This window comes from Frieseomelitta varia, unplaced genomic scaffold, assembly GCF_011392965.1.
Source record: "Frieseomelitta varia isolate USP_RPSP 00005682 unplaced genomic scaffold, Fvar_1.2 scaffold_883, whole genome shotgun sequence".
NCBI classification, from domain to species: Eukaryota; Metazoa; Arthropoda; class Insecta; order Hymenoptera; family Apidae; genus Frieseomelitta; species Frieseomelitta varia.
The window spans coordinates 20540-92628 of record NW_025110682.1 but is presented as its reverse complement, the minus strand read 5'-3'; the positions used below and the strand labels follow the sequence as shown (position 1 = coordinate 92628).

General features: G+C 46.8%; 2 protein-coding genes across 3 annotated transcripts; both read left to right on the top strand.

Moving 5' to 3' along the window:
- The first annotated feature begins 17816 nt into the window (after positions 1 to 17816).
- Positions 17817 to 18364, top strand: LOC122536990. Its single transcript, XM_043669853.1, has one exon. The coding sequence runs from the start codon at positions 17888 to 17890 to the stop codon at positions 18215 to 18217; it is 330 nt and encodes a 109-aa protein (XP_043525788.1). The 5' UTR covers positions 17817 to 17887; the 3' UTR covers positions 18218 to 18364.
- A 238-nt stretch (positions 18365 to 18602) lies between these two features.
- Positions 18603 to 62843, top strand: LOC122536994 (homeobox protein prospero). Of its 2 annotated transcripts, none has more exons than XM_043669859.1 (5): positions 18603 to 21522; positions 22723 to 23193; positions 27489 to 27643; positions 60032 to 60176; positions 61504 to 62843. In XM_043669859.1, the coding sequence occupies exons 1-5, from the start codon at positions 18895 to 18897 to the stop codon at positions 61681 to 61683; spliced, it is 3579 nt and encodes a 1192-aa protein (XP_043525794.1). In that variant the 5' UTR covers positions 18603 to 18894; the 3' UTR covers positions 61684 to 62843. The 2 variants fall into 2 exon arrangements, with proteins under 2 accessions (XP_043525794.1, XP_043525793.1); XM_043669858.1 differs by having other exon boundaries at positions 22708 to 23193.
- The last annotated feature ends 9246 nt before the right edge of the window (positions 62844 to 72089 follow it).

The window sequence follows — 72089 nt, the reverse complement described above, 5'->3', positions numbered from 1 at the left end:
ACGACGCTGTAAATCACGAAACGGTGACATAACGCCTCCTACGCCAGCTCGGAACCTCGTAGTTGTCAGATAATTAACTCGGCCAACCTTCGTAAGAACCTGCACTCCACTCCAAATTACGCAATCCATCCTCTGGAAAAATCCTCCGGGAAAACAACAAGTGCTAATCATCTCTCTAGAGATCGACTTTAAAAAAAAAAAAAAAATCGCGTAATCGCAACGAAGTTACATCGAAATGTACGGTGTTGCAGAATGAACCAAACTATCAGAATAACTATCAAACGACCGCGAGTCTCAGTTAAATCGCTAAATCAGAGTTCGAAGAAGCGGTCCAGCCTCCCGCTCTCGCCTCCTCGGCGTCCATTTAATCGTCTACTTCGTAATTTTAATTTGTGAGAACGACGGTGTCATTAACAACCCGGCCGACCACCATTTGCCGCGTCTTACTTATGTTCGACTTAAAGCTTAATGAGAGCCACGCGGTAAGTTGCTGCCTCGCGCGCTTAATGACGTCGAAGGTATCAGTTTGAAGGGAGGACACGGCGAGGTAACGGGAGTGGAGATGGGGAGATCGGGAGCTTTAAGGTTGTAGGACGATCGATGGCTGGCCGAGCGCGCCGGCTAAAGGAGTCATTTGTCTTCGTAGCCACTTTGCTTGTCAAATCGTGCCGGCCCTATTATTACGGCCTGGGCGCTGTTAGACGCCTTAGATTTAAACACGCCCGTTTTAAGCTAATATCCTGCCGCCTGCGACGCGGCTCTCCGCTTTTCAAACGCGGTTAACCCTTTTGAATAGCGGCGCGCGGGCGCCGCCACACACTCCGCCACCATCGAGCCCCGTTTGTTCGAAATTTCGCGACGCTTGCTCGTCACGATTTGTAATTGCCCTCCCGCCGTTCGATCGGCGTGTTCGACGTTGATGGCGGGATCGTGCGCGGAATCTCGCTGCCGGCTGACACTGAGAATTTTAATACGAATTGGTAGGGGGGGTAGTAGGGTGGTTTAAATTGATCGAGTTTTTAGTGAAAACGCGAAACGCAAATATGACGTACGAAATGGGGGGAAAGGAAGGTTTAAAAATGTAATTCTACGAAGTGAAAACGTTTTTGATAAATGTAGATTTGTGTGATTAGAAAAGTATCAGACGGTTAGAAATTTACTCGGGATAGAGAATGTATCTGCACACCTAAACTTCATAAAAGTAATCTGCAGTGAAATATAGGACGTGAACAAATACTTTTTATAATCTGTGCTGGGCAGATACGTATTTTTTAGTTTGATAAACGTCCAGAGTCTACTGATAAAATATATCTCAAATACTCGAGATAATAGGAGAGTTATCTAGTATATAATATTTGACTAAAAGTACCAATTTGAAATATTTTCCTATCTGGCACCGTAATGTTATCATATTCTACAAAATTCGTCAAACGTTCGATCTCTACGACTCGGTGGAACATCGGATCAAAAATAGAAAAGAATTGTTTTCACCCCCGGACAAGCGACTGACAGATCGAAAGATGTCTAAGTTGAAAATTTAAAAACCGCCGGCATAAATTTTCGAGCGACCCATCGGTAAGTATCGGCGATTCTTAATAATAGCACGGCTGCATTAAATTCACGGGATTCGCAAAACCAAGTTTCGCGACAAAGTCCGTCTGTAACATCGTGTCGCATTTTCCCAGAATTTCAACGTTAACGAGACAAGATTAGCCGAGCTATTTAGAGACGCGGTATCCGATAAATAAATTACCAAGCACTTACTCTGTGCTCCTATACATCGTAAGCCAACATCGTTTTCTCGGTACAGCCAAGGTAGAAAGAAGACAGCCGAGAATGGGTATGGATATTTTCTGAAAATCACCGACGAAGGAGCGCGTTCACCGGCCGTCTCCGTGAATGAACAGAAACGTCGGAAAACAGTTTTCCTTTTTCTTTTTTCCTTTTTTTTTTTTTTTTAACCGCCGCGGTGGCTTATGCACCGCTCGCTAATTAGCATTCTCATTGAAAAAGGCTTTTCCTCGAGCGAGGCTGAGTCCTTAGGCTCGACGAAACACGACGTACGCGCGCCTACGTGACGTGGAGAATCACGCGGGGCCTCGAGAACGGAGGAAAGGCCCAGGGATGGCCTTTCACAAAGGGGGTAACGATGCTCGGGCTCGACTTGCGGAAAGAGGCGGTCACGCCGCGTTTCCGAGTCGCTGGCGACGCGTCTGCCTTATTCACTAATTCGGAAGCAAATGTAAATAATCGCGCGCAATCACGGCACGAATAGCCGTGCCCCGTTCTCTTTTGGAGGAGACGAGCTTCACTGACCACGTGGCGCGACGTGAAAGTATAGTCGAGAGTACAGAGGCCGGCCGACGCAGGTGTGACGGGTCAATAAATGACCGATTCTCGCGATCGTCCAGGTGTATCGCCTTCCGTAGCATTGTCAACAAGTTCCGGATCTGAGATACCCCGCCTACGGTATCTATCTCGGAAAAGGGCGATACGCACACGGTTCTCTTTTTCTCTCGCTCCGCTTTTTTTTTTTTCCTTTTTTTTTTACCTCTTTCCTTTTCTCCTTCCTTTTCCTTTGTCTTTATCCTTCTTTTTTCCCCTTCTTTCTCTCTCTCTTTTCTTTCTTTCCTTTTTGTCTCGCTGCGACGAGCCAGAGCAACGCCAGAGCGCGAGTCCGTGATCAATTCATTTTCCAACGACGCGGCGAGCGCGTGCATTCAATTTCTTAATAAGGTTTATTACACTCCACTCTTTCTCGCTCCGCCTCCCCTCCGGCTCACCCTTCGCCTCACCCTTACGTCACCCTTTGTCCCTGGCTCTTTTAACATTCGCGTTTGATAATATTTTTATTTCCCTGTTATTCTCACGCCCCAGGTGTTTCCATTGTAACCTCATTAACATTGCCGCAAACTCGATACACTTTCGCTTACCCCCTTTCCCTCACTCTCCTTCTCTCTCACTCGCTCACTTACATACATCACGTACTCCCACGAATTTTTTCCTCGGCCTACGTAGCCCACGTAGCGTGTTTCGGTGCATCAGGCGAGTCCCGTCTAGACTGTTCTCGACGGATTTTCCATCGCGAGTCGCGCTCCGGAGTCGTTATTTTTACACGGCCGTTCCCCGTGGGATCTCGCGAGCACAGAACAGATACGACTACATCCCTGGTCGCTCGCTTCTGTCGCGTTATCATGTAACGGCGACCGTGTAACCGCCGCATCCACGCAACGTTGGCGGAAACTTTTTCCTGTTCTTTCTCTGCGCGACCACCGCCCCTTCGCGACCGACTCTCTCTCTCTCTCTCTCTCTCTCTCTCCTTCTCTCTCCAACTCCCTTTTCTTTCATGTCCTGCCGCAAGGTCTCGTTTTATAACCACGTAAACTCTGTTTAATTAACGCGTGGACTGAAAGAGGAGGAATTTTCGATGTAAGCGGCGCATTGCACCGCCGCCGCGGTGCATAAGGCACCGGCGGCGCGCATTGCGATGATCCTATGTCGGTGATGGAGTTGGTCGAGACGGTGGGCGCCGTATGCAGAAGCAGAGAGATGGTTAGAGGTCGGTCTCTGTAGGGGTTGCAACAGGGAGGACGGTAATACCGGTGCCGGGTGGTGGTCGTAACCGTTGATGATGGTGGTGGTGGTGGTGGTGGTGGTGATGGCGAAACGGTGGTAGTGTGGTCGGGTACTTGAGAGAGCTCGCCGTTTCCCTTATTCCTTCAATCAACGTCAGCTGGGGAGGCGAGTCTAGTGTGTACCCTGAGCAAATACTCGCGTGCTCCGCACTAGAGCAGCATAGAGCTCAATGACTACATCATCCACGAAGGTGGTGGTTAGCTAGACGCGCCTTTGCCCCATCCGGGCAGACAGTCATCGAAATCGATTCTTTCCGCGATATAAACGGCTGGCTTGCAAATAACCGGACTGTATTATAGTAAATACGTAGGCTGCGCTGACAACGAGAACGCACTGGCTCGAAATGTAGTAAGATGGTACGGTGCATCGCGACGAGATGCGAAATGGTACTGTGTCTTGTTATAAACTTTCGTCCGTACGGTATGTATAAAAAATGAGATGCATAACACTCAAACGGTTAAATTTTGTTCGACAGAGAACAAAAAATCGAAGTTCATTGTCTGGTGTTACCTCACTTTCGTAAAAGAAATCATTTTTAAAATTCAATCGAAAGTAATTTAACCACGATATTTACGTAGCTGTGCATTTGACGGATATCGACTTCGATCGTGCCGAAGACGTTAATAGTCATCGTTGGCAATTATTACGTGACAAACGATGAAAGATTAACAGATGACAGCGCAATGACGCTCGAGCAAGAATATCCAATCCAAAGGAAATATGCCAATCTTCGTTTTCTCGCGATAAATCTGTATCAAATGAAATCCTCGATCGCTTGTACATTCCGTCATCGAATCCCCGTTGTCAAACATCCCCGAAAATAAACGAGGTAATCGAATCGAAAGGATGAAAATGGACGAACGTCTGCAGCGTCTGGAAACGTTTCGTCCGTCCTGCGGAGTGTGTTCCCTCCTTTAACTGCATGGTGCACGGGTGTCGATGTCCCGCGGCTGGAAAGGTCTCGTTAAAATAGGAAGGAAGAGGGCCGGATACACGGCGGTTACGCATGCATCATGGGTCGTCTAAACAAGCTGTTTAGACGACTTCAAGTTAACCCAAATTGACTCAATTGGATTAACCGCGCCGTGGCTCACCCGACACTTGGGAACCGGCCTGTACCGGCGTCACCGTATCCGCGAGAGAGCCAGTCCTTTGCTTCTCATGCAAATACGCATCGCGCGCGTTATTCCACCGCTTCTCACTGCCTCCGTTTCTCTCCCTGCGTTTCTCTCCGCCCGAGTCCTTTTTTTTTTCTCACCCGTTTCGCCTGTCCCCCCCAGTGCCCTCCTACGCCTCGTTCGCGAATTTAGCTGGTTAGCTGAATTGACGGCGTTTGGGAAAATTGCCTCGTCTACGCATCGTACCCGGGGCTATCAGAGAGGCCCTGCTCTCACAAGGAGATACCCTCCGCGTCTTCTCCGCGTTTCGTCGGCCGTTTCCCTCTCTGTCGTGCCAACGCCAGCTGACAGTGAACGATCTCTCTCTTTCTCTCTCTCTCTCTCTCTCTCTCTCTTCTTCGATCAGCGTCCACACAGCACTGGACGGCTGCATCACGAGCGGACGGACGGTGCGAGGCTGCATCACAGAGGCTCTAGGCCGAGGCTCTTTTAGGCGAGTTGGCCGTTCGGTGTGCATGGAGACCGGACTCCCTACGTGTGTCAACGCGGGCCTACGAAGAGTCTTCCGCTCCTCGAGCCAGTTTCGCGTGCACACGTGACGTGCTGACGCACGTCGTTCTCCTCTGTCCTGTCTCTCATGTCAATTTGCGGCCGAGGGCCGCGGAAGGAAGAGACCGAGAGAGGCGAAGAGGAGCGAAACAGCAGAGAACGAACTCGACAGAGAGGCGGCGGAGGCGAGAGCTCAGAGAGTGGCTTATGTTAAATCGTAGGATCGGGGGAGTGTTGCATGGATTGAAGTGTCCGTTCCTTGGCTAACCGTGTGGTTCCCTATGTCGCGTACACACACACACATACACACGAACGCAAACGCTCCTCCACCTCCGTCGGCCTCGACGCTCTCTGCGTTCTCTGTTTCTCCGTGATCCCCCGACTCTCGTCCTGTCTTTTATCAACGTTGCGCCCGACCGGGCTGTCTTTCTCGCACGTTCGTAGCCGCTCTCCGCGATATATGGATCGTCGGAAGTCACCTTCCTCATTATCATACCAACAGGCTGTGCTCTCGCTCACTCGGGCACAGCCTTCATCCTGTGCCCTAGTCACTTACGGCTCACGGGTGACCAACCCAAGTGGCTGGTTACACTACGCTCCGGCGATCGGTAGGATGAACGATGGATCGTTTCAGTAAGCTGCGAGAACCACTGGCCTGGGGGACAAGACGCAAGTCCATTATACTCAATCACCGCGTGATTGGCTCAAACGATCGGACCACCGCTCGCCGCGCGTCGTTCCACGGAGGTTCGCGCGGACGTGCCGCGTTGAGTTTCGTAACGTCAAGAAGGAAAGATCCTGCTTCGTCCCGGACCACTTCCCGTCGTCGCCCTCCAAGCTTCCTCTTCCCGTTCGTTTTTTCCGTCATTCGCTTCCATAATATCGGTCCATCTGAGCGCATCTGACGTTCCAATTCCAGACATTCTCTCGTTGAACTGGCATTAACAGGGTATTTCGAAAAGCTATGATCCTCCAGTTTGAAGACCTTTGCGTGAAAATTCCAATTCTGTGTCGAAGATTATATCTGGAGCAGGTACAACACCTATTTTATTTATCTACAGTAAAAGTTCAATTTCTTCTCAAATTTGATTGATATTCCATCCTAATCGGAAGAAACTCGTCGTCCACGTTCAAAGACAAGTTCGCCAGTCGCCTAATACATCGGTAATTGGCTCGCGGTGACCAGGTGTTTCCGTAGCTCGAGAGCGATCAAAGGTGTGTCCCATGTACTCTGATTCTCGAACCACGAATGTAGACCAAGGTCCAGCTGCCAACAAAAGGTCCACGGCACGCTCTAAACGACGCAGACCCCATTTCGAATCTATCTATTCCCACATCTGTTCCGCCAGATTCGAAAGATGACTTTCCATCTCCCGTCTGATTTATCCTCTCTATCTCTCCTCCACTCTCATTTTACTGCTACCCCCCCCCCCCTCTCACCCTTTTCCAGGCAGATCTCACCAGCGAACCGCGACTGCAAAAGACAAGCGAGAATTTTCTCTCGTATCGTGATCTCGGATCGTGGCGAGTCGATACACCGGTTTTACCTTAATAACGTGAAACACAGCCGTTTCTTTCCCTCCTCTTTTTTTCTTTTTTTTTTTTTTCCATCTTTTTTTTACTTTTTTCCATCCGTGGATGGACAATAGCAGACCGATATTCGCAGCGGCTCGTATCGAGGTGGCTTTCGTCAGCCACCGCGCAATGCGTCTTCCCTTTATTTCCGTTATTTCCGCCGCCAGAACGACGCGAATTCGTAAATAACGGCTGAAAGAACTGCGGAATCGTAGCGATCCGCTCGCTGGCATACTTTTCGAAATTGCCGCGAGAGGCTTGGAGAGACGACACGAGGGGGGCAAACGTAGCTCGTAGGTAGTACGCGACGATCGTTCGCCCCCGGAGCCAAACCGCCCGCGTGCACGGCAACTTTGGCAATTGAATATAATTAAGTAATCTCGGCGCGATAGCGGCGAGATAGCCCGCCCGGTACGACGGGAAAAAGCCGGCGCGCGGGCAAAAACTGGAGAGCCGGTTGGCCGGCTGCCATAAGGAGACCTCGCCACGAAATGCCAAACGACAATAACGCCGATAATCCTGGAGGTTCCTGCTTGCCAATATGCTGCGGACGTATCTACATAACTGCCTCGGAAAAGTAGCCTGTGGCCAATAAAAAGCAAACAGAGAAAGACCCGGGGAATCTGTCGTTGAGCCTTCTCGATCTGCTTCGCTCGTTGATTACTCGACTCGCGAATCTGGGACTCTTGGCTTGGCATCGGCGAACGAAGGAGGTGGAGCTCTTACCGAGGAAAACTCGTTGCTTCCGCAGGCCGCTGGGCCACAGGGCCTGGCCAGTCGTTTTTCCATAGTATCGTTGCTGAACGATTGGCTGAGAACCGGTTCAGATTATTTACAGTCTCCTCGAATCTTTAAAATTAGTTTTCCGGTATAATTTCCTTCTCCTCGCTTTTCGTTTTGTATCTTTTTCTTTTTTCTTCTTCGTATTATTGATCAGTCAGTTCTTCAACTGTAGATAACGTAGTTGACGTAGATTTTTACAAAATTTTTAAACTGCACGTATTTTATAATACAATTGTCAATAGATTAACGTCACATAAGTATCGCATATTGAAAATTCTTTTCGAAATGCCCGACAATATATTTTTCTGATTTGATTGTGGATTTCAATCTGTAATACTTTAACGTAATATTGTAAATTATTTGTCGTATAAAGTATTATTTAATTTTTGAAGCAGATGTCCTGGGACCTCTGAGCGAGGCTGTTAGATACAGAAAATTCTCAGACGTTGTTGATGCGATGCACTTTTTTTTACACATCTAGCTGTTTTTTATCTTTATCGTCTGATTCTCTTCTTCGTGAATAGTAATTGAGGAAACGAAGTAAATTGAAAGATTGACGTTTTTGTAATACAATTACAAAGATATTCGAAAGTGCTTCGATCAAGTAGTAAGGATATAATTTTCATTGCAATTCATAGAGAGCGAAGCTTTTACACGAATCATGGATCTTCTATTGCTGTTGTTGTCATGAAACTAAAGTTTAAAAATTTTACGCCTGTAAAGAAATATTCCTAACGTTGCTTTCGGAATAAAACCTTCTTTCGTTTCAGTCTTTCGAATGCATCTGACTGAAATGCATACTGTTTTATTTGTCAGTTGTCGTTACAATTGTCAGTTCCATTTGCAACTATAGAAATAATTAATAGCTTTGCAATGCTGTCTTCTTCTTCTACTTACTTCACGTTCAGACATCAAGCAATTTACTTGTCAATTTTCCGGCAACTCGATTCTCGTCGAAATTTTCCCAGTAATCAACAATCAACGATCTAAAGTGACGTGACACTTTTTATATTCCACTTGTTTTCTATTCTACTTGAGATTTTAGTAGATCTTGTATACTTCCATCATATTTTTAGAAGAAATAAAGGTAAGAAACAAAAAAAAAAAAAAAAAAATCCACGTAATTGTAACCATGCATCGAAAATGCCTACCAACAATTCATTTTTCCAACGGATAATCAAATAAAATTGAATTATGGATTTTAACCTATGAAAATTTAATTATCGATTTCCCTTGCTCAGAGGTAACAATTGGGTAAATAGTTCCGAAAATTTATCGAACGTCTGCCAAAGTAAAAGTCACTTCGAAAAAATTTTAAGCTTGCAATTATGACCCACCCACTTGCGATTCTGCGACAACTTTGTCAATTTGAATTCAAGCATTTTCCACGTTAAATATTTTAGCTAAAGCCGCACGAAGCGAGAATTTCGCGTCACAAATTGCACGTAAATTAAAAGACCAAGCAAAGATCAAACAATGTTCTTTACGATGTCTTTTCTACTCCTGCACACTATCGTTTCTCCGATACAAATTTCGTGCTTTGGTGGTCAGTAGTTTCAGCGTTCAAACACTCGAAACGTTTCTCCCCTGCGAAGTAACGTTCCAACGTTCGTCGCCGCTTCGTGCAATTATTAGCAACCCCGAGACGCAACACTGTCCCGAGTACCCTTATCTCGAGCGGATCGGGCCTAACAGAACAGCGGGTTGGTCGAAAGGAAACAGCCAGACCGTTACTCCACCCAGGCACGAGTCAACCGGCCGCGTCGCGTGATTCTTAAGACGTTGGTGAAGCAGGGGTTCGTTTGTGTTCCAAGACGTTAGGCGAGCCCCGTCAGGGGTTGGAACAATGGCAACAAGAAGCCGAAACGTCGGTTACTCCTCGGCCAAACGGCAGCTGGCACGCGCACCTTCCAACTCCTAAGGAGAGACCTTCACCTTCTGCCTTCTTCGCCCGTCTCCGCCTCGAGTCTTGAGCGCGCGCGCGCGCATGTGTGTGTGGAAGCAAATTGAAGGGGGGAAGCCAGTCTCGAGAAGTTACCTTACCTGAATCTAGGCTGTAGGGATACCTGGACATTTAAATCGGGGGACGCCACCCGGTAGAACCACCTGAATGCTAGCAAGGGGGCCTTCTTGATCTTATGCAGTGGCGTAGAACTTGGGGGGAGGGATGATACTTTGGGATTGACGTATTTCAATGCTGCACTCACTGAAAAATGGAAAGAATTGTCTTTGAGAGAGAATGTTTTAGTAGAGTAGATGGTGCTCGAGATAGTTTTGAAAAATATCGAGAAAATATAATTAAGATATAGTTGTAATTTTCTAATTTGTCAGTGTCCTGCAGCTACAAATAGGCGTGTACAATTATAAATGAACAAATAAAATTATCAACCAGTGTCTGAAACATTTATTGAATAATCAAAACGAGACTAAATGGCGAAAGAAAGTTTTATACGTATGTGGCAATAATATAGAGTAGGATAAAGTAGATGAAAGTAATCTTCGAAAATTTGTACGTTAGTGTAAAAATTAAACGAACAATATGAAACTCTTTGGGAAAGCAAAGATATAATCTAGAGTAACAAATAATCACGACGAAAATCGGAATGATACGAAACACCACGATTCGCAAGTCCAATCCAGGTGGCAAGTTTAAATGTCCCTCGGGATTTCAACGAGCGTCTCGGCAGCGTCTACGCCGTTGAGGGCAAGGACCGTTGCTCCTACTTCCTTTCCAGAGGGAGTACGAAGGGCGCCGCAGGACTTTTTTGTAGCTTTCAATATTAGACGTTAGCGTTTCCCACAGAAAGAAGTCATGGGAACACATTGGACGAGAGGCCGCAGAACGTCTCGTGAAAATTCTCCGGAGGAGATTTGCGACTGCACCTTGGGGAAGTTTCCCGTATAAAGAAGGATGAGCGTTGAGATTTTCTTCCCTACTCGATACTCGTACGTTGAACTCATAGGTTCCATTCTTGTACTATTTCCTGCTTGAAAGTCTATCGTTCATGGCCGTTCTATCGAAAATTTGATCTATTTTATCGCTCAGTTTTTCCCACGGAAAATAACGAAATTTCTTTATATATATATATCGTGGCCCTAAATACAATAACATTATTTACGAATGAAAATTCTTCGTTTGATTCTCAAGACACTCTTTGACCAGTTATAAAAATCTTCATTCGCTTGTTTTTAAAAGAAAATTGCTCTTTGTAATAAACTTCGGCTCTTCGTGATTGACGAGACGATTTTTTAAACGTGTATCATGATAAATTTTGTCTCGGTCAACAAGTATGTCCTTCGAAACTGTACTACACTCGTTACAAATGAACGACGTGAAAATGTGCCGTAATTGAGCTAGATTAATCAACGTATAAATACACTGTAATAAAAAAGAAGAATAGCTTACGTTTGGTAACCACGTTTAGTACGTTCGAAAGAAATATACTTCATTTGGGCGACGAGTTTCAAACACTCGACACTCGCCCCTTTAATTCACCGAGATGTTCCCGGCGATCTTTCTCTGCCTCTTGGTAATTTGCAAAATCCGCCGCGCGGATATTAACGGTCGGAGAGAGAGAGAGAGAGAGAGAGAGAGAAAGAGAGAGGGCAATGTCACGGACAGATCACCCAGATATTCCCCATTCATCCCGCAAAACCGAAAAAATTCCAGCATCATCGAGTCCGCGGCTCGGTAAAAGTGGCGGCGGTACCGTGCCAGTGCGCGCTCATTATCGCGCGCCTATTATCTGTAACGCGCGGGCAATGAATGGCGAAACCGAAATCGAAATGAAAACGCAGGAAAGGTCATGCTCGCGTGCCAGGAATAACACACCGTTGGCCGTGGCGTTGACCCACATTGTTTTTGAAACGCGATTAAACTCATTGAAAACGACCGAAGGTAGATTAATGGCCCTGGGTCGCGTAACCGTTCGCGGAAAGCGAGGTAAAAAGCGAAACAAATTTAACGAGCTGTGAATTATGAAAATCGGTGACAGGCCGCGCCGCTTTTAAATGCTGCCTCTCGCTCGCGCGCTCGCTCGCCTTCACTCTCTCTTTCTCTCTCTCTCTCCCTCTCTCTCTCTCTCTCTCGCGAAGTTTGGTTTGGGCGCGTGCCAGTGAATCGAAACGATTCGAATGCAAAATAATAATAAAACACAGTGGAGGGTTGGTGCGGCGCCGCGGGGGTGACGTCGGGCCGACGGCGGGCAGGGGGGAGAGGGTGGCGGCAGGAGGGGGGAGGGGGAGGCGGGGTCGGCAGCGCATTAACGCAATTAACCTCCAATTAATAACACATCAATTGACACCCGGTCAACTTGTTGCATCGGAGCAACCCGATAATATGCAGAGCGCGTGTGAGCCGTGTGTATACACACACGAGTCACCGTGCCTCTGCTTTTGTATGCGTGTATCATTCTGTATATAGAATAGAATCTCTCTCTCTCTCTCTCTCTCTCTCTATCTGTCTGTCTGTCTATTCGTCTCATTCACTCTCGCACACTCCGTCTCGTGATCTCTGCGACTATCTGCCTAGCTGTCTGTCCGTCTGCTAGTCATGTACATGCGTGTAAATACACATTGACGATTAGGCGTCATGAAACGGTGATGCGTTTACGTATTTGCGAATGCGTGTTACCGAGAAGGGGTTCGCTGCCTTCGTGACGCTCTGCCTGGGTAATAACGAAACGAATGTTACAATAATTTATACTATATATCGAGGGGCGAAAGCGATGCGTGGCGATGCGTGCATACGCACGCTGTATACATACATACATACATACATACAAATATACATACACGTAGGACACCGCGATGGACATGGACTGATGACCATAGCCGGGTTCCCATGCACAACCCCCTGCAAACATTCTCCGGCCACATGACACCAACAGGGGGTGGAATTCCGATGCACATGCCATCGCTGCGTTAAGCTCGACAACGCCATGTGGGGTACGCGCGCCATGTGATATCCACCAAGTAGGAACTTTGCTACGCCTACTTGCGGAAGGAAGTCGTTGCCGATCGCAAAGGTGCAAGTAGTTGTCGTGCCGTTTTCGTCCGTGGGTTTCGTGCGAAACCCGGCTCTTTACGTTGCGAGTCAACAGAATTCACGTCGCTCCCAGCGCGGAAATTCCTTGACAAAACAGCGCGTGAAATTAGAGGATTCGAACGCGGTTTTTTTCCATAAAATGTATCAATAGATGCTCGTGTCGTTGATGTTATTCCTATATCTCTCCGCTGCAAGCTTCTGTATTTAGTGGCAGTTCCATATTTAGTGGCAGTTCTAATACGCTAGTGTCGGTGAATTGCTTTGTTCGTGGCTCGTCGATGGGAGACTTTCGAAATCGAATATACAGGCTCAAGAGCAACCACGATGAAAAAAGATCGATTCTATACTTCGTTCTTTCTCCATTCTCTCTTCTCTTCGTCCTTTTATCAAGATATTATCCTCGTCGCAGATATTTTCTCAGAATCAGTAAGAAATTTTCTCGACTGCGGACTTGTTCGTCACACCGATATTGTGCGAATTTCTTCGCTTACTATCCACGCTGCTGGCAGTGTGTTTGGCTGTGTCGTTCTGTGAAACAGTCGAGCCAACGATAAGAAAGGAGAATGAAAACGCGGCAATAGACACGAGCCCCTGGCCCTCTTTCCTTTCATCGATGGATTCATTAAAAAAAATTTCGATTCGCGGTATTCCCCTTTGAAATTTCATACAAGGTCGATAGAAACCGCGTAATGGACGGTAAGAGATTAACGAACGCTTTCCTTCGCCTGGGGGCTCTTTTGTGTTCCGGTCTCTTCCTTAATTACCTGAGCTGTAGGTAGAAGTTATTCGCGTCGATAGTTCGAAACAATGGCTACCTTAAGTCCTAAAGTTCCCTTCTCGATGGAAAATCTTCGAGAAACGTTTCACGGGATTGTCAGAAGCTAGCCCTTCCGTTAACTTTCGATAGTTAATTTTTAACGTGATACAGATATACTCTGATATTTTTTTTTTTTTTTTTTTTGGTACTTTCCATTCTTTTAATTTACTTCCTTGTTTCTCATCTATCCGATCTTCACCTTAATTATCTGAACGAAAGAATGGAAGTTATTCTCATCAACGACTCGATATTCATTTTACAATTATAACTTTATATAGTTGTGTAATTAATTTTCAAACTGGATACTCTGCCAACTTCCTTTTTCCTTTTTCAATTCACCTCGTTACTGCTTCATCTCGAGTCGCATACTCTCAAATGGTTCTTCTTCGAAGATTACGGGATTTGCGAGAGAACATTGCACGGCGAGTAACGAGCCAGACAAGTCGGTATCAACCAGCGATTTTCTAATCTCATGTATCGCAACCCCACCGGTGTGACCTGCAATCACCCCTTCGAATCGAGTCACCTGCTTAAACGGTAAATATTGCATGACGCACAGAAAAATGGCTGTTGGTGGTTCATCAGACTGTTTTCGTTTCGCTGAAAGATGATCGATGCGAGTGTCATTGTCCATGGAAATACATGGTTTAGTAATGACGAAGTCACGTTCGGTTACTCTCTGCTCTGACATGTTTTGTAAAACTCGTACGGTGCTTGATCATTTCGTCACATTTCGGCGGGGATTGTAAAAGTGTACGCGCGAACAAAACGATTTCAATTCGTTCGCGTTTTGTCAGCAACGTGACATTTTAAATTTAACAGATATCTCTGCTTTTCGATATCTACAAACAGCAAATAAATGTATCAAATGAATTTCCTAATATTTTTCTAAACGTCGAAAATCGTCGAGGGGACCGACGACGTATAATTTCTTTGTAGAACAACGACTCACTATCTGATAGTTTTTTTTTTTTTTTTTTACTGATAATAATAGAATTCAGCAGTTGTTGCAATTTCATGTAAATATCTTTACGAATGTTTAGAACGAAAGCTAAGGAAAAATATGGACAGAAATTTCTCATAAATCAAACATTCGCGGTCTAACGATAATACGTAATTGGGAAATTATTTCTCGGTGCTCATCGTCGAAATGGCAAAAACTAATTTGCTTGTGAATCGAACGAAGCGCATCTGCCCGGAATTATATTTTGGACAATGGGGTCACGAAAGTTTCTCGAACACATCGCCACGTATACACACGTTTCTCGCGTGTAATTAGCCCGGCGTGTCTACTTCCGAGTCGAATCGGTGGGAGAGTTCCTAAAACCATTTCCGGCCGGAGCACCTTTTTATTCTGGCCGTCCCACGCATGACGGCGCAGGAGGGAAGTGGCGATCAAACGTAGAAAGGACAGACTTTACTGACCCCCCTCGAAGCGTTCTTCGAGGCAGGTACGATCGCAGACGTTATCGAGCTTGAGACCATATGTCACCCTTTCGAACCCCCTCTCCACCACCTAAGATAATTGCCCGGGAACAGTATCTCGGAAGTGAAGTTTTTTCTTTTATGAAAAAAATACGGTTAGCTGGTAGTACGTTACGTACGTTAATCGTTTCGAAGCAGAAGATTCTCCGGTATCTACACAGGAAATTTTTTGAGTTCCAAGAAATAATAGAAAATTACTTTTGAGATGACACGATAGGAGAACCAATTGAATTTATTAAATCATAGGAAAATAATCGAGCTTTCCAAATATAAGACAGACGTATATTGATGAAATATCGAAAGCAATCAAAGTTCGCAAAAAGTAGGTAGAACACGCTCCCTGCAATTCATCGCGAAACATTGTAATTACCTACAAGTTTCATTTCTATAGCTTCGACACTAATTTACATTTAATGTTACATACATCGTAAATAAATCGGCTAGATTTTTCTGAACAGACAATTAAAAGATACGCAAAAAAGAAAAAAAAAAAAAAACAAAAAAAGAAAGAAGACGAGAAATCGTAGAATACGTTCGCGCTAGAACCAACCCCCTGCTGGCAGCACAAGTGGCAAGTTCTAATTCAATTTTCATTCGGGTTCTCGGCTGCGAGTCCTTTGTATCGATTCGACGGGATAAACAGAAACGGCGGGATAATCGTTATTCAATTAGATGCATCGGCGAGGCGAGCGAATAATCGATGAATTCTAAGCTGTTGACTTCCCACCCTCTTCCTTGCGCGATCGCGCGAACACAGCGAGGCAAACGAGCGCGTACGCGATTCGAGTTTCTCCTCGTTCCTCGCCGGTCGCCGGGGGAGAGAAAAAAAGGTACAACGATCCCGTGCTTCCACCAATTCGCCGCTTTTGCCACGTGTTGCTATATACAAGCTGTTCCTCTCTTTCAGCTCCTTCTTGTTGCTTCGCGAGCCTCGCGCGTATATATACGTCCGCGTCTCTCTCTTCGTCGATAACACAGAGGGGTGGAGGGAGGGAGGGAGGGAAGGGGGGGGGGAGGAAGAGGGAGCAGCGAGTGCTCGTGTCCTCGAACGCAGGCGGCTCGTGCGTAGGCAAACTATGGAATATGTCAGCCTATTGAGCGCAGGTGCTTTAAGCTGCTCAGCTGTTGCTTCGAATCTCATGCACATTCACGCGAGCCAGTATCACGTTGATATTGGTGCACGCTAAGCAGTGTGCACCGTATATCGGCCGTCCGCGTGCGTGCAAACGCTGAACCGACTCACGTGTTCCACCCACGCACTTATGCGTATCGGCAATTGAATGGTGAAACGATCGGGGCCCTCGCCCGCGAGCAGCCCTGTCGTCGCTCAATGAATTCGTTGAACACCGGCCCGTCGATTATCGTCCATCGTCGTTCCGAAGTCGTTCCCTGAGAACGATGTCGTGGAAGTAATTTATCCTCGTTCCCAGCGAAGGATGTTCGCGTGAAAATTTCGTCACGTGTAATTTGTCTCTCCATCTGTCGATGCTTAGTTCTCCCCGAGTATGTGCTTCCTTCTTTCGTCGAGGTATATTATATCTTTTTTTTTTTTTTTTCCAACGAGTGATGATTTTGTGAAATCTTTACACAGCGGTGGAAAGTTTAGAAAATTAACAAAGGGTATTCGTTGGTGTGTTCGTTGACTGAATGACTATGTAAAGTCACAAGAACGAATAGCTTGAAATTTATATATCGAAGAATACGTAAAATATAGCTATCTACGAAGCTATAGAAAAGCTAATTAGGTTTAGAAAGAAAGTTAAATGTCTCAACTGCGAAATGAATAATTACAAATAATGATAAATAACATATGTTCCCCGAATGTATTTAACTGAAACAGGTAGTGCATCCGGCCTGTGATAGGAGGACCACCGTCAATTACTATATTGCGCATCTTCCTCTCGAACTATCGATCAACGGACAGCGTGTAATTGAAAGAAAAAGTCGAACTGGCCACGTTCTGAATAAGAAATTCAACGCAAGTAATTTTCTTATGGCCTCTCCTCGGTCATCCTCGTCTTCAACAAATCCTGGAGTTCGCTGTACTTGCAGCTTTTTGTCGCTAGAACTCCCGGCAAAAGACTTCGGCCAAAGTTAAACCACACGGTTCGCGGCTGCCGTCCTATTCCTCGTCTTGTCGTCATGATCGATTACTAGTATTTTTAACTGGTGACACTTGCTATTCTACCCGCGCATTCTACCCCCACATTCTCCCATAGCTGCGTGACGTGATCGTGCAATGAACCGACGTACTTCCCTCCAAATACACGATATTCCTGTTTTAAGGAGCAGAAATTTACTGTCTCCACGCGAGATTTCCCCGATGTTATCCAACACTTTTCTTACCAACAAAATTTTACTCGTCGTTACAGTTCACACTTTTATTTCTTTATTTATAATATAATATGTTAGATTAGAAATTAAATCTTTTCTCCACGGAATTGACAATCCTCACGTTTACAAAGAATCCATTCTTCTCTTGTAATTAAGTCAGTCTATATCGGTGGATGAAAGACGCGTATGTACACAGACGTACTGACATACGAACGTGTGCATGTACGATTGTGCCGTTGATTCAGTGTCAGACGCTTTTACCTACGGAAGTCGGCGAGCTTCTATATACGGACAGCGTTTAAAATAAAATACGATCACACGATCGTAACTTTTCCAAGTGTGGAGTATCGATCGCGTATCGCTACGTAAAGTAAGTTACGCGGAGCGCGATCACGTAGCATAGACGATGTTCTTTTTAGGGGTCAGACAGAATAACGTGAACACCCGTTGTGTGTTTCTGTTGCAGACGAATAAGAAGAATCGCGGGAAGGAAAATCGAGACGAGGGAGCGAGGGGCACCTAGCCCTTTGGCGAGCTCGAAGGATGCAGCTCCCAGGCGGGAGCACGAGAATTCCGCCCGCGAGAGCACCGGCCTCAGTTCTCGTGATCATCAACGGAAGCAACATCCTATCGACTGTCACGAAGAAACGCAACGGCAACGGTAGACCCAGTAACGAAAACAACGGACCTGGTACGAATAGCAGCGACAGCGTCTTGAGGAAAAGTAGAAACAGCCCCGAGAACGAGCCGCGCCTCCTTGAGAGAAATCGTCGTCCCGAGACGAGGACACCGAGCAGCCGCCGACACCGAGTCACCGAGAAGCCCCAGCTGTTGGCGTCAGCCCCAAGGCGGAAGGAGCGGGGCGAGGAATAGTGAAAAGAAAGTAGAGAAAAACCGAGAAACGACGGAAGAAGAGGAAGAGGAGGCGCGAGAGAAGGAGAAAAAGGTGAAGAGGAGGAAGCAAGAGTTCGTCGGGAAGGAGAAGGGTGCCGACGTCGTCGTCGTCGGCGGCGGCGGCGGAGGAGGAGGAGGAGGAGGAGGCGGAGGCGGAGGAGGAGGAGGAGGAGGAAGAAGAGGAGGAAGAAGAGGAGGAGAAGGAGGAGGAGGAGGAGGAGAAGGAGGAGAAGGCAGCAGCAGCAGCAGCAGCAGCAGCAGCAGCAGCAGCGGCGGCGGCGGCGGCGGCGGCGGCAGAGAAACAGGAGGAGCAGGAGGAGAAAGAAGAAGAGGAGGCGGCGGCGGCGGCGGCGGCGGCGGCGCGACGGAGGAGAAAGAGGTGGAGGAGGAAAAGGAAGAGAAGGAGAAGGAGACGGCAAAGACGAAGAAAGTGGAGAGGGGAGACTGCCGGTGTTCAGAGTGGGGAGGACAAGGTGGTAGAAGGAACGAGGAGAAAAGACGGCTGTGGTAGGGGAAACGACGAGAGTAGAGTAGAGAAGCAGAGGAAGCGCGCTGAGCCACGAGGGGCTATTCGAGCGAGAAGGGGAGGGGTGACAAGGAACCCTGGCGGGGAGGGGACGCGGAGGCCTTCGGGGGGCCGACCAACCAGACGGCCGATGATGTCATCGGGGGAGGAGACCGAGTATTTCGCCCCCTACGGAGCAACTACGGAAAGCAAGCAACAGCGACTCCAGAAGAAGCAGAAGCGCACCAGACAGCGCGTGGACGCCGGCGAGCCGCGCAACAACTACTCGAGTATACCGCACTTCACCTCCCGGCCATCCTTCCACGGCGGTGGTCTGTACGGTTCTATCTTTGGTGGCAGTGGACCAACGCACCAGCAACAGCAGCAGCAACAACAACAACAACAACAGTCGCAACAACATCATCAGTCGCAAGCACAACAACAACAACAGCACCAGCAGCAACAACAACAACAGCAACAACAACAGCTCCAGCAGCAACAAGCTGGAGCAGCAAGCAGTCAAGGTCATTTGAATACAGCTACGACGGGTCCTAGCACTCAGCAGCATTCCGCCCACGCGGCTTTCGGCTTTTTCGGGGCACCGGGTTACGGCCCCGCCAAAATGTTGAACGAGCTACTCGGACGACAGGTCAAACAGGCCAGTGACGCCGGTGGCTCACCGCCAGAGGGCGGCCACGGGATGACTGGTGCCGGCATGGACCCCGCTGCCAATTTGCAATCCGGTGCTGTAGTTAATTGCGACGATCCCGCCACCGCCGAGCTCACGCAGCACATGCTTCGCGATATACTCCAAGGGCGCAAAATCTCCGCGCTTTCGCTGCAGGAACAACCCAACAACAACAACAGTATACACAGTAACAACAACAACACCACAGCGGATCTACTTAAATCTCAGCAACAGCATCATCAGAGCCCTCAACAGCATCAACAGCAAAATAGTGATAGTGCACGTAGTGGAACAGTGCAAAGTGGTGGAGAGGAGAGTGGTGATGGAAATAACGTCGTGAATAACGCGAATCACAGTGATCGTGATACGGTGATGCCGGGCGATGCGGAGGACAGCGCCGAGGACGCAGCCGCAGCTGCACGTGCTATGGAGGAAGCGTTCGCCGAAGCTGGTATGGAGCCTGGAGCCAATCTCGACGGATCCGACTGCGAACAGAGTTTACCGCCCAGTCCCACGCAACCAAGGTCAGGGTCCGTTTCCGTCAAGGAGGAGATACAGGACTCGTTGAATATCAAACGCAGTCCGAGTCACTCTCCTTGCCCGATCGTGCCCAAAACGGAGACCAGCTCGCCGACCACGGAAACGAAGCGCGCGCGTGTCGAGAATATCGTCAACACGATGCGCAGCAGTCCAGCGCTTCAAACTGCCACGGTGAACGGTTGCAAGAAACGTAAACTCTACCAGCCGCAGCAGCAAACAGTGCATCACGTTCTCCAGCACGTTACAGGTGTCAACGATACCATGATGGACGACGAGGAGGAGAGCGAGGAGGAGGAGGATCCCTCGGCCATCAGGCAGAAACGCGAGGAAAAGGACAACCTTCAGACACAGCTGAAGAAGCTGCACGAACAATTGGCCGTGATGCAGCGAAAGTACAATGAGCTTACGAGTAGAATCGATTCGGACGCGAGCGAGAGCATCGGTGCTCCCCTAAGTCCTCAGCCACCGCTCAAACCACCGCAACCTCATCCACCGCCGTACAACGGACTTCCGGCCCTCCCGACCGAACACCCACACGCCGCGGCAGCCGCTATGTATCACATGGGACAGAAACTCTACCTCGAACAGCAACAAGCTGCTCTCGAGAGGATGAAGCAGCACCAGGAGGCTGCTGTCAGGCAACAGCAGCAGCAGCAGCAGCAGCAGCAACAGCAGCAGCAACAGCAGCAGCAACAACAACAGCAGCAGCAACATCAACGACAAAGTTCTCCGCCACCCCCTCCGAGTCAAGCGCAGCAACAGAGTCAAAGCAATACCGGCCCGTCCACGCCGCAAACACCACAGATGCAGCCAGCGAGCACGCCTCTTCAGCACAAAGAATTCCAAGAAAGGATAAACGTGTTCAGAGGCGCCGCGGCCGTGGCTAGCTCGTCGGGTCCTCATATAACCGACGAAGATCTGCAAAGTTTGTCGGACACATTGAAAGCGGAGATCACCTCGTACTTGACGAATCTGATCGACAAGGTAGTAACAAGGTTCATGCAACAGAGGAGGTACCTAGGAAAACAGAGCGAGGCAGCGCAAGTCGCTGCCGAACAACTGAACAAGGATCTTCTGTTGGCGAGCCAGATACTCGAGAGGAAATCACCGAGGACGAAAGTAGTAGACAGAGGAGCGCCACAACCACCCGGTGGCCCAAACGGGCCACGGGGGCCCCACAATGGCGGGCCCCCACCTCCACAGTCTACGGGTTTCCCACCAATCGGGTCCATGGGTGGTGGGCCCCATGGTCCTCATTCTGGCCCCACGGAAAACAACCTTAATCAAATGAATCAGCTGCCCTCACACGTGAGGTCCGGTAGCAGGATGTTTCAGACGCCGAAACCCCCGACCATGTACAGCATGGCCTCTATGCAGGCGCAACAACAACAACAGCAACAACATCAGCAGCAGCAACGCGAGCATCAACAGAGAGAGCAGCAACAACGCGACCAATATTGCAACTTGAGGAACGACGAGAGAGAAAGCAGGGACTCGGAACAGAACGAGGCACTATCCCTCGTTATGACACCGAAGAAGAAACGTCATAAGGTAATTATCTACTTTCTATCTTTGATCGAAATACCAATATATATACCAATATATATATATATATCGATAGATGGTCGTTCGTACCAAGCAAATTCACTTGTTGCATTTCTTGATAAAAGAAAGTCGAGTCGAGCTTTGATTCGTTTAGTCGATCGTATCGATCCTTGTTGGAATCGAATTTAATTAAATAGAGACACAATGCATCGATAAGAATATTTCACATTTGACGTTGGACCATTTTATACTGGTTCACTCGATTTCAAACTCTGGCGAATATTTGAAATTATAATTTACAGCTTTTGTTATTTATAACAATGTGGATTGTTTCATATTGAGTAAAATCCATTTATAAAACGATAAATATCTCAAATTTCTAATCAGTATCAACGCTTTCACTCACTCCTCCACTGTACTTGATTTTAAGTAGTACAAGTAAATAATTTCAGCCACAAACGTTTCAAATTCATTATTTGTAACGTTATAAAAACTTCAGCCTCAAAAGATTTGACGAATATTGCAAATTTATAACTGATATCGATACTTTTGTTTATCAGCTTATACTCGGCATGCTACCATACACTTGGTTGCAAGTAGTATAAGTAAATAATTTCACCGACGTGTATTTCAAATTCATTAACTGTAACGTAAACTTTATTCGCCAGTAAAGATGCGTGCTCGTCAGTATCGAGCAGAATAAAAAGATGAATTTCTCTGGTAAATATACGAAATTTATAGTTAACAAATGCATTTTGTTCATTTATATCGTCGAATGCTTGATACGAAGTAGAATAAGACTCTGAACGTCGAATTGCCGTAATTTCCAATTTATATTTCGTATATTTATCGATGCATTGTATATTAGATATTAAGTATAGTAACGTAAGAAAGTAAATTTCACTGACGAATATTCCCAGTTCACAATTTGCGACACTACCCTTGTTCATCCTACATCAAGTATGACATGATATTTACATACTTAAAATAGACGTAATTGTTACCGCTATTGGTCAGTGAATATTTACCAATAGACGACGGATTTTTATGCTTACTTGAATGTTTAAAAGCACACGCAACGTGTAAAAAGTAGAGAAAAGAAAAGGCATAAAGGTCCAGTCGATCTATTGATTAGTGTTAAGTAGGCTAAGAGACTGAATTGCACAATGGTAAAGTCGAGGTATCAATTAGTATTTCCCTTCGCAGGTGACGGACACGAGGCTGACGCCGAGGACGGTATCGAGAATCCTGGCGCAGGAGGGTGGCGGCTCGCAAGGCGGCAGCGAGAGTCCACCGCCTCCACCACCACCGAGATCGTATCATCCGCCACCGCCGATGCTGCCAGTGTCCCTGCCAACCAGCGTTGCGATACCGAACCCGAGTCTTCACGAAAGCCAAGTGTTCTCGCCGTATTCGCCGTTCTTCAACCCTCACGCGGGTCATCCGGGCCAAGTACCACCACCGGGGCCGCATCACTTGCCAGCAAGTCCTCCTGGTGGAGGTGTAGACGTCAGGGACTCGCCTCCACTGCCCCATCCGCCATCCATACTGCATCCTGCCTTATTGGCGGCTGCCCAGCATGGCAGTCCAGACTACGGACATCTCAGGATGGACAGCAACGAGCGGCCCAACGACTGTAACTCCGACGACATCAGCTACGACGGGATTCAGCCTACAATATCCTTTTCTAATACAACGTTCGAGGTCGCGAAAAAGAAAGACCGAAAAAGAAAAGAAGGGAAAAAAACAGACAAAAAAAAAAGAGAAGAAAGACGAGAGTAGAACGGTAGACGAGAGAGTTGGAGAACGTCCAGAACGACGTGGCCCGAAACACGAGGGGCGCGCGCCGTTTGTGTAATAGTTAGGCGAGTTGTCGAAGTTTCCGCTCGAAAACGGATATCTCTCTGTTTGTCGGGAGCAACAACAACACGCGCGGGATCTCTGTCGACTTTGTAACTCTCCTCCGGTAATATCGCGAAGGGACAGTGAGTCTGAACGTTCTCCAAAGAAAGTACGTAGGAACTTTTGATATTAAATCGGGGAAGTAGCGTGCGCGGGCCAGAGCTTCAAAGAGCGAAAAACGAGCGTAGAAAAAAAAAGGAAAAGAAAAAAGAAAGAGAAAGCGGTAGCAAAGTGGTAGCAAAAGCGGAAGGGATCGATGACGATGCTTAGGAATGTGCATTTTCGTTTCTTCTTTTCTCTGTGTTTCTTTTTTTTTTTTTCATTCTTCTTCTTTTCTGTCCACGTAGAAGGAAACGAGCGAGCGAGATAGAGAGAGAGAGAGAGAGAGAGAGAGAGAGAGAATTTGGAAAACTTTGGAAAACAACGGCGAGTTCTGCGAGAGAAAAAGCCAGAGTCCGCGCCAACAAGGAGAAGGAAATCGGCAGGTAGTCGGAGGAAGAGTAGGCGGCCACGAGGAGGGTGGAAGCTCGGACGAATGTTAGATTAGTTTGCCACGGAGTTAGGCTAATGTTGGCTGCACCTACGAGTAGAGTTTGTCCGGCAACAACGCGCGAGGTCGAAAGTTCTTTGCCTACTCGGCCCACCCTCGGCCTCGAGTCTCACCCAACTTCGCAAGCCAATAATCTGTCCCGCAATTTCGGAATTTAACCGCGGAAACGAGAAAGAGAGGGAGAGGGAGAGAGAGAGAGAGAGAGGAGGCGGTTCGCGAACTTCCCTTCTCTAACGTCTCCTCGACTTATCGTAGATAAGCCACTTCTACTACTTCTCCAGTCTCGTATGAGAGAATCCACCCTAGGAACTCCGTTTCTACAGGGTCAACTTGTCCGCCAACTATATTCCTTACGCTAGACCATCCAATATCGGAATTGTCCATTAAAACGATATATCCATTCTCTCCCTCTCTCTCTCTCTTTCCCTCTTGTCTAATCGAATCGATTATCCATCGCAAATTTGTTCTTCGAATATCTTTCCCATTCTCTTCGTCTTCGTCCCTCTATTTTTCTATCGATCATCATCGACGATACACAATCGATGTCACACACCCGTCGAAGTATAAGGGAGTAAAACACTCTCTTGAACTCCCTCCGGTGGACAGTCCGTGGAAAACACAACCGGAGACGAGCACCCATTCGCAGAAGCATCGGGGAGCCATCTGTTGACCTCGTAGTACGCTTTAACTTCGTAAAAATAGCCGGCGAACGGACGAAGTTAAGACAGGATCGTTCTCGACGATCGTCTGAAAGCGTGATCAACAGGCGCGAAAAGTTCAGCAGCTGGATTTATCACGCATGACCCGGCCGGGTGAGGTAGTTCTCCGCGGTGGTGGTCGCCATCGGCAGTAACTGGCCTCTCACACTTACCACCCGAAAGCACTCGCAAATATATCGGGAGGGATCTGTCTCTCTCTCTCTCTCTTTCTTTCTCTCTCGCTGAACCAGGAAAAAAAGACGTGTGTCGCGCGGGGGTGTGCGGTGAACGCGTCGGCAACGATGCAACGTTGCTGGAACTGCATCGGCGTGTGTTGGTCCGGGTCGTTCGATCGGCAGCGCGGCGTTCTTTGCCGCCTTTTTAGTCGGCCTTTGATGTAAAATCAATGGCGCATTTTTTTTCACTCCCTCCTCTTGGGGTAGGTCGAGCGCATGACCGCGGCGCAACCTGCTGTTCACCAACTCACCTCTGGATTCACCCTTGTGTCTGTTGCCGCTGTTCCTACCAGCCTTCGACGTATCCAAATATGCTTTTCACGCTGCTCAACTTTCCTTCTTCGGGCGAGCTGCGTTCACGGGCGAACGTGTTGGTGAACGTCGGTGACGCTCGCGTCAACCCCAAGGGGGTGCCGAGAACGCGACAACACAGGCCAGACGAATGTTTCGGTGTAGCCTTCGGCGCTAGACCGCTAGAAAAGATCACTCGCTACTGGTTTTTCGTTTCTCAGAAAATTAACGTACCACCATGATCGTTGTTTTACATGATTTTCGAGATCAGCTTTTGTTACGAATAATTGTCCAATTTTTCTTTCGATAAATTTCACCGTCACACTTTGGTGTTCGTCTTCTATAAATTCTGTCGTCTTGTTACCTCCTTGAAATGTTATCCTGTGGAAAATTTGTTGAATGTTTCATCACAATATGATTGTGTTTCGATTGTTCAAATTTTATTTTCAAAGTTGATAAAATCAATAAACTGCAAGGAGTTGTAACTGGCTCTTCCAATTAATGAGATGACGATTAAACGTTGCTATTCTCATCTTCGCGAAATGCGCACTTCCTCCTCCGTGTGATCTTTACATTTTCTCATAGCGTACGCAGTACGTGCGCACGCAGTTCCAGCACATTGTTCTATCGAACAATTCACAGCCATTTACACGCAGCGAGGAAGAATTTCATGATTCAACGTGGTTCTTCTTTCGATAAAGAATGATCGGTAGCTTAATCGTCACGTAGCATGATTACAGAGGTACCAGTGAACGCCATATCGCCGGTTCTCTTTCTCCTTTTCTCTTTCCGGCGTGTCGAGGTGTGCCGATTACGTAGCATAATAAGCACGAGACACGTAGGCGCGGGCCGGGCGTTAAGAGGGTACGAGGAAGGACCAGCTCGATAATCCAGGGGTGGCTGCACGCCGGAATAACCCTTATTACTGTCTGGCATCTCGTTATCGCCCATCGACGTTACCGCGAGCGCAAAATGCGACGCGCGCCGCGCGTGCAACGTTTGATACGAACGCCTACACTTGTCGACTCGTTCGCTCGTGAACGAAACGGCCTCGCTTGTGCGGGCTGGAGAGTTCGCGCGCTGACAGTAACACCGATGACGATAGGCGTTCGTGAAAAATTGTAAACGTCCCCGCGCGGAATTAGATGGCTTTCAGCGGATCGAGTGCCCGGAGAAAAATCGTCGCACAAATTTCACGTGATTATCGTCACTCTCTCCTCGCGTCCTCGTGTGAGGTGATACAGAATGAAAATCGCGTTAATAAAATTATTCTGCATTCATACGTAGAATCGTTCGTAGAACTGTCTGCTCGTAGAGAATTGGTTTCCACCAGTGTCTTCAGAATCGACATCGTCTCCAAGACGAATTTATTCGAATGAATTTCTAGAAACGTAACATTCCTTTGTAGAGAATTCTTTCTCCCGTACTGTTTCAATGTTTAGAAACAAATTTATTCGAATTGGATCTAGTCGAGAAGAAATCGAAGAACGCGAGGGAAATTTTCAGTTTGTTCGCTTTTGAAAGGAACGAAATCCTTGGAGAAGCGTGCCTTAAGGCACAGACGGAACGATGGCAGATTGAACACACGGATTAACCGAATAAGAATGCGATGAAACCACATGAGGAGATCCTATTACCGATAAGGAGTCGGTAAGGCTTCCGTTGAGGATACGGCCAATCGTGGGCCAACCTCGGCGAGAACGTTCAGCCCTACTACCCTCGCGACACCCACAGCTTGTACGATTTCTAATCCAATTTGATACGAAGGAAACACGATTAAGTTTGAGATATTTGCGTACACAGAAATATATTGGTATTGGCTGGTACAGAACGTCCTTCCTCCGATCAACGACATTACTTATTCGCACACTTTGCTTTCTTCTCTTTCTTAACAGAAAAGTAGAATACCACTTGTGATAATTGAAGTGCATTCAAGATAAGAATTTGCAACTTTGCTACAATTATACTGCGGACTTTTGTAAATTTGCAGGAGAGAGATTTAAGGATACAAAAATGCAGAGAATATATATGAAAAAAAAAAAAGAAAAATAAGTAGTATACCACTTGTGTACCAAATATTTAGCAACAGAAATCAATTTTTGTTTCTTTAATCGTACGAAATTCCGCAGTCTAATCATAATCCATGCTTTCTTCCTTCTCTCTAGAAAGTAGAAAGATAGGGCGAGTTCCCTGCGGGGAAATCGAATTGAAACGAAATATAACGCGATACGTTCATGGTAGAAATTTCGATGAATGTTTAACAAGCAAAAGAGTATTTCCTTAACCACGGTGAACTCGTCGATGCTGACGCCGATACACCTGAGGAAGGCGAAGCTGATGTTCTTCTGGGTCAGGTACCCGTCCTCGTCCATCCTCAAGATGTACTTCCCCGACATCAGGTTCAATAAGAACAACACCGCGCAGCTGGTCAAGTGGTTCTCCAACTTCCGGTGAGTACAACGACATTGTACGGAGAATTTATGGTTAACCACGGAAGTCGAAGGATTGTTACAAAGTGCGAGCAACACTTTGTTGCACGATGATTCCACTGCATATAACCAACATTTCCTTTATCTTCTCGACGGTGTAAGCGGACAGATTTATTCAGGTAGAAATTTTAAACAGAGAAATTAATTAAATTTTATTAACATTCGATCTGTAAGCAGATTAAATATTATTAATTAAAAATATAAGATAACTCTTACACGCACGAGTTACGTAAGAATGGCATTTCAATTATAACTGTCCTGTTTTAATTAGCAAATTTATAAGGACGTTACAGTATCAATTAATTAAATTTGTCTATATGTGCATGCGTGTAACGTGCAAAAATATGTAAAATATTCAACGTAGAAAATAATTTTCTAGCTGAGGTTCATTTTATAGAAATATAGAATAACATTGCGATTTTCTTTTCAATGTTCTTAGACTGTAGTTAGTATTAATTACTGCAACTTAGTACATCACGTCAGATGTAAAATATCGAAACGTTATAGCACAGGTACAATCTGTACTTATTAGTCCCTGAGTTTAAAAAACTCAGAAATTAATGTTCAAGTCGCATCTTTTCCAAATCAAAACCACATAATTTGCACCTGATACTGCGAAACAAGAAGTTTCTTTTCAATCCCCACAGTTGCCGCCTGGTAATAATCCTTCGATCTCCGATTGCATGCTCGGTATTTACCAAAAAGATTCGATCGTTCGAATTTGCATAACATTCCCCAACGACGGGAACCATCGTTCGGCAACGGAGCCGATCGTCGATATGAGATATCGTCGTCTTGGAACTCGTGAATCCCGAGATCGACGAGGGACATCGTTCCTCACGTTGACAATCGTGTCGCCACTCCCCAGCTACCAGGAAGTTTCCGTGTTCGCGGCCCGGGGAAAAGAAAACGCGATCGTTGGAGGATGTTTCTGGTACGCGAATCCCCGTTCCCCGTATGCAAACGAGAACGAGGTTTTCAAGGGATCGGCCACTCCCTCGCGTAGAAGCGGTCAGAGCCCAAGAGACGAGAGTCACGATGGGTGTGTCCGAATCTTAATTACCCTCTCTTCGGCTCGGGAGTAAGTAACAGCGGCTACATTGCGGCCAGGTACGAAGAGCGTAGGAGTTGGAGCGCGCCGGCTACTGCCACGTTACCGGCCAACACCGGGCATTAGGCTGATTATAATTAGGCTGAGTACAGTACAGATCCGAGATATAAGGCGATGGAGAAACGCGTGCCCCTGTGTCCCTAAACATTATTGCCGCTTTCTTATCGTCCAGAGACGCCCATCTCCTCTTCGAGGACCATAAGTTTTCACTCGACCTCTGACATTTAACGTATTCGCAGCTCTGTCTCCGTGGAAGGGTTGCTCGTTTCGTGCCTCATTCCACGGAGGGTGACGAACGTTCACGAGTATTTTGACTCTTGATCGTTTCTCGTAAAATTTGGTTATACAGTGGATAGAAGAAAGTTTCAGAAGAGAAATGATTCATAATTTCACAAAATGGCATTACCTGTAACTGTACGTCTCGAAGTAGTATATATTGATAAAAAAAAAGGACCTAGCGCAAAGTTACGCTGAAGTTATAAATTAATATTATGGAAAAGTTGCTAATTCACGTTTTATTAATATTAAACGAATGTTAATTTCAAACTTTCGTCTGTCACTGTAGATAAAATGATTCACTATATTTTTGAGTGAATTAGAAGATTGAAACAAGCAATCACATTTTTTACACCTCTAGTAAAATTACTGTCAAAGTTATGTTCTTTCAAATCTATAACATATTCATCCGTATAATATCAAAATTTGCATCGGCAATTGTCAAAGTCCGTTTCGTAAGAAAGTTTTTTTATCTTCGGTTCTTTAATCCCTACACTACGAATCACATATGAAAAGAATTTTTCCAAATCGATGAAAAGGCTACAGCGATCAATTCAAACAGCGATACATGTAAATTCAGATACACGCGAATACGCGAAGCAGAACGTAGATAAATTGTTATGAATGAATTTTTCTCTTACACGGGTAACGACGATGAATCGGTTGAATTCCATTGAAATTAGCAATGAAAATGTTCACGTACGCCTAGACGCTTTAAAATACGCTGGCGTTCAATTTCATCATCGACATCCAATGTGTCCATCATCGCGCATCGTTTCACCGATCTCGTACGAAATATTCGAGGCACTCGAGCGAACGGGGGAGACCAGCCGCGAAATTTAATTAACGCAGGAAAAGGTCCATTAAAAAAGCTGGTCCCGTGGAAATGAGGAAAGGCTACACTTAAAATTCCGTCGGGGAAAATGAGCGACAAAAAAAAAAAAGGAAAAAAGGAGAACTGTTCGAAATTTTATTCAGCGCAAAATATGCGGTCGAATCGCCGCTGTTCGCGACCGCGGTTTCTAATGTGTCGCGAACCACTGTTCAGAAAACGATGTCCCAAGATTTGAAATATAAACTAGTGGATCTAATCCTGAAACATTCTAAATTCTAATGGATGGACGAAATAATAGCTACTTCTAATGGATGAACGAAAGAGTACAAGTCAATTTGACAAATTTCAGTCGTCATTTCCAAAGAAAAGTTATATCGACGTGTGTCATCAATTTTCACCAATCAAAATCAGCTAATTATAAACGTAACTCCAAATTTAAATACTATAAATACTTATCCTGCAAATAGAAGCCCCACTAGAAGGTTCAATTACAAACTGAAATCGATTGAGAACAATCTCGAGAAACGTAAAATTTCTCTCAGAAGAAATCAAGTTAATGTACGAAATAAATCTCAAGCCGAGAAGAAAAAAAAAAAAAAAAATAAACCTAAAAGACAAGAAAAAGAAAAAAAAAGAAAAAGAAAAGAAAAGGGCACAGCGAATCACGGTAGCTGAGGAAGCTGTCCCTCGTGCCTGTGCTCTTGTGCTCGGCGCGCCCCTCCGATCTCGTTCCCCTTCTGGCCCTGTTTCTCGTTCTGCCGAAACATTTTCATCGAAGCCAGCGAGAAAGAGAATCGGTTTAGAGTGGTTGATAAGAGAGAACCGGGCGAGCACCGAGTGTGTTTACAAAAGTTTCAAACGTCCAGTAAAAAAATTGCATCGGAGGCCGGCTTCCGTCGTTAAGCACAAAGCTAATTACCAGCTGAATATATTTCGGTACATTTTGTCGTGTCGGGGCCGGAGGGGTCTTTGGTCTCTCTCTTCTTCAACCTCTGCCTCACCCCTTTTCCTTCATCGCTGTCTCGCGTAGTTGCCGCTGCCGGGCTCCCGATGACGAATCGAGACGAGGAACGAGCGGAACACGACAAGGGTTCTCTCGGAATCTCTTTCAACGACGATCGACGAAACCGAAAGCTATACGCCCCTGTCTCTCTCTTTTTCATTTCGCTCGTTCATCGAGTTTCGTTCCGTGCGAGACGTTCGCGAGAATCAAAGAAGATCTGAATCTTAAAACTCGTCTCTTTTATTGCGTCTTCCTCCGTTCCTGCCTGATCTTTACGGTAGTCAAGGATGAGGAATACGAAACGATGGAAAAACGGAACCTGATCTTTGGAAACGGAAATGAAAGTTCTTAACCCTTGAAAGTTCGCGTAATTCTCTATTACGTGCTTACTCTTCTCTGTTAAGCACTTACTGTTTATAACGCCGCAAAATTTATTCCTTTCCCAATTCTACGTTATCAAATTCTTGTGGGTAGCAAAAGGAAATTTTCAAGATTTAATATTTCTTCGTCATCGCGTCTTCTTCTTTCTTCGCGTCGTCTCCTACAATTTTCTAAAATTCACAGAAATCGAAGTACTCGTCGTATTATAATCAATTGTATGGTCCTTGATGCCGGTTAAACCGGATGATAAAAATTAACGCGTTCGAGAGGCGGGCGGTCCGCGGACAGATAAACTATCGTCGATCGACGCCGAGAGAATGAACCGCTGGGGAGAAAAAGATCCACCCCTCGAACGGTTATAATCTCAATGTTTCTAGCCTGGCCGTGTCCATAAATAATTACACCACCGAGCCTACCCCGACGGCCACCCTAACGATCGTGTGAAAGGGAGAAATTGACAACTTTCCTCTTGATAATCCTTGCATATTAGTTTCGTACAAGTTTCCCGTAAAATGGCGATTAAAGGACGACCACGAAGGTGCCAATCTCGCGGCTCATTAGGCACACTTTCACCCTACGGGCGACCCTCTCCTTTGACGACTAATCACGTAAGGGTTTACCCCGGACACTTTTTCCTCCTGGCTCTGCCGGCAGTCGTTGTCGAGCGTGCTCGATCTGATAGCCTAATGCACGGCTTCCTATGCGGAAATGCTTCGCCACATTATTCTACGGCGCTATGTGTACTCCAGCCACCCTCCGCCACCACCCTTCGCCGCCCTGCCGACGTTGTACTTTTGTCACGAGAACCGAGTCGAGTTCCGTTTGCGCCATCGTCCACGATCTCGTCCATTTTTTCAATCTTCTTGCCTGCGAAGCTTCGACCGGCTTTCATCGGGGAAACAGAACGCCCCGACACGATCCAAGGGGATAATGATCGATCGATCCTCCCCTCCCCTAGGTTCGATTCTTGACTGACTGAGTGAGTGAGTTATAGATAAAATCGAGATAAGAAGCTGTCGGCGTAATGAATTTTTGGCTCGGGCTCTGGTAAATAACAGGAGGGGAAAACCATCGAGAAAACGATCGATGACAATTTCGCGTGGAAATTTTACGTTTTTCTTCTTTTTTTTCTTTTTTCTTTCTGCATTCGTTCGTAATCTTTTGGTCAATTGACATTGGGAGACATGAGAACTTCAGTTTACGTTGTTATTTAACTTTGGAACTTTGGATCTAATTTAATTTTACCAAAGTAGAATTTTAATCATCTAACGTAAATTGGTCACCTATCTATGACCCAATGATAGATACTACTCGAAAGGTAAACTCTATTTGTTCGAACGTGATAACGATAATCATGTTTCCGGTGTACGGAAAAGTGGAAGTAAACTCGTCGCGTAACTACGAAATTTTCCAATAATTTAAAAACATGCAACATCCTCTTTATTAAATAACCAAATACCAACACACAATAATCTCTTTTTCATCAATCAGCTGAAACAACCCTCCCCCCTCTCTCAAAAAATAAGAAAAACAAAAAACAATCGCACTCGTACATACACTGAACCAGCTATTTTAATCGACGAAACGTTTCAATTTCCAACGCTGTGTCTATTAGAATAATAATCAACTGACTGGCGGCATGTAAGGATGTTTCCTTCGGATATTGTAGCGGGACGGGAGAATCGGTCACGAAGCAGAAGACAGCAAGAGGAGATGGAAAGAGAGAGAGAGGTGGATCCGGAGGTTGAGCGTCGTACGAAGCACGAGGGAAGGAGCGAAAGGAGATCAGGCGAGAAAGAGAGAGACAGAGCCTTTCACAAAGCGATTCTTCGCACCCTATTTTCTCACGCGCACGTCGAATCGAAAGCACACGTCCGATATCTTACGGAGACTCGTTGACGTCGAGCGTACATCATCGGATCTGCTTATACCAACGACGATATTGACAGCCTTCGTTCGATGAAGCTTGCCCGGGGGGGATGATTGGGGTCGTCGATGACAGGGTTGCGAACGCCTGTGTACGCCACCAACGTGTATCGCGTTCGCGTTCGCGTTCTCTCTCTCTCTCTCTCTCTCTCTCTCTCTCTCTCTCTCTCTCTTTCTCTATATCTGGCTGCATCTCTGCCTCTCTTTCTCCGTGTTCGTCTGTTTGTGCGCGAAATAAGGGAGGGGAGGAAGAAAAAAAGAAAGGAGGGTAGACACTGACGACGAGAAAAAGAAAGGGTGAGAGATGCGCGCCGGACTCGGGGTTAGTTCGTTATCAGATCTCATGGTAGGACACGCGACTCGGCCCGAGAGATCTTATCGCACGGATGGAAGGAATTTTATGTCGTATAATGGACAGCGCTCGCACACGACACAGAGACCGGGGTGCCGCACGATGGATCCTTCTCGGTAGCGGAATAAAAGGCCACCGCGATTCTTTCCTCTTGTTTCTTTTCTATACACGTCTTTTCTCCCTCTTTCTCTCTTTCTCTTTCTCCCCAGACTCGTGTTTTTTGTCGTGTTTTCACCGATCGCTTCGCTCGTCACGAAATAATTTAGAATTCGTAGGAGAAAGGGGTGAAAAATAGACAACGAGGATACGCCTTGGAAATTTGACGTCGAGTCAAATCGCGACAATATTAGAAGGAGGTTTGTTTACGGGGACGTCAAACACGGTCCGAGAAACGGATACCTTGGATTTGGACTATTCGTTCGATTGAATTCACGTTGAAAACTTTTTAGTCCTTTTTACAAGGTATACAAAGACTTCCACAGACGGCTCGTTCTCAATCTCTCAGCGAATTAAACGTTAGCTAAATATTAATAGCGACACTCGTTAACTCTTCACGACACTCCAATCGAAATGAGACAAGACGAAGGGATGAAGACTTTCGAAAAAAAAAGAGGCGCGAGCACGTGGCTGGATAAATATAAATTCCGGGTGGAAGGGGTTAATGATTAAGCCAGCAGAGTGTCTGGGAACGCGAGCAAAGTAATAAGAAGCGAAAGTGTTCGTTGTAAACGAAGAATCGAAAGCTCTCGAGCAGCGGAATAATGAAGTCGACGATGAATTTACCCAGTCACGCTTTCGAGGGGTTGCTTATCGTCTCGAAATCCTCAATAATTCTTCAAGGCACGAGGGTTACCTCTCTTTCTAATTTCTCCTTCGCCTCGTTCTTATCAACCGACCATCTACTTCGTGCTGTGGACATTGCCAGCCGGTTCTCCACCCTGTCCCCGCTGACCACGGTGGTTAGGATAATGACGTGGTAATTTTCTAAACAGGAATTTCCTTTTCCAACTCCTATCTACCGGGCTGCACGAGCACGTGACCGGTCGTTAGCGACCACTTTTTTTCACCTCCGCCGTCGTTCTTGCGAATTACGATGTTCTTCGATAGTCGTTGATTCAGTCGTTAACGAGCGGGTTGGAATATTTATTTCGACTTCGGAAAAACCACCGGTTAAAGTGTAATTTCATCGATTGTATTCAAAGTCGCCAAGTCTTCTGTCAAATCGTATTATTTCCATTTAAACGAGTTAACACGCCGGACTGTAATTGTTGTTTTTACGATAGTCTCCTCGATTGATTCTCCCCCACCTCGATTGATTCTCCTTTCTCCCACCATCCTTTCTTCGAGCTTCGGTTCGATCGAAGCAAATTATTCAACAACAAAAAAACTGGCTTCTCGATTTTCCGATGGACGACCGATATAACGATCGTATTCTTAGATCATAAACTCGGAACTTTTTTCCTCTGGAAAATGATTACAGCTCTGATGGATCGCTGATGAATCAGTTGACACGAGATCACTGGTTTTTTATTATTATCGTGCTTCCTGTCTGTAATGTGATCACCGTTTAATCAAGCCCAATGTTGTTTCCTATTCAAGAATCAAGAATACGACGAAGTGGACAGTTATTCGATCGCTTTCGCATTGATAACACGCGCGGTTTTTCATTTGCGTGAACCGTATGAATTATAAAAAGACACGATTCTTTTCGGACGACTCGCCATGTCAATTAATCGAGACGAAGCACGAGGCTAATTCTCGATTCTCAACTATTTTAAATACGTTTGAAAGAGAAATTAAGTCACTCTAAGCCGGGGTATCGATACCGTCGCACTCGGGAAAAAAAAGATACAGAAATACTTCATCGTAAAGAGCAGGTTTCGAATGATTATTGATTGATTGCATTAAACAGAGAAGAAACTTAAAAAAGACATTTCGAATCGTAAATACATAAATATTTAACTCTAACGCTGGGTTATAGACGTCCATACTAATTTACATTAGCTTGTCAGAAAAAGTATTTAATATTATTTTACATTCCTCGCGATACAGATTAGCAGTAGTTCTATAACGAAGTAATTCAGATGAAAATTATCATACTGCAAATTATCATTGTGCATTTATGAAAAATTTCAAACATCGAAAGCAGAGTATCGGTTGTAATTAGTAACAAAAACTTTCTATTTTCTTCTGCTTCCCATTCCTTTAACTCTTTATGCCCGGAATTAAGTCCTCTGATGATTTTTTAAATTAAATTCCTGTATCATTACGTAACGTTTGAAATCGGGAAGAGTAAGACGTAGTAAGTACTGCGCAAACATTCTCCTGCCATTTTCCAATGATTCGTTTTACATGTTCTCTTGACTATCACGAGGAACTGTCGCACCAAAGTAACGTTAGCGGTTGTACAAAGGATCATGATGCAACGCGAAATTACACGAAAATTTAGAGTCCAGAGTGAAGAATAATGAGTTCGACGGTGCAACGATATCAGTCAAAAGTTAAACGCGGTAGAAGAGGCGGTAATCCGTGTGTGTTCATGAACGACTACCGAAATCTTGACGACTGACAAACGGGCCGAGAGGCACTGACGAGCAAATCACTGGGCGCGGGACCACGCGCGTGTACGCTCCTCCTCGGCGGCGGCTTGCGTTTTAATCCCACAAGATTGTGCATGCCATCGTAGGAGGAGAGAATCGCGACGCGGAGGTTGACGGTGGTGCCGGAGTCGAGGGATAGGTTGGCGGTGGCAAGGCGTGCGTGGGCGGCCGCGTGGTAAACAGGCGAGAGCAGGCGAGGGCCATTTAGCGGGAAGGCTAGACACGAGCGTCGTCACGCGTGTTCTTACACGTATGTAGTACGCGTGTGCACCCATACGCGAACGATGACGAGCGAGCCCCGGTTTTCTCTTATTGTGAAGAATAAGCTGGCTGCAACCGAGGGAAGAGAAAGAGGGTGGGTAGCCGGAGAAAATTCGAGCCTTGAGGTAGTAGACACACCACCACGGCAACAGATATAGAAAGAGAGAGAGAGAGAGAGAAAGAGAGAGAACGAGAGGTAGGAACAGGGTGACAGAGAAAGGTGGCAACCCATACGTCTCGTATGCAGACGTTCGTAGGTAACGTGCAGGAGGCAAAGCGAACGCGTGCTTACGTTCGTAGGTAGTGGCCTGCCCTGGTACAGAGCACGTCGAGCTTCGGGGTAGAGCCGGAGGAACGCGAGCCTTGTAATTATTATGCTCTCGTAATCTTTTCTACTTCCACCTATGTGTCCCTACCCGGGCGCTTCTTCCGGCGTGTTCTTCTTTCAATTCGTTGCCTGGCTTCCCGTTTTGCTGTTTCGTTGTTTCACCAGCCTCTCTCGCTCTCTCGCTCGTCCTTTCCCGCTGGTCGGCCACGGTTTTTGGACACGCGACATGTGCACAGCACGCGTGCACGTGTAGTGGTGTAGCGCACGATGCTTGTAATTGGACTCGTTTCCTGGTTCGTCGAGTTTCCCAGCAAGACGAGATTTCGCTTGTTTTTTTACATGAAACGCGTTACGTGGTTTTACCACGGGGGAAAAGAAGTTGCCAGTATAGAGGCCTTAATTTTTGAACGCTTGTTTCCAGTTTCGCTCTATTGTGTCGTCGCTTCTCTTCTCTCCTCTGTCTTCCATTTTTCCTTTTTTTTTTCTTGTTTCGTCCTCCGTTTCTCTGTCTCTCTCTCTCTCTCTCTCCCTTTCTTGTTTTCACTCGAGTTGAAGCAGCGAGAGTTGGTTTTCACAGTGAAAAACGAGAAACGACGTCGAAGCGTCTGGCTCGTCCAAGAGAAACGAACCGTGTCTTCGAGATCGTTGACATCGGAGGTTTCAACTGCCGTCTCTTTCCTCCCTAAAGGATTCCGATCCGGCCCTCCGTGGAAAGTCCTCTCTCGATTTCCTTCTCATCCCGCGTGCAGGAGTTCGGTCGTCGAGAGAAAGAAAGGATGCTCCGGTCGAAATGAGCAAGTACGAGTTCTTTGAGACAAAAGCCAGAGAGTAGAGAAGCAGACAGAGAAAGAGAGAGAGAGAGAGAGAGAGAGAGAGAGAACGAGAGAAGAAAATAAAGAGAGAGAGAGAGAGAGAGAGGAAGGTAGCAGTGGGTAGGGCAGAGGTAATACATCGAACATGGAAAAAGGGTTGGGGGCGGTAGAAACAGCAGCAACAGCAAGACACGGCGGGAGCCGTAGAAAAGGGAGGAAAAGGAGAAGACGATGACGAAGGGAGTAGCGAGTGGTAGTAGGAAAAGAAAGGGGTAGGAAGAGACGGGAGAGAATGTATCGTGGCAGTTCCGTAGCCAGGACCCTCTAATGAAAAGAAGGAAACTTTGGTCTTTGACTTTCGGGCCGCGGCCTTGCTGACGGCTATACCTGCTTTCTCCGAAGGGCAGAAAACGAAGGAACGGAAAAGAAGAAGACGCCGGTGATCTCTTCGGCCGCCGCGAGGCCCTTGAAGTCCACAAAGGAGCCCTCTCTCCGTTTCTCGTCTTCTCTTCCGTATCTCTGCTGCTACACAGATGCACGCGCTCGTCCTGCACGCGCCCGTCTTGCCAAAGACGTACCTACACGCGCGGACGAGCGAACGAGTTATATAGGTAGTCGAGCAAGATCTCGAGGAATTCGCGCCAGCTCCTTAATTAAAAACTCAGTGCACGGCACAATGGAGTGGAGCAACTCTTTCGGTATACTTCTACTTGCTGCTACGGTACCACTGTTGCTGACGTTGGCCTTCTGTAGGCAGGCATCTGCAATACCGACCCATCCCTAGACTTTTACTTCTTTCGCGAGGTAGCCAAAGGTTGAATTCTTCCTGCCGAATAATCACTGAAACTGCTTAATTCGCTTGTATCCTGTATATTTATACGCACGTCATGCTCACTCACTCCCTCGGACTCGAGTAATTCATTCAAAGATATCACTTTCTTTTCTTTTTTCTTTTTTTCTTTCTTTCTTTCTTTCAACTCCAGCGTACAAATTGTGAATATTGCACGTTGGAATCGATTCGACGTTCTCGATAAAATAATCGCTTTCCACGTCCACGCACAGCGAGCGCGCTGCTCGTCGCATCTTCGCACGGCAGAATAGACTTGTCGGCCGAATTCCCGCGAGGAAGCGAATTTTTCGGAAGAAGGGTAATCCGGCTTACGGCGGTGCAGCCGGGATGAAGCACCCTGCATCGAGTCGGCTTACCTCGTACGCGGTGGTTGTGCGCGTAAACGGCAGTCACTTAATTAAAAATTACTTAATTACGTTCTTGGCACTAATTAGTGGCGCTTGGCTCTCTCTCGCCCGTACGCCTCGACTACCTAGCCACCGCTGCCACCACCTTCTCCCTCTTCCTCCCTCTCTCTCTCTCTCTCTCTCTCTCTCTCATTCTTTCTCTCGCGCGGGCTCAGTCCGCCCATACCACGACCTCCTTCAACCCTCTCTCGCCTTCCTCGACCGTTAGCTGCCTCCTCCATCTCCTCTTACACCCTTCTTCTACACTCCGTTCACAACCAGCCGGCAGCGAAATCTCTGTCTTGGTTTGCATTCTTCTTCTCTTTTCCGCCGCTCGGCACCCGCCACCGACTCCCCGCGCCTGCCTTTCCACCCGCCAACAATCCAACACCCTCAGCTCTCTCTTTCTTCTTCCATCTCTCTCTCTCACACACCCTCCACCCTTTTCTTTCCCTGCTCTCCGGAAGTCAGACTAGCAACGAGTTACCCGAAGCGCCGTAAACTTCCGGTTAACGTTATTTCTCTTCTTATTCGGTTTTCTTCGCGGTTTTCACGCACTGCCAACCCTCCGCCGCCCGTTCCCGCGCTCCGTGACCCGGCTTCCGCAGGGATTACCCCTTTGTTGCCGTGTACACGACTCCGGAGTCATCTTTGAAACTCGAATGCTATATATCTGCAAAGCAACCGGAGCTTCTGCTTCTTTTCTTCTTTTTCTCTTTCTGTTTTTTTTTTTTTTCCTTTTTCTTGTCTCGTCGCTGGTACTGATAACTCAACTGAACGAAAGGTGAAACGGAGCGGATTCGTTTGTTCGCGACGTTCGGCGATGAATTTCCATCAACGATTATTGGTATCTCTTCTGTGTGAAAGTTGCACAATGTTGTGACCACAACTTCTTCCAAAATCGATCCGTCTTCGATAGGGAGAAAAACCGACTCCCCTTCTGGCGACACCTTCGCCACGTAGGTATAATTTGCCACCCCCTCCCCCTCCCCCCCCCTCCTCCGCGAACGATCAGAAAGAATGGAAGTCCTGATCAGACAGACAGAGGAAGAGAGCGAACGAGCTTACCACCCTCGCGAAATGTCAGTGCCGTAACATAAGGGGTTCCTGCTGGCGTTGCAGTAGGCAACCAGTCAGGCAGCAACCGTAGCAGTAGCACTAGCAGCAGCAGCAGCAGCAGCAGCAGCAGCAGTAGCATCTCGTTCCTTTTCGAATTTTTTGATAATGAACACAAGTACGAGAAACACGACGGGTATTGGCTGGGCGGCAGACAATGCGGTGGCCGCAGGGTTATCGCGGGAGGAACAACGAAGGAGGCGGGGGCTGGCTGACGGGGTTTCGATGGGAGCGAGCCTCTGTGCGGGGAGAGAAAAGGAGGAGGAGCAGGAGGGAAAAGGGGGCGGCGGAGGGTGATGCCAGGGGACTTTATAGGGGATGTAAGCATCGCCACTGCAAGGCTAATCCGCCGCTATGAGCTGCTACTTGCAGCATGAGCACGGTACACTCCCTGCCAAAGATTCTTTTCCCTGCCACCCCCCACCGCCCCTCCTCCTCCACCTCCACCCTTCTACAGCTCACGATGCCCCCTCGGGGAGTCATCTTCCCGGTTCTTCTTGTTCGGACCGCGTTCGTTGACCCTGCCAACGGAGAAATCGCGCCAAAGGATTTCGTGGTCCTCGTTGTCTGTTCGTAAGATGTTGCTTCTTTAATACCTCGAAGCTCGAGAGCCAACGTGTCCAGTAATTTCGTTTTAATTTCGTCTTACACGCACAAACGAACGACGAATTATAGTAACGGGACGATACAAGTTTTTTTGAGAAACAAGACATCGATGAAGAAATTTCTTTTCGCCGATCTCTTCTGATCTTCTCGATTACGGACGACAGTAAAGACATTTGCTCGACGTTCTCGCGGTACGTTCTGAAGATTCAAGTATTTTCGTGCTGCAACGATTTGAAGGACCGAGAAGAAAGTAACGATATCTACGATAGGAACGGTCCGATTATGATTCGATTCGATTCGCAAGATGAACTCTTATCGATGTGAAAGTGGTAGAACGATTGATTAGATCCGGGAAGGCGATATGGGAACGTGATATTGCACGGTGGCCTGATTACGTAAAGTCTCGTAGTGTCTCGTCATTCCGCGGGTATTTAATATCTCGAGGAAAATGCTTGTGACGTTCTAAAAGAATTTTATTGTCCGGGGCCGTATGAGCCGGGTCCGAGGGCTCGTTATCCGTATTCGCCATTGTTCGCCGAGTGCATTCCTGCCGGGCGCAAATTACGCCGAAACATCTGCCGGCCGTGCCGGTACAATATCAGCCTCTCTGCCTAAGAAATATCGGAAATAGTTGGCCGATCCGCGAAGGAAACACTTGGCACGCTGCCTAGTTCCCTCTCGGCGGCTTTGCTCCGGTTGCGCTACTTGCCGATGCATTACTTAGCTAGCAAGTGCAAGCAAGCGGCCGAGAGCTTGCACCAGCAAGGAGACCTAGAAAATTCATCGTCCGCGATGAATGTGCCATTTCCAAATGCAGCCGGGTGCTTACTTTTTACCTTTCTTTCTCGTTTCTTTCTTTTGTTCGTTCGTTCTCCTTCTCTTTCCACTTCACTCTTTCTTCTTTCCAGGCTTCTTTCTTTCTGCAAACCGCGCACCGTGATCGCCTTCGCCCGTCGTTGACACACGGATATCCGGCGCATCGTACCCATACGTACACAACACGCGCGCGCGTCCATATACACAGAGAGAAAAGGGACGGAAAATCCGCGGAATTAAAATACGATATTGACCGCGTCCCGGGCTAACTAAATATTGATCGTTCTCCTTTGCGATCCCTTTTGTTTCGTTTGCGGCCGGGAGAGGCCAACTGACACGAATATCTTCTTTTCTTGCCTTAAGACGAGACTAGTGGAGTCATTAACGGGACGGCCTCGGTTTTCTCGCGACACTGATTCCACTCCTTGAACCCCTTCGCGTTCTTCTTTCTCCCGGCCCGTTTAAATACCACCACCCGCTCCGCCGGTAATTGTTTTCCCGTGGAGCCAGGCGGTCGCCGCGTGCTTTTCAGACGCGGCTAGAGAAGAGAGGAAGTTTTAGAAACTAAGGCTGAAGACCAAAGCAGCCCCGCCACCGAGGAAAATGAGCCTGTACACACGTTTTTAAGCGAATTAATTCTAGCGCGAGATCGTTAAGGCAACTGCAAGGCCACGTTCCCTTAAGCTGACTCCAGCGACTTCAATACCCTAAACGATTTACTCTTACAAACAACCGTTGTTACGTGATTACAAAATTATGTTATTACTGTCGTAGGGCGTATCAGGAAAATCTAAGGAATCTGTATCTGTCTCGGAATCTTTCTCGCGTGTTATGTAATGCAATTTCAATAATATGATTGTAGGTACTCGATCAATGACATTTACACTCATCAATTTTGTTACGCCGTGTCGAGGAAATCTAATACTACAAATACTATCTTGCAAAAGTATAGTTCCTTCAATTCTCTTTAAATTTCTCTCCAATCTCTTGGAAATACAATCGGGCGAATTAGCTGAATTCTACGATCGAAATATTCCGAGAGAAGTCTGCCCGAGCATTAAAATGGCGTGGGTAAGGTAATTCGTTATTCCGCGTGTCTCGGTAGTCACGTCACACGGTCCGGCTATCGAGCGTCATTTTCCATCCACGTTCGAAGGATTTCCACGGAAAAACGCGCGCACTCGTCCACGTCCACTCTCTCTGCTGCGCTGAGTACGCGCAGGATCTGGCGTACTCGCGCGTCAGCCGTCGAGATACCGGGCGCGCTCGTTGCCCGGAGATTCTCTCTCTCTCTTTCTCTCTCGTTTTTTCGGCTCCGCACGAAAAACGTGAAATGATAATGTAGCCGGTATCCCGCCCTAATCGGCTTTGTATCCGCCGTGATGGCTGGTGGACCGGGGGGCTGCAAGCCGGGGCGGCACAGCCAGGGAACGAGGGAGGTGGCGCGGTTGAATCCTGGGGGCAGCTGGGAGAGATGCAAGCCTCCTCCGGTGCCTCCATGGAGGATTTAATTTACATCCACCGGCGAAAAACGCGGAAAACAGTTTATCAAAAAAGTTACCGCGCAGGCTCCGACCAGGCGCAATAGAGAGAGAGAGAGAGAGAGAGAGAGGCAGAGAGATAGAACGATAGAAAGAGGGAAACGACGAAGCAGGAGAAAGGGTGGAGGTGGAGGAGATGCCGGAGGAAAAGGGGGTGCGGGATAGAAAGAGGGTTCACGACGGCAGAAATGAAATTGTCCGTGCATGGATTACCGTCGACTTCGTTATACCCTCGAATTAGTCTCTCCCTCTGCCCTCCTGCTTCCCTCTTTCTCTCGGCTCGACATGTCCATTCTTCTACCTCTATCTCCGCGGCGCATCATTTATTCACCGCTCCTAAAACGGCACTTAAGTATTTTTTAATAAAACCTCTTAGCTCGTGCGAGTACTTATACCTCTGCCATTTATAACGCCACCGCTTTTTTCTGGCGGTTTCTTTTATTACTCAGTCAGGATAAACACCGACTTAATTTCCTACCTCTCTGATGCCTGACCCTTTCTCTCCCCCCTCCTCCTCCCACTCCATACGGAACCACCGACGGTTCTTAACACTGTTGCATGCCGATGCATCGAGAACGAATGACGCACTCTCGCGAAAACGCCTTCGGCCGTCCGATTATTATATAGGTATCTGCATATTTATTCATCAGCTGCCGCGACTCTCGAAACATCACTCTCCCCACCTCTCCAACGTGTTTGAGTAATTTCGAACATCGAATTATCAAAGAGGCGGGACAAGAGGTTCCGGGGAAATAACGAGCGCGCGTGACACGACGCGACGCGCGTAAAACGATCGCCGGCTCGTTTCGCTGCAACTTTAAATTTCCCGCTAATCCCAGAGGGAATCGGTTCGATACCACTTGCGGCGGTCCGTGGTCCAAAGCGAATCGGGATTCGAAATCGGCGTGGACCGAGCGTAAAATTACTGTTTCGGCCAACATTTACCCCGGCATTCGCGGGGGTAACGTTCGACTGGACAGCGACTCTGAATTGATTTCGTTTGAAATCCCATCCCCCATCCTCCACGTCCGCCACTCACTCTTCCCCTTCCTCCCTTTCTCTCTTTCTCTCTCGTCCAGGATCGTTGTTCGCCACCCTTGCCTTTCTCCTCTCTCTCTCTCTCTCTCTCTCTCTCTCTTTCACGCTCTCGTTTTCTCTGCTTGCGTGGTCCTTTTCCTCTCCGTCTCTTTCTGTCTCGTTCTCTCCCGCTCCCTCTCCCTCTTCTCCTCCCTCCTCACTTCGTTTTCGAATCTCGTCCGGGTCTCTGACGCCTACGTACAGAGAGAGAGAGAGAGAGAGAGAGAGAGAGAGAGAGAGAGAGAGGAGAGAGACCAGGGCGAAATGCATTTCGATCCGCGCCATTTTCTATCGGTCGCATCTGCGTGTCCGGCTTCGAAATGGGGGTGGGGAGGGATGGGGAGGGAAAAAAGGTAAGCACCGATGCGAAGAGGCGGGGGAGGGAGGCGAAGAAAAAAGAGAGAGGAGACTCATTAGCCAGGGGTACGCGACACGCGAGCAGGAGAAAGTGATGCCGCAATCAATAACCAGCAACGCTATTTCCCTGATGCGTGCCCCTTCGAAATTTCTGCAATTTCGTCACCGATTGCGAAACAATGCGCGTCACCGGCCACGATTTCGCCCCCGCCGTCACGCGAACCGCCATAAGTCTCGCGCGCACGTTGTTTTTTCCACCGTGGCCGGAATAACGCGCCGCAACCCCCGGACACTGTCGCCTCGCGCTGACTAAACACCCCCGACAACTTTTGCATTTAAAACGGGCACCGTCTCGCGTCGTTTCCTCCTACTTCCCGCCCGATTTTCCTTGGAATTTTTCGTCGAACAAATAGATGATATCGCGTTTTACTTCGATTGTATGTAACGGATGAAAATTACACAGCCTCGAAGAAGAAGAGAAGTGTTTACCGTTTCCTTTCAATTGATGGTTAACTTGATAGTTTAAATAACTTATCAAAAGTTGATATCCAGACTGTCAATGTTCGTGCGAATCGAAATCGAAGAAACGATTGGACTTAAGCAAATACTTTGGACATTTTCTATGGTTTTTTTATGTCGTGTACATTTTACGCACGTTTGCATTCATCAATTTACTACAAAACTATTAGACTATGAATATAAAGGACTGGTAATACTGGTTTCTGGAAATTAATTTGAAATTAATTATTTAAAATGCTTCGAAGTTTCGTTATATCGCGTCGTATTTCTAAAATTGATAAAGTTTAATGCTAAAGAGGATCATTAGCAGCGAGTACCTAATAATTCCGTGGTAACGAACACATGAAAATATTGTGATAAATTTTTCTCGAAACGTCGGGGAACAATGATTTCAATGGAAGCGCGTTCACGATAGCCAAGAATCGGCTGAAGTTCTCGCTATCGTTCATCATCCTCGCAATCGAGCTCGGGCAGGAAAGTTGGCTGGAAAGTTAGAAGCCGTCGATCATCGATATAATGTAAAACGCTACGACCAGCGGCACATCAAAAGAGCGAATTGCAAAATAATAGAGCAACGCGGTTAGTTCAAAATTCAACGAACCCCGTCGATGAAGGCTGGTAATCAATGAACCTTATGCGGAACAAAGAGATCAATGAACGCGAATGACTCGATGATACCGGCTAGAAGCAAAATAAACCGGGGGTTCGTGAAACTGGATGAGAGATGAAATGAAAAGCCTAGTTTAAAAACACCGAAAAAAAAAAAAGAAAAAAGAGAACGAGGAAAAGAGAGGGGGCGGGGAAAAAGGGAAAATAAAGAGAAAGGAGGAAGAGAGAGAGGGAGAAAGAGAAAGGGAGAAAGATGCGTAGGAAATTCAACAACGAACGATCCGACCGATAATATCCGTCGTCCACTCGAAGATGGGGGTAGTAGAGGGTCGGTGTCACTGGTCCCGGCGCCACGTCATTCGATATTTTTGTCAGTAAAACGATATCAGGCAAATTGCATCTGTCCTTTACACGGTGGCTCCGAGCCAGATCAAACAGTGTTCGTCCCTGGATATTACTCTTCCCTCATCGGTGGCCCAAGCTGCACTTTCTCGTTCGTATACGGCAGTCGCGGGCGTCGATGGAGTACGTTTCCGCGCTAGAAAGGACGCGCGAGGACGCGCAATAAATTTAGAGATACTCAGAGATCAGTTTTATCGGGTTAATCTATATATTGCAAAAACGACACCACACACCACGTTTCGTCCGTCGCGGGGCGTTTTATTTCTTTGCTCTCCTTTCTTTCTCTCCTCTCGCCCACGCTTTCGTAACAGATCGATCTGTGACTTCTTTGTCCGAACAACCGTCTTTGCGCAATTGGTTAAATTCTGAGAACACGTTCGTTGACGTTTGTCTCTGATTTGGCGCTCCTCCAAAAGACACTCGTTGAAAGTGGGAGCGGAGGCCGCGTGGAGCAATGGGCAATGGCCGCCGAACGGAACTCTTATTGGCGTCGTATGTAAATCGCCCATATGCCGAGTCAATTCTCTTGAGCACACGGCAAGCATGCGGGCAAACGAAGTACGCCAAGCACGACTATCTTACGACACGACATACGGGCGACAAGTAGGCCGGTGTCGTTAAAGGAGTAGCAACCTCGGTCGTGTCTACAAAGAAACATGGAGGTTTTGACCGCGTTCGTTTGCCGATCGCGATACATTCTTGGCTCGATGCAGGTTTCACAACGTATGTACGCGAACACTAAACTATTTAATTTCACTCAGGATCTCAGTTTCAGCAGTGTATTTGATTTTATCAATGAATCGAACACTTCACCATAATATATCAGTAATGAAATAGTATTTAATAGATTCATTTGAAATGTTGAATCTTGCGAACATTCACGGAATGTTCTAGAAAAATGAACACGAGAATGAAAGAGTAAAAGACCTGATCCAATGAAATGGGAAATATCATTTTGTAAAAATTTTGAAATAAATTCTGATAGATTGCCCGGTATTGATTGTGGTATTAATCACGAGACGAACCAACTCAAATCATCGAGAGCACGAGATCATCACTCTCACGCTTAATTCTTGCCTTAGGATCGACTAATCGAGCATTCATTTCGCGATGAAAGAAACAAAGACGTCCTGTACCTGGTCTCAAACGGAAACGGTGCCGTTTAAGAACCATAAACCTAAGCTGGTCGAATATATTTATGGTAGCTTCTCGTATCCCCGGTGGTCGACAGTTGTCTAGTAAATCCTATTTACTGTTACCCAACGGTCTATGTGCACTAGAGATGCTGGGAGGGTGCCTATCACCCCTAACTAACCTACTGCCCTACTGCCATGAGTCTCACCCCTGAAAGAGTCTCTCGTATCTCTTTCTTTCTTTCATGGCCTTTCACACATACTCTCTCTCTCTCTCTCTTTCTCTCCTCTCTCTTGTCTCGTGATAGAGCTCTCTTGCTTTTTTCTCTCCAACTATCCCCCTGCCCCTTCGTGTTACGTCGTCATCTTTCATCGTACGCATAACGGTCTTTGGTAGATCGGATCACGCGATGATCTCACGATATTCGCCACTTTTCTATGGGACGAACGGAAGGGCGGCTGTGTTTTTCAAGGTTTCTCGTACCTCGGAAACCGTCCCCTTTATCATCGACATACCCCTACCACGCGCAGCACATACCCCTCCGATTGCGCCTGGTAATCGTTTCGAATGCGAACCAACAAATACCAAGTATCGATCAAAGCTCTTCGTCCAAGTGTCGGCTAATTTGTTGGCTGTCGACGCATCGAACTCTCCTTCTGTCGTTAGCGACACTGGGATTCCTCTTTGGAATTACGTTCTTTGGAATCCGAGAAATTTCACTTTGTTCCGTATTCAAAATCGTACTAGTATTTGCATCAAGTGTCGTCAGGTGGAAACACCTAGAATTAATTACAGTGAATCCGGATATACCTCTGTATATATACATACGAAAATACTTCCAATCTTTGCACGACGTATTTATTGCGTTCCAAAGTGTTTCGCTAAAGTTGCAGTAGCAGAAATTTCGTTGAATTCCCATTGAGGACTCTGAAGAAAACGAGAACGCGGAGACGTTCCCTTGAATAACACGACCTAGACCCGTGGCTCTGTTCCGCGTTACAGCTCTTTCAAGCTGCGGAACCGTGCCCGTAATGTGGTTTAGCGTGGCATGACAGGAGGTAAACTTGACGACAAAGAATTATTGATTTTTTTTGAGCGAGTTGAACGAGTTGCTGGGCGGCTGAAGCGGTCCCGGTAGGGTATTCGACAAAGGATGTTTTCCAAGTCCCTAACCTAGGTAACCCTTCTCCTACGCTTTTGTCGCGTGTGTACGTGTTTCCGTGTGCCACCCGGACTCTCCGTGGCTCCACTACTCTTGCCCCTGCGTCGACGTGTGCGCTAGGGGTTCATCCTACTCTCCTTCTCTCTCTCTTTCTCTCTCTCACTCTATCTATCTTTCTCTCTCGGTTTTTTCTGCCCCTTCCGCTTGTCCTCTTTCCCCTCTTTTTCGTCTCTCGCTGCCCACACGCCGTGTGTACTCAGCCGATGCACCGAGGACTTAACTGCTTCATTGTCGTCCCAGCAGGCATCGGAGCTTCGGGACAGATGTGCAAAATTTAAGGTTAGAATACCAGAGAAATCGTCACTGACGTCGGGATCCAACCTTCGTGCAATCCCTTTGACGCTTCTCGCGGTAACGCTCTTCTCCTTGCACCTCTCTGACGGATGAAGAGTCGATGACCCGCAAGTTTCTTCAGATCGAATCGGTAAATATCTACGATTCCTGGTGGAAGAATCGGTCAGAATGTAATTGTACGTAGTAAAATGACGAAGACTTTCGAATGACTTTATTCTCAAAATTTTTTACGCTCTTTTGACGTCAAGTAAGAAAATATTGGGTCTAGGTGAAAAAGTTAAATGTTAATGTTAACATGAAAAGTTAAATGTTAATCGTAACATGTTGGTACTAAAATGAATCGACCAGTCTCGGTTCTAAACGATTTGCACTGAAGGAGAATATATTCACTGCGTCGACTATATAAATTCAACTAGAAACATAATGCGCTATAGAGCTTAAAAGTTTCATTCGTCGCTCGTAAAAAATACGACAAGATATCCAATTGTTAAATACCAATGAATCTTCGATACGTTACTATCGTCAACAACATCGTCAGATTTATTCGACACGTGGAGACCCGCATTGTTCGTAACAGGTAAGAGGTTTGCGATTATTCAGGAGAGAATCGGTTACATCGTACAATAGAAAGAAACCGAAAAGTACCGGTCGGTTCAACGACCGATGTACGAAAACTCAAAAATATCTTTCCATCGTGACATATTCCTCCGTGCAAACGAGAAATGATCGTCGTCGCAACATTCGTTGAAAACCCGACGAATCGCTACACGTACACTAATCAAAGAACCACACTCGACGATTAACGCTCAGGCAAGCTTTCGAACATCGGCCAGTCGAAGAAAGGTCAAAGACCCTGGGCTCGAATTGCCCGCCGGAATGGATCCGGTGTTCCATGGTCAAGTAAGACGCTCAAGAATGCATCGTACCGGAACCCGGTAATTGAACCATTAAAAATTCGCTCGATCCCTTAATCAAAGAATACGTTTAAAGCAAAGTGATCGAACGGCATGGCTCTCCGTGTCTGATATCCCCTACGATCGTAGGTAGTAGGCCCCCGTCGTTGCGACAAGCCAACAACGGTAGCCGTTTCGTAGCAGTAACAGCAGCACCAGCTTGCCTGGCTGAAAGTGCATCCACGTTAGAGCTCGGTCTTTTTGGAACACCGTACACCCAAATAGTCTAGTCCAGCTTTCGCACCTTATGCACGCGAGGCTGCACATGCATAGTGCAACAGCGGCCGGTGCATCGGTGGCGGCGGCTCGGCCGCCAGGGAAAAATCGATCGAATAAAAAAATGCTTGGCCGATGCCGACGTATGACGAGGACGCGAATCGCGGCCGATAGCAGCCGGTGGAGGCGGAGGAGGACGAGGACGCCGGCGGGGTTGAAGGGGGGCACGGGGGCGGCGGTGAAGGCGGACGGGGGCTTAGTACGGTAGCAGAAGGAGGGATAGTCCGGGACCATTGAAGAGTGAAACCGCTCAAAGCAGCTGCCCCCGTCCCCTCTCTCGGCCAACCTTTCACCCTCCGCTTCGCCCCTGATCCTCGCCCGCTTCGGCCTGTGCGCCCACCGATTCCAGAACCTCGACTCTCTCTTACTCCTCGTAGCTTTGAAAAACCACCCCTCTCGCCGCTCCAACGTATCGTACAGCCCTACACAACGTCGCCACCACCACCACCACCACCACCACCTCCTTCTCCTCCTCCTCCCTTGCCCCCGCGCCGTTGTAGCCGCTTTTCTTTTTCTCTTTCTCCTTCTCGTTCGCGCTCACCCTCGCTTCGCTCGCCCGCTCTCGCTTCTCGTTCGCCCGATCTCCCTTAAGGGAGAAGCCGAAAAACCTCGGCGCGCGCCAAAAGGCCACCGTGTGGCCGCCGCTGCAAGAAACCGGGTTAACGTTTCTCCGACTCGCCGGTTCCTTCGTTCGTGTTTTTCGGAGCAAACGGTCCGAGGCCGGTCGACGATTCGTTTTTTCAAGGTCGGTGCGCGGCTGCTTGTTGAACCGCAATTGCGGCCGCCACGAAACAACTTCCTGAATGAGAGACGGAGTCGCGTGGATCCAGACCGGACAATTGCTTCGCATTCCCGCCGCGTTTAATACCCTCCGACGCGTTTCGTTTGATTGTTTTCTTGCCTCTGCGCGTCCACAGTAGTTCGTACCGAGCGAAACTACTGTACGTACGTGCCAATGCAGCGTCGTTTTACCACACGAGCGAGCCAAAGATGCGGAAAATAAAGGAGAGGAGAGGCTCGAGTATCGGTTACCGGGACACCGCTTACGAGAAAATATGCAAATACATCGATTTCAATGAACGGCGGCTCGCGCCGAGTCTTCTCGGTCGTTCTAATGCTCTTTGCATAATAAATTCGACCCGACCGCCGAGCGATTTACATTAGCCAAGCGCGTGTGCCACCGCTGGCCAAGCTGTCCGTCCGTCTATCTGTCTGCTGTCGACACGCGGTGTTGATGCTCCCCGAGGCCGACGTTAAGAGAATGAAAACGAGTTACCGTGGAGAAAAAGGGCGAGGATCAGAGCGAGGGGACGGGGGTCTAAGGCAGCCAGATGTAAAAAAGAAAAGAGAGAGAGAGAGAGAGAAAAGAGAAAAAGAAGCGAGAAGGGGAGTCGAAAAGCAAGGGGCACCACCAAGAGGAGCGTGCATTGTAAGATCGGCGCGTGCGGCACGCGGAGCCTTCGTTCGCCCAAGTCTGTGCCCTGTGTCGTAGAACCCCCGTGTTCAGAACTGGGTCCCCTTCTCCCTTCTGCCTTTTCGTGCCACCGTTTCTCGAGTTCCCTCTTTTATGAAGGGCGAGGGCCCAGAAGTTCATTGTCGGGGGCACATCTGCTGCGCGATCGCCCAACGATTGTCTCGCAAGCTTAGGAAACTTGCTCCTCGTCGAAAAAAGGTGGCTTAGCAGCCGGGCCGAGCGAGCACGCGGCCGTATACACGACGCACGATTCCCCCTCTTCGAGGGGATGACCAAGGGGGCCGCCTGTTTTTGTAGACGCGATGTAACTTTTGGCAAACGTCTATCTGCACGTTAATAATTCGGCTGGTCGTCGTGTGTCTTGATTCGTTGAGAACAAGTCGTGGAATTATCGTTATTAATGACGGTGGATTCTGAACGCTTTGAAGGATAATTGTTCCTTAATTTCTAACATTGTTTCTCTATCGTTTTTCTATCTATAATTTACAAAGTTTGAGAAATTAATACGCGTGACTTTTCGTCTCGAACATTTCCGTTTCTTGAAATGAGAACAAGATTGAGACAATTCGAAGATTACGACAGGATACGCGACATCCTTTACGAATGCATCTTTGTATCTTGCATATCGAATCAAAATTAAAAGTACCTGACATGTGATATATTCTACTCTCTCACAAGAAACAACTCACAGTTGGTCGCGGTAGTTCTCAGGATTTTCTACAATGTCCTGAAAGAAGTTTAATTACGATTCCCTCCGGTAATTTAAACGCGTGGCGCATCCCCGCGAGAAAACGATCTAATTCGCGTATATCTGTTCACCCCCTGCCGATGCTCTCGGACGTTCCGTGGAAAAAAAAAAAATTCATCGTTCACGACCCGTCAGCCCTTCCGAAGGTTGCACCGGGTATCGTTCCGTCCCCCTGGCACCCATCAGTAAGCCCATAGCAAACCGCTTCGTCGGTCGCAATCAACAAACACACGACGACGACGACGACGCAGAGCGAGCGAGCAAGCAAGCAAGCACGACCCTTAAGCCCTCGCGGAAACACGCAACGTATCATACTTGGCTGAGTGGCCGTGACGGAACAGAATGAAGTAATCACTTGTTAACTTGTATTTTAATTACTTGATTTTCCGGGCTGCGATCGCGCCGTCGTCGACAACGACCACGACGAAGCCAGAACGCGACCAGCGGCGCAGAGTGAGAAAGACAGAGGAAGAGAGAGAGAGAGAGAGAGAGAGAGAGAGAGAGAGAAGCGCCTCGATGAGCGTCGTCGTCGCGTTTGCCGCTGCAAGTCTGAGTACAGATGGCGTTAAAGTGTTAATTACTAATTAAGAAGGGTGCACAGGGTGCAGCATCAAGACCCAGCGCGACACCTTTTTGAACGCGCCCTCTGAATGGACGCTTACGCCCTGACGGGCAAACGCGTGTACTCACCCATCCATCCGCGCTCATGAGCCACGCAACCACCCACACGTCCGTCTATCTACCTTCTCACGCACGCACACACGCCCTGCTACGCGATCTGTCCACGTGAGGAGAGAAAGAGAAAAAGTAAGGAGGAGGAAAAGAGAAAGAGAGAGAAAGAGAGAGAGAGAGACAGGGAACGCACATCTGTGGAAGGTCTTCTCGGTTGCACGCGCGCCGAGAACCGAGAGACCGAGAGATGTGACTCGATGCGATGCGATGCGACGCGACCTTACCCCCATCGTCCTATACGCGAGCAAGACGAACGGAACCGGAACGCGCGCGCAAACACGTAAACAGGCGCGCGCCCGGTTACGAGCGCGCGCAGACGCTTAATGTTCTCTCGTTATATGCACTTTCACGCCTCGTGCCCGTTACCCGTGAGGATAAAGTAGCGCGTGGCACGACGTTCCTCTCGAATTCTTTGCGAGCTTCTTCCGCCGCACCCTCTCGTCTCGCGCTCGTCCGCGAGACGGTTTTTCCAGCATCTGACTGCGACGCCATCGGCCAACCGCGCAAAGCGGCTACGCGTGAATTTATCTCCGCTGATGGCGGCTGAATGCGCCCGCGATGTTCCTCTGGTAATTGTGCTGAACGCGCCGCTATTTTATAAATGGATCCGTTTCTGCCCGATGATAATTACAAGGTGAAAAGAAGGCTGCTAATAAGGAAACGCCCCCGGGGGCTGACATTGTGCCCTTTTCATTGTGCCCGCCGGTTTAACACGGCCAAGTCCCTAACTTTAGTTTTTTCGGCGGACGGTGTGAAAGGTCTAGCCGTCCACGCGAAGATCAAGCGAACGAAATTTACCGTCCGCTTGTCCTGGAATGGGCCCGAAAGATTCCCGCGAGCAAGCAACCTTAAAAGTCTCTCTTGTTTCACTTCTATCTCCTTTCATAAAGAACGCACACGTTACGAAATATTCAAAAGGCCGCGTTTCAATTCAAAGCTGAAGCATTTCGACACAAGCAGCTCGCGCTCTAACTTGTTTACACTAGGCAAAGTTGAAACTAATATTTAGTATTTGAATCTCGGTTATATTAAACAGGCTTGCAATCATGTCGTTTATAACGTTAACACCGTCGTAAAAATCTTTTATCACTGGTACCGGATTATTATCATTAGATATTTCGTGTTTTCCGTACAAATTGAATGCAATTGAATACGTTTTCGAACCACTACGTTGCAACGATCGACGAGTCAATAAATAACGAATCGACGTACAAATTCGACAACTCGATAAACGGATGTCGAATTTCAGTCGAGGGGTAGATTCGGAAGGATGCGGGAAGTTTGCTCGATTCCTACCCAAGAACAGCTGTTTCACAGAAGGGACAAAAAGGTTCCAAGGTGATCGAGCTCGCAGCCGACACTTCGCGAATCTTGGCGGATTGTCGGCCGTTCCTTAAGCGTCTTCTCCCCTTCGAAGAGGGAGTCGTGTCCGTGGGAAAGTTTCTGGCAAGAAAGCCGCGCGAGGGGTTGAGAAGAGAGAGACTTTCAGGGGTCAGCCCCGGTCTTGGGGAGCCGAGGTGTTCAGCATTGTCGAAGGTCGACCGACTTGGCATAACCGTTAAAAGGGAGCCGGTTGGCTGGCTTAAGAAGCGCGATTGAGGATCTTTGAATAGAGAGGCGGTGGTCGAGGGGGGGAAAACAGCGTAAGGCGAGAAGACGCTAGTCGTCGTTACGCCCCGAGTCACTTTGCCAGTCTGGAAACGCGCGGCCGATTTCTCGCCGCGCTTTTTCACGCCCCTAGTGTTGTCTACACCACTGTTTGCCGAGTCGCGATGCAAATAAGGTTTTCTTTGGAGCAGCGGCAAGAAAGTCATCTCGCGGCACGCTTACGTTTCGAAACGAAGCGGAACCTGACGAAAGAAAAGGTGAAGAGGACAGTGGCGATGCAATAAGACTCTCGTGTTCACAAATGTAATATTCGCGGTTTGACGATTTTTGTCTTATGAGATAAATTGTAAAATTTGTAGAACTTAACGTTTTCGATTGTATTACATTATAAAACGATCCTGCAAGTACGAGGGTTTCACTAGTGCATCAGAATCGATGAAAATTCTCAACCAATTCGAAAGGATTCGCAACGGCGATTAGAATTCGAATGGCACGTGAGCGCGTTTTGTTCATAATTCGATCAGACCGTGGTTAGAAAGTGGCGCGAAATTTAAAAAAAGATAAAAGAAAGACAGAAGAAAATGAAAGAAAAAAAGCGCACAGGCAAGCGCTGATGTTCCCCCTTTTAATTGGTGCTCTTGCCTATATGGCGTTGCAACCCGGTTACAAAAGCGACGCGTCGAAACAGCAACCCGCGACGATAAAGATCACGTATGAAGGAGGCGTCACGTCGACAGCCATCATTGCCATTAAACGCCTCAATATGCGGCGCCTCTAAAGCTCGCATTGTCGCATCACCTGTGCTAAAATGCGCGCCACCGTTGCGAAAAAGGAATTGACGAATTTACGTTTGTCGCGGTGCGCAACCCTGTTCTCCCTTTGTGCTCGACGAAAGCGCGGGCCGAAAGGATCGGCTGCGCGACTCGAGGAATCCTCCAGCGGCAGAGAAGCGTTTCATTCCAAGTGGCGAATGAGCGCGAATGTTCGAACGACCATGAAAGGAGATATTAAAATTAAACAGAAACAAGAAAAGGAAAGAGAAGCTAAGAGAAAAAGAGCGACGTGGTCTTGATGCGCTCGCCAACGCGTGTACGCGTTTAAATCGTGAGAACAAAGAGACACGAGGGTCAAAGTCTATTAAATCGAGCGTGTTGCGAACGAACTTCGTTAAGGATGGAACAAGTTACGGGAAAGGAGGATACTTCTGGAGATACTTCGGCTCTCTCTCCCTCAAGAGAGAATCGCGAGGCTAAGGATCGCGAAAAACGCGAGGTAACGATTTCCGTTCGCGGCAACGGCTAATTATTCTCTCCTCGAAGACACCCTGCATCTTCGCCTCCTTTCTGGCTATTGCCTCCTCCTCTCTCCGTCTCTTTTTTTTTCGATGGCAAAGGCAGCTCGTAATTAGATGCTAATAATCAGCACCCTCCAGGAGGATCACGCTCTTTTCCTCTGTCTTCGTTCTTGTCTCTGTCTCGCACTGTTTCTCTCTCTCTCTCTGACTCTCTCTCTCTCGACGTCGCCCCGTTGCAACGGGGCGCAAGAAAACCCAAGCCCCTGAAGAGCTTATTATTATCCTAATTATACAATACTATAATGAATGACTCCGCGGCTCACCCTCTAGCCCTTACTCTCACTATCTTCCTCACGGTGGTGCCCCACACACACACACACACACATACACACACTTTCTCTCTCTCTCTCTCTCTTCGTTTCTCGCGGTTCCTCCCTCTCGCTCCTTTTCCTTTCTTCTCGCTCACGGTTGCTCTTCTCCTCTGCACTTGGTGGTCGAAGAGTGGCAATTCTAGCACTCGGGCTTTTTGTCAAACCGACTACGGAACTAGTGCCGTCTCCCTCGCGCGCTTACACCCTATTATGCGACCAGCCTCGTCTCTCGTCCCGTTTTCTCTCTGTCTCCTGGTGTCTGTTTTAATTAGGCACTTCGCGGATATATATACGGTATCTACCATGCGGTATTACGTAGGTACATAACCCGACCGGAGCCCAGCCCAGCCGAGACCTAGCCCAGTCTGCCAACCAGTACGTATTCCAACCTATACTCGGCGATCCGACGAGCTTGAATGCGGTTGATGGGTGGTTGAGTAAGGATTATAGACGCAGGTGACACATACACGTTACCTCCGGAGAGGCTGAAGTCGGGGGTGGCTCGGCCCCGATGGGTGGGTGCCGGTGACGGTGACGGTGACGGTGACGGTTCAAGGAGACGGTTGAAATAGAGAGACGGAGCGCAAAATAGAATGAGCAAGAGAGAAGGAGCGTCGCGGCGTGACACGTGAGAGCGTGCGAAAGGGAGAGCGGCCACGAAGGGAGAAAGTGAACGCGAGAAACCTCCCTGCCTGCCGTGGGGAGGGAGAAGAGGGGGAGGGGGAGGGGGTCGCTGGGACACGATTCTGCAGAGACACACACTCCTCTTTCAATTCTCCTCTCTCGTGTGCACAACCTTCTCTGACTGACTGCTGATAAGAGCGCGCGAAATTGTCTTAATTGGCGAGAGAGCCAATCTGGAGTGATCGAATGAGAAGAGGCTCTCGCCGCGTCTCCGCCACCTGACTCCGCTACTCGCCCTTTCTTCTGGTCGCTAACCACAGATCGCGACACGCCACAAGGATCCCATTGTTTTCTTCCGTTCGTTCGAATCGCGTTCGATACAGACGAGCGTCGATCTTGTACTCCCCGAGAAATAACTCCATCTCGCGCGGCAGATCTTGTTCGTTATTTCGAGTGTCATTCGCTTGTACGGTTACTGGTCTTGTCGATGGCTCTGGTTACTTAAAAATTTATCCACTTGTCGTGGTTGCCAGACCGAGGGAGACAGAGTGTTTCAACCGAAAGAACAGGAAGAAAAGAAGAGTACAGTTATCATTTAGCAGTTACTTAATTCCGCAATACCAACGAACGAAGCCTCATCTTTGTCGTTGTCGAAATTTCAAAGGTAAAAATCTGTCACGAAGAAGGAGAAAGGGTAAAGTGAAAACGCCGCTTAATGAAATATTCCTAAACGCGTGCGTGGTTCGGCGGGAACGACGGAGACGACGAGCGTGGAAAAAAATCCTCGGTCGATCTTCTGTTTCATGAGCCGCGTACGAGCCCGCCAGGCGGAAGCAATCTTAAAAATTGCTCCCAGAGGCACCGAGCGAAGACCAAGACCCGAAGGTTTGAACCGGTTGCCTCACATTGTCGAGGCATTCAGGGACCTCGCGAGTTATACAAGCCGCGGTGGCGTAGCACTACCGACTCGTTGCTTTCCCGCTGAACCGTACTTCTTTGCATCCCCTCGGGATCCAAAGTGCAAGATCAACCTGACTGCCATTCTCGCTGCCATTCTGGCCTGCTACTCTAGGATACTTCCACCATCGGGGAGGCTCGTTTCTCTGTTTGTGTGCGTTTAAGGGTGAGGAGGATAGGGACCCCGGAAAGAAAGATCGAGAAAAGAATGGAAAAATATCCGGACAAGTAGCAACCTCCGCTTACCCTTACTTACTCACTCCTCTCTCTCTCTCTCTCTCTCTCTCACTCTCTCTCTCTCTGCTCTCTCGCTTTTTTCCCGCGATCGTTGCATCAAGTCATTCTCACATTTTCCTCGCCCGACTTGTTCTTCGGTGGTATCGAAGAACGCCAGGATTGCTTTCTTCGTCGTCGTCGACGTTTCATTTCCTTCCGCCTGTCCGTGACGACTTGGTATTACTCCGTTTGATAAATGAAGACGATGCAAAGACACGTACATGTATCAGACGTCTGTTCTTCCTTCGTTTCTTAATCAGTGCCCTTCTTGCAGAATTCTCGCATTTTCTTTATTTATTCGTTGGTAATGTCGGAGAATATGAGCACGGTTCTCTTCTTCGTTACCACTAACACCTCTCCCTCCCTTGTTTCATTTTCTTCTGTCTGTCTGCGACGATATTGTTCCGTTTGATAATTGAGCGTGTGCATGTATACGTAGATTGAAGACTGTTCTTCTTTTATTCGTCAATCGGTCCTTCTTCTCTTCTAAAATTCTGTTCATATATATTCCTGTTTGTTTAAAAATAAATTGAGTGCGTTGTTCGAACGTGAACTTCTTTTACACGAACACCAAACCGATCCTCAAAACGATCACCAGCGACTAATTCCATCTAAACCGATCGTCGCTTTCCAACGATCCATTCGCTGCATTACGAACGTCGAAGAAATCTATTTTCGGACTACGGTGCACAACACGTGGAACCCGCTCTATCCCTGACATTTACTTTACTAACCCTCCCATGGATAGGAACATTTAACGCTTTTACGATCGCCGGTTGCTTTCCCAAGACTTCAACATAATAACAAACAAACATTCACCACCTCAACCAAACCAAGGTTGCAAAATTTCAAGTATCACAAAAAGTATCAAAGAAAGAGGTTACTATTGGTCGTAGCTCGTTCGCAATTGAAAACGTGACAAACGAGGCAAAACATCGCCAGGGGACTAACGAAAAGATAATTAAGTTCAGTTGAAAAAATAATTAATTTCTTAATCAGTGGCAGTCGCATTGAAGCTGGTCGTCGCGCGAGCGCGTTAAAGACGTTGCACAAAGCGTCGGTTCGCCTCACAAAGTCTGTTTCACCTCTGTGTCGGCGTGACGCGTCGTAATCGTTCCTTTTCCCGGAGTTTTTCGGTGAGATCCAGCGAAGCGAAGCCACCCCTTGGTGACGCCCCTTCGCGATTTCTCCGCGCCCAAGGCTCGGGTCACTATTACTATACAAATTACCCGCCAATTAGTGACTTGTGCTTGTTTAACTGCGTTAATTAATGAACGTAAACGGCGAACTTGACGTCGGCGGCTCGATTTTTTCCTCTGCCGGTCGCGAGAAAAAGAAGAGAGAGAGAGAGAGAGAGAGAGAGAGAAAGGAGGGGAAAAACGACGGTATCGCGATCCCGCGGCGCCCGTTTGTAAGTGTACGGCGAGCGAGCGCTCTCTCGCTCGTTCGTGCTTGTCTGTAAACGTCGGCGGTTGGCTTCTGCGAGAGGGTGTCGAGGTCTTCTTGGACGATACAGTGTAACACGTTCTTAATAGTCTCTTTGAACCGCGTCGCTTGCCAGCCGACGACGAGGAGTTGTACACACTTCTTTGCGACTCTCCTTCTCTCCCTCCTCCTCCCTCTCTCTCTCACTCTCTCTCTCTCTCTCTCTTCCCTTCTTCCTTCTTCACCTTCTGCCGCTTGCGTCAGACCACTTTCAGTATCGACCCTTAATTAATTATCGGCAGTGCATTAGCATTCTCCGTTCCGCGAGAATCAACGTCGAGCATCGGCGCTCGCCAACTTTTCCAAGGAGAAAATATATTTTCGCCCCTCTTTTCCTCGCTACCAGCGAGTTAAGAGAATTTCTCGTATCTTAGGTTAGGTTACGAGTTGGAGCTGCGAGTTACGACTTTGTCGAGTTTCCCCATTTCGATCCAGCCACGATCCACGAGTATTCATCTCAGTCGAGGAAAGGATTTTTAAATTTCTATGATATATCCTGAAGAATTCGATACGTCGTTGTAAAAAGGAAAAATAACGAGTTCCATGCGACGAATCAGCGTTGTATATCTCATATCGATGTATTTGCCAAATTTTTCAATCTAAACCCCGGTGAAAATACCATAAGTTTTTTCGGGGATGAAGATTTCCTCGAAAAAGTTATTTTGGAGAAAGCAGGGAAGAAAGTAGTAAAAGGAAATTGCTCAACAACGATGATTAACGTACTGCTATTGTTTCAGGGAGTTCTACTACATCCAGATGGAGAAATACGCGAGGCAAGCTGTTTCGGAAGGTGTAAAGAACGTGGATGACCTTCGAGTTGGAGGTGACTCGGAAATCTATCGAGTTCTCAACCTTCATTATAACAGAAATAACCATATTGAGGTAAATTAATCGTTACGAATATCGTGCATAAAAGATAAAAAAGAAAGAAAACTGAAACTGCATCAACTCGTTAAAACTATATTCAAAATATAGTAATATGAAAATATAGAAATATAGTAATTAGAGATTAAACGGTAGAGACAGTACTTTCTAAAATATACACTGAACATTCACAATTATTTGTGACGTTATCTTCTTAAAAAAAAAAAAAAAAAAAAAAAAAAAAAAAAAAACGCTCGTCGACACGGCTGCCCTAAAGTTCTCTCTCGCGGTTCCCTGACACGAGATAAATGTCGCAACGCTGGTAACGTCGTTAGAAAAATAAAGAGACGGTCGCCGATGCACGACCACCTGCGCGTCCTATGATTCGCCAATCAAATTCGTGACATGTCGGCCGGAATCGAGCTGTCAGGGTCGAAATTTCGATGGAAGCGACAAAATTGCCGGGCAGTCGGATCGTTTCCAGCACCGGGGACAGCCCGGCGCGGCCGTGCAATTATTCGGCGGTCGGCCATGACCGCGCCGCGTTACCTCGTCTTTCTCATCTCGCGGAACGCTTTTAAACGAATTCGAACCGGTTTTGCACGGTGTGTATCCCGACGTTACACGCCGCGAGAGGCTCATGTGTTGTCTGGCAAATCGCTCGTACGTCTCTACTTTCCCATTGTGGGGCGCAATTTACTTTCGCCACGGCGTAACGACCGTTGATTGTATTTGCAACGCGGGCGCTGTGCAACGACGACGTTGACGGCGACGACGACGACGACGTTGACGACGACAACGCGCACTGCACCGTACCGCACACGCGAACCGCACAGCTATTTAATATTATTTAACGAGTCTCCTGATGAAACTTGGAGGCTCCATTCTTCCGACCCTGGCCACAATTGCCGCCCGCTTGACGCGTAATTAATTACTCGTGTTCGTTAATAACCCAAACGTACTAATTATAAGTGGAAACTCTTAGGCAGGCGGCTCAGGGCTCGCGCTCGCTTCTCGCTCGTTAAGCGACACACGCGCAACATCGCGCCGCTTTAATCCTTCGGATAATCGCGCGGTTCCTTCGGTGAACTGTAATGAGCGCAGCGAAATTATCTCGGTGGATCGTTTTTCTTTCTTTCTTTCTTTTTCGTTTCTTCAGCACGTCTTAATCACGTCCGTCGTCGAACACGACGTTTATCGATTGATCCTTTGACGCGAATTTCCATGAAGTGAATACTCGTCAACGCGGCGTGTAAGCAAGGACGATACACAATCGAGAACAACGAACGGAGAATGACCGGTAGTTGTTGAAATAAATCGTTAACGTTATCGTTGGACTTTCCAGGTGCCGAGCAACTTCAGGTTCGTCGTCGAGCAAACGCTGAAAGAGTTCTTCAAGGCGATTCAAAGCGGCAAGGACACCGAGCAGAGCTGGAAAAAGTCCATCTACAAAGTGATCTCGAGGCTGGACGACCCGGTGCCAGAGTACTTCAAGACCCCGAACTTCCTGCAGCAGCTCGGTTAAATCAGGAGGTCGCGTGGCTCTTGCTCTTCGTGGTGCGCGGGCTCATCAGCGCTCGTCGGCTCCCGGTAATAACCAAGAAATCAGAAAAAATTATGTAAAAGCGAAACGAAGACGAACGGTCAGCGAATGAAGGATCGCATCCGCCAGGAGGTACACGTCCTTCGCGTAAAGCGCGTTCAGGTATCCTTAAACTAACATATCGCAGAACGAGCGTGAGAGAGAACGTGAGAGGGAGAGAAAGAGAGAGAGAAAGGAAGAGAGAAAGAACTGAGAGAGTTAGGGAGATTAGTCGAAAGAGAGAGGACAGGGAGAGAGAGAGAGAGAGAGAGAGAGAAAGAGAGAGATTGTACACACACTCACACATAGACAGCGTTCAGGAAGAACGAACGGAAACGAACGAAGGTACGCGACGGTACGGAGGCATCGATCATCAGCAGGAACGATGAGGAGTGCCGACGAAGGATCAGGCTGTGACCTAATCACGAGACAATGATCTACGCGCGAGACGGGTGGACAACTATTGACGCTTCGTGCCTTTAATTAACCCCCCGGTCGGACGTGTCTCGCGATCGGGGCCGATCGCGAGTTACTAACGAGGCCACGAACTGTCCACCCTCTGCTCGCCGTGGACGAACAACCGATATCGAAACGACGGTCTTTGGAGGAAGCGGAAGAGAGAAAAAAAAAAAAAAGAATAAAAAAGAAAACAGGACGAAAGCGTGGTCAACGAACGGCAAGGAATTAGCACAACATACACATAGCTTCGAGCGTCGAGAGTATATTGTTTCGATTTGTTGCGTAACACAACACACGGTTCCACCGATTGATATCGCCTAATTTTAAGACACTCGTTTCTCCGAGGTAGGCATTAAGAAGCGTAATAACACGCGACGACGACCGACGGGTGGCTCTCGTTCGAACGAATACGTCGACACGATGCGCGAAACGACGTGAGTAAACTATGTTTGTCCACGTTTCTAGAGAGAAAAACCTGATGATATTTATTATTATCGACTGACGACGGTGGAGCGAGATCCGCTGGACGGATCCTCCGCAGCTTCCGGTTGAGAGGCAGAAGAGGAACCCTTCTCGTGGATCTTCCGGAAACGACTCGGGACGGACGGCTAGCGAACCCTTCGTCTCGAGACGTTTCGAGAGAGGAAAAGAAAAAAAGAAAAAAAAAAAAAAGAAAAATTTAAAAAAAAAAAGAAACGCTACGGAAACAACGATGGCCAGTTTCACTCGGCATTCGTCACGCTGCGTACCTCGTGGTTTTCTTCTATTTCTTTCATTTCGAACGGCGCCAAACATCTCGCGATTCGATCGAACGCACCACCCCCCCGTCGAACGTCGTCTCGGTAGCATTAGTTTCTATAGCGCGATCACTGCAGCAAAACTGGCTCCAAGACGAGCGAGAGCCTGGACGATTTGTTGTTTCCAACGAGAATCCTAGGATGGCGATTCGTACCGAATCGACGAATGAAAATGGGGAACGAAAACCCGATGTTCTTTTCTCCAACGGAAGTAACGTTAGAAAAATAGAGATGGCTAGATTACACGGGGAGGCTCTATCCCCGTGTACGAAGGCTATCCTTTCTCTTAAGTTGTACGAGTAAGATTTTCGTCTGACAGTCAGTGCAAAGAAAACAAAATGAAAAATCGCAGAACGCTTTGGAAATCGTATGGTTGGTTCTACTATTCGGAAGTTTGAAAAAAAAAAAGAAGAGCGAGAAAAAAAAATAGAATTACATCCAACGGTAAATATTCCTAACCGGTGAAAACCTCGAAAATTCCATATTCGGACGAGCGTGACGCGCGAACGTCGGAAGAACTTCGAGCGGAACGCGGACGCGATCCCGGCGATTGCTCGTGATCGCCAAGCAGATCGTCGATTTAGCTTAGCAACGGGGAAACAAAATTTTCTCTGTCGTTGTATTTTTCTCGGCTTCGAGGTTCGCTTTCGCCAGAACGGGAGAACGCGATCGTGAACGGAGAAAAGCGACGAACAACTTCGCGCTGCGAAAAACTGAAGGGGGAAAACAAAAAAGAAGAAAAAGTTGAGAAACGATGCACGTATAATATTTCGCGTAAAACAAAAGTAAATTACATTAGAGATGTTTTTATTAACGATTAATTGATAGAGTATAAACGAGGTTAGGCTAGTCGCAGTGACAGGAGTACGAGTAACAGGGACGACAACAGGGAGGGGCGAATAAACACGTGAAACGCACGAGATAATATTTTAACGAAAACCATTGATCCAGCACCGGCGACTTAACTTTTCTCAAAAAAGAAAAAAAAAGTGATTAGAAACGTATTATAGGTATTATAGACATTTATAGATTCGGCAACGATTATATTCGAAGGAAGAGAGAAAACTAACAAATTATCATCGAGTAAGAACGAGGAGGAGGAGGAGGAGGAAGGGGGGGGGAGATATAGATTAAAAAGAATACTAAAGAGAAAATGAAACACTCGCACGCCGGTGCGTAAACTATATAAAAGTAGATTATATATTAAAGACGTATATATATACATATATATATACATATGTATAAATATATATATATATGAAAAAAAAATTAAAGTATAATATATATATATACATATATGTATAATTACGTAAAGTTATATGTATATATATTAGGCATATAAAAAACGAAAGACAGATGTTGGCGCGATTAAAATTGCGTAAGGAATGTGTGACAGAGGGTTAGACACCCACGCCTCCCTTATTCCACTTGTATCCGACCTATTGCACACGACACTCGCGCGTGTACACATCCCAACTACATGTATGTACACGTGCACATGAACACACACACATACACACGTTACACGGTGTATTAGGTACCCGCCGTCTTCACACGCTGTACAGATTATACATTATTCTCGTACACATAAAGAGACAAGTGCGAGATTTTAACGCGAGAGTTGATCGCCGTGAAGTCTACGCAGGTTCTCTTATTTACGATAGTTTGTTTTCTTTTTCCCCTGATACAGACACGATTTTGTAGATAATTTTTCGTAACGATATGTAGCGTTATTATAGTTATACATATGTCTCGAGTGGTAGCGAGTTACTCGTGTAAGTTAACCAAATTTATTTTCTCACCTTTACATTTACTACCACTATTATTCTCGCTATTATGTGCACTATTATTATTAAAATTATTATTACTGCTATTATACTTTATTATTATTATTATTATCATTATTAACAGTACTATTATTATTAGTTATGTTATGTATATTATGTAAAGATTATTCTCTTAAATCACGATTGTCGCGACACTTTGTGTTTCCGATAATCAGCGATTTTATTTGTTCGATACTTTGATTTACTCCCTAGGTTCAAGCGACGTTCCCTGTTCGTAAATTCCTGTTCTCTTTGCGTTTCTCTCTCTCCCCCTTTTTACGTTAAGACGAAACCCTTCTACCCTCTACGCTCCTTCGCCTGCCCGCCTTCTTATTCAACGATGTTTTTTTTCTCCTATTTTCTGACATTTTTTTAGTTGCTATTGTGTATTCAGTTATTGTACCACGACGACTAATTATTCTCCATTATAATTATTACGATTACTAATTACAATTAAGCATGAGTTCACACAAGTGTACGCGGAGAGCAAATAAAAGAAAAGAACAAAAAAGAGAAAGAAGAAACACACGTAATACGTAACACGTAATACACACACACATATATATGTATATATATATATATATATATATATATATACATACATACACACACACACGTTTCTGTAAGCGGTGAGTCTTAACCTAGTCACGAGTCACTAATATTTTAATTTTAACGATCGATTTATTGATTATTATTTTATTTATTATTTACGACGAATAAAAACAACACGATTGGACTCTGAGTTGTCTTCCTTTATTTTATTTGCCGTTTAATCGCGTTTCTTACGTTTTGCGTTTCATCGTTCTATCACGCAAACCACCACCGTGTCACGCATCACGCGACACTCCCTGTTCCAATCCCACCTCTACGCCCCGCATCGAAATTGTAGATTCAAATGCGATACCCACGGCGAATTGTCTCGAGTTCAGACATTTCGAACATATTCGACTGCCGCGTATCCCGGCCTACCTCCGATCCAAAAACCCGAACGAGTCTCGAAAAGAGCTAGTGCGACGATGTGGATCTTCGTGCTGGAGATCGCTGATCGTCGAGTCGAATCGCTAACTGGTTAACGAAAGAGGTTACGTTAGACTAAAGTGTTGGATGATAAGAAAAAAAAGAGAAAAAAAAATAACAAAGAGAAAGGAAAAAGGGAGATACAAATTTTATGAAAATTTTCGACTCCAAGATGCGACTAGACAGTGGCCTAAAAATTAAACGTAGCACATCTCTCCTTCGGCGTTGGCCTAAGATTTTGGTCTAAAAAAGGGGGGGAAAAAAAAAGAAAAAGAAGATGTTTACGTTCAGGAAGCGAAAGGGATGGAAACGCGTTGACAAAACGGTTTAGCGGATTATTTTATTTTTTCCCCCGAAGGGAGATCTTTCGAAACGGCGATCGCGTACCTGGCGATTCGAGATGGCGATTTCCGGCTGGACGATTCACCGTTGTCCTCACACCGATTCTCCCGGTTCGGTGCTCGTTCGGTGATCAGTTCCTACGTTCTCTACTCGCACCCACAATCAGCGACAACATCATCATTCGCCAGGGGAAATTTAGCAGTAAATCTCGAGGGAGATTTAATCTACCAATGCGCGAAGCGATCAACGCGGGATCGGCGAGCGCCGCCGAATCCGGTGCGCGTTTGCGCCTCGCAAACATTTGTCAATCCGCTGAAATTTGCCCGACAAAACTTTTCGTCGCACCGCTGTTTGATCGTTACACGTCTATAACACGATATTGTTTGCATTAACCAGGTATTAACTAGCCACATAACGACGGTAATTCGAGAAACAAAAAAGTTTATTAGACAAAACGAAAGAAGAAACGATTAAGTTTATACGTATTCGCGTATAGCTGTTAGGTGAATTGATCGTATTACGGTACAATGGAGAGAAATTTATCGACACTTGGAAATTTTAAAAAGGATCCTGGAGATCGATTATTTTTTTACGAATTTATTTGACATTCTGTCCCTTATTGTACGCGTCCAAATCAACGATTAACCGATCTTACGATCATCAACGATGGAGAGAGCACTCCTTCAGGACAATTTTTGCTATATATCGCAAAACGCATTCGTGGATTAAACTGAGCTCGTTACCGCGACATTCGCAGATACAGCGCTTTGCGCTCGCAAGTCGCAACGCGTCAACGTCTTTCTAACAATTAAAAACAAAAAAAAAAACAAAAAAAAAACAAAAAAATGGAGCATTCTCCTCGTAGCCATTTAAAAGAAAAAGGAAATTAACTGCCACACACAAGTACACGTACATTTCATTAATTAAAAAGGTAAAAGTCAAAGGTAAAATTAACAAAATACTTTAAATACTCTATTATCGAACCGCGTAAAAGTGATAAGTACCCCTGATACTCCGCCATTATTGCGACAAACAGCCAACTAATAGAAAACTGATATCTCAAGGGAAACAGCAACAAACAATGATCAATAGCAGGTAATCCGTTGAAACAACCGAAAACCGAACCTTGAAAGAAGCTTGAGTCTCGAGCGAAAGCTCGACGCACCTTCCAGTCACACACAAACATACACACACACACACACACACACACACACACGCACACACGCACACACACGCGCACACACACACACGAACACGCGCGCACGCACACACACACATGCTTGAAAACAGAGAGACAGAAGCATGCCAACAGTTGACCGACAGTTCGAAACCGGGACAAAATCCATTTCCGAAAAATAGAAAAAGAAAAAGAAACAAAAAACGAAATAGAAAAATCCCGAGTCGTCCTTCTCATCGCAGACAGAGGGCTCGCTAGTTGGTTCGCGGGCCTTCTGGTATAAATATACACCACCACGTGTAATACAAAAGCAGATAATTGATTGAAAGAAGTTGAAAAACAGGGGGGGAAGAAAAAATGAAACACACAGCGGGAAACTAGAAACGACAAAGAGCCGATACATCTCCGTTAACCGAGGAAAGCACACTGATAAAGCCTAATTCTCGTGAGCGATAGCAGCTAAGCGATATTTCGATTTCTTTCTCCGTCGATCGAGGATCGAGGGTCCCGGCGCGAAGGACGAACCGACCACGGATCGCACGAACGAATCGCCAACACTCTGAAGCGCCCGAAACTCTGAAGACGAGAAAAACACGGAGCGCGACACGGAGCCGAACCAGTTCGCGTCCAGTTCCATTCTTGCCTCTCGCGATGAGTTCTTCCGTCAGAACGATCGAGAATCGCCGCCGTGTGATCGTTCGTTGAAGAAGGATCGACGAGCGTCGCGGATCAATTGAAAAATCGCAACCTCGAAAGGGTTGGTTGATCGTTCGATCGTTTGAGACGTTGCATTAAGCCGTCGGACGACGTTGGACGACGTTGAACGTTGTCGCGGAAGCTCGCCGAGAGACGAAGAATGAAAGAGAATCAACGCGGGCTCGAGACTGGAGAGAACGAAAGGGTGGAAACTCCCTGCGACGACGACGCAGCTTCGTGGACGATAGGAGAGAGAGAGAGAGAGAGAGAGAGAGAGAGAGAGAGAGAGAGAGGGAGAGCCCGCGCGATTCCTCTGTTCGAGGTTACGAATATGTGAATGACGAGACTGTGAGGAAAGAAAGAGATACGGAGGGAAACAGAGACAGAGAATATACAAGAACGAAAGCCGATCGACTCGCCGTTATTACGTTTTGTGCAAGCGGGGCCGTAGCACGGAGAACGAGTAGACGAAACGAAACGGGAGGATTTCAGAGCACGAGAAGAAGGAGAAGAAAAAAAATGAACAAATGGGAAACGAAAGACGAAAGCGAGAAGGAAACGGGTGAATTGTTTTTTTAATGAAAAACGAGAGAAAAGGGGGAAAAAAAAACGAGACGAACGGAAATGGAAATAATAAGCATACGTACACATTACCTAAACGCGTAAGTTTTAAGGAACACCTGTAAGCAGAATTAAGTAATAGTATTTAACGTTAACACTTGCAAGCTATTAATTATTATATAAACGATTAAACTAACGGTAATTAATTGCGAAAAATAAGAAAACGTAAAATATTACTGAGAAAAAAAAGAGAGAAAAGCCGAGCGGAAGGTCGTATCACGCTGCAGAGGAAGAGGATTGTGAGAGCCGCGCTCTGTGAAACGAGCGGGCGCGAAGCGAATAAAAAAAAAACACTTAAAAAAAAGATACAGATTACACACACACACACTAATAAACTAATTATTATTATATGATTATATATTATTATTACGATTATTACCTATCGAGTTCGAGAATCGTCGTGATAACAAAAAAAAAAATGTGGAAAAAAATTATAAGAAACTAGGAGATAGCTGTGAGAGAGTGCGGGCTAAATCCGATGCGTAAGAGAGAGAATGATCATTAACGAGAACGTTGGGTGTGCGTGTGCAAGAGAGAGAACGTCAGTGAGAAATGAACACCTCGAGAGAGACAGAACGACAGTGGGGACGTGAGAAAGAAAGAGAGAAAGAGAGAGAGAGAGAGAGAGAAAGAGAGAGAGAGAGAGAGGGAAAGCTGTGAATAACTTCGAAGTATGTTCATCGAGAATAAAATAATTCCTCAAAACTATTAGGAGCATAATTAGGGTATATTTATTATAACGAAATAACGCGTATCACGCAAGATTTACGTGACGCACGCGACACAGAGTGAAAGAATGCATAGAGCGCGAGTAAGAGAACAAAGAGAAAAAAAGAAAGAATAATAATGAGAAGATACATATATAGAATCATGTCGTTCTTTTCGTTTTTTTTTTTTTTTCTTTCCTTTATCTCCGTAGAGTCCGATGTCGCGAAACACACGACTCGCGCCTTCGCGCGGGTGCATATGTTATATATATATATATATATATATATATATATACACATGAGACGCGCGCGCGATATTAAAAATTAGTCTAGGAACGAAAGAAAACGAAAATTTCGTGCGGTCTGTTTTTACTTTTTCTCTTTTTTTCTTTTTAAGGGGGGTTCTTTTTTCGAAGAAAAAAAAAAATTTGCGTACGACTGAAATTAATACGAGAGCAAGAGAGGGAGAGAACGTGGGAAAGAGTAACGAAGAGACAGCGAGTGAAAACGCGGACAGAGTGATAGATTATTTAGCGACGCGAGAGAACGATGCTATATATGTTTTTAAATGCGAGGGAGCGCGTGCGTAAGGAGACTAAAAGAGTAAAAAAAAAAAGAAGAGAAGAAATGAAAAAAAGGAGAGAAATAATTGACGAAGATTAGAGGAAAGGAAGAAGAAAGGGAGAGAAAAGAGAGGAAGAAATTACTGATTGTTGACACCGAGTGAGCAAAACTTTCTGTGTGATAATCTCGTAGTACACGTAGCGCGTTAAGTCTACAATACGTTTCGGTAGGGGATTTTTAGGTGAGAGCGACTAAAACTTTTTTAAGAAAAAAACGATGAAAAAAAAACACATAAAAAAAAACAAGTGAAAAGTCGGACGAAATGAGAAATTAACGCGAGGCGAAGGAGACGATAACGTCGAGCCCTAACGGTCGAGAATTTCGAGAGGTGTTGGCTTCCAAGACTTTCGTGACTCCTTTTTCGAGAGGAAAGAGGGAGAAAATGAAAAATTCGTTGGTGTGTTCGGCCACCGACTGTCAACATATCATCGCGTGTATTTTAATATCGATTCTCTGTCTATCGATTGGTTACAGGGAAACTCGACGAGCCCGTCGATTACTCCGGCTCGTCGAATTAACGTAGGCAATTAGTTCTTTGATTTAGGGAGTAGACACGTGTAGACACATGCCGTGGAAAGTTCTTCGTTCGCGACAACGAGATACGAGACCGTGTTCTTCTCGATTTCATTTACAGGACAGCGCCACGCGAGGCAGTCGATACTCCTGCCTCCGAGCCACCTCGAGACTCGATCCCTTGCAGGCTGCGATATTAAAAACACGTGGTTCGATTCTGCGTCGACGTAAGATCGGTTTCGCGTACCTCGGTTCATGATTTCGCGTTGAATCGTACAATAGCCTGTGTTTCACCGCGGTAGAACGTTTCGCTCGTTTCTGACTCGGGGTTGTTTGTTCGAAGGGCGGCGACGGACAGATTCAACGTGAGAAAAAACTTTTGCAAAAAAGAGAACAAGTGAAAAGAAAAAGATGAAAAAGATAAAAAAAAAAAAAGGGACTAAGACCGAGAAAATTAGTTTCTAATGTCTTTGGCGCAATTTTTGAAAAATCTATTTCGTGGACAAGCGTGAAAGAGCGGGAGAGAATGAGAGACGAAACGAGCGTGAGTGTGACGAGAGAGAGCGTGCGCGCGAAAGTGACGAACGAGCAAGTGTGATATGAAAAAAAAAAAAAAATTCGTAGAGGTAGCGAAAATTCTAAATTAAAGTTCCTATCGCTTCGCCTTCTAGCCTGAACGTCGACCGGCAGCCTTTAAATAAACAACCCTCCGTCCCACACGACTACATCAATTGCCGTTGAACTACCTCGAATTATAAAAACCACTGACGGCACTCCCCCAGCGACCTAAAACCGCGCCTGCAAGGGGTTGACTCGTCCCTGCACAACGTAATTCTCTTCTTTCCGTTCTCCTCCGACGGAAACGAAGCAGCGTCCGACTTTTTTTTAGTAAATACACACAGATCACCGAATAACGAGAGGCTGTCGATACTCCAGCTCTCGTGACGGCACCACAACCTCGCGATTTTAATCCCACGGTCGCGCGATTCCTCGCGAGTCTCGGATCCCGGTCTAGCCGACGGACGAAAAATATTTCCACGCGTCGTCGGATCGATCAGTTTCTCGAGCTCCAGGCCTCGACGTCTCGAGGTCTGGCTATTTTGTATACGTACACAGATACCGTTTGAGGAACGCCTCGAAGAAACGGAACCTCTCGGAATTCCTCGCGCCATCGGAGGATCCGTTCGAGCCGGGGATCTGAACGGATGGGTGGGTGGGTTGGGTTTTATTTGGGGTCAGGGATGATCAGGGATGGGGACTTAAGGGTGATAATAAGAGACCGACGAAATATGGAATAACGGTGTAGAAGCGTGTAGGGAGCCAAGTGTCCTTGATGCGACCGTCGTTGAAGCCACGAAATCTCGCGATCTCAACAGGTGATTTTTTTTCGGGAAAGTTCGGAACAGATTGAGAGAGAGAGAGAAAAGAAGCGAAAGAGAGAAAGAGAGGGAGAAAGAGATGGAAACGGACAAGGCACGACCAGGAGTTGACAGCAGGCGTCGAGAAATGGAAAAAGATCAAGGGGATACGAGAGGGAGAAAAAAAAAGTCACGCCTGAGAAGAAATCCAT

What these genes read in the sequence shown, in the direction of transcription:
- LOC122536994 (XM_043669858.1), top strand. Translation starts at nt 18,895, where the DNA reads ATGATGTCATCGGGGGAGGAGACCGAGTATTTCGCCCCCTACGGAGCA. An exon ending in ACGACGGGATTCAGCCTACA is followed by an intron (nt 23,194 to 27,488) that starts ATATCCTTTTCT and finishes ACCACGGTGAAC; the next exon opens with TCGTCGATGCTGACGCCGAT. An exon ending in AAGTGGTTCTCCAACTTCCG is followed by an intron (nt 27,644 to 60,031) that starts GTGAGTACAACG and finishes CTATTGTTTCAG; the next exon opens with GGAGTTCTACTACATCCAGA.
- LOC122536990 (XM_043669853.1), top strand. Translation starts at nt 17,888, where the DNA reads ATGCAGCTCCCAGGCGGGAGCACGAGAATTCCGCCCGCGAGAGCACCG.